Raw genomic sequence first — 59086 nt, forward strand, 5'->3', positions numbered from 1 at the left:
TGAATTCGATTGCATGCAAATTTAGATTAGGCCCTAAGTCAATCTAAATGTTGATTGAAATCTTGCACGATTAGATGATCCCCTAAGGCTCTAATTGTATTGGTGTCTAAAAAGTATGTAATTGGTCGAATTAGAATGCATGATAGGTTCGAACTTGTAATTATGTGGTGTAATGGTAAATTTGGTTTAAGTTTGTTAAAGAGAAGTCGATCATGTAAATAATAATTTAGGTTTTATTTTAGTAGTTAATAATCAATCTCAAACCCCCAATTATTTGTTAACACTAAAAGTTTAGAGCTCCCTTCAATTCCCCGGAAAGAACGATCCCTGCTTATTTTATACTAACGATGATGTTTTACAGGGTTTATTATAGACGTTTTAATAAAACGCTCTATCAACGTGTTGGTATGTCGGAATCTAGCCTGTGTCGGGCGACAGTTACGATACTGTTAGAGCTATAGTATGTATGTCAGTGTACTGCATGAGGGGTAACAGATGGGTTATCGGCTTATAAGTACCCATATTTTGGATATTAGGTAGCAAGTGGTTGCCTAATGTCGGTCGGCGTACTAACATGAGGGGTAGCAAAGGTGTACCAGCGCTCATGAGTACCCGTATTATATATTTATTTGGGTAAATAGAGGGCTTGCCCGATTTCTCATGAGCACATATATTTTCTGATATTATTTGACAACCAGATGGGCCGTCCAATGACTCATGAGTGCATTTATGATTAATACTTTATGTATTTTCTTATGTATTTATATGCGAGTTATATTGTTGTTTTACTCATACGAGCTGCAAAGCTTACCGGGTTTGTGTTTACAATTCCGGTGCACCTATTCGATGGTGTATGGGATAATTCCGCAGGTGTGGATTAGCGGAATCGATGGACAATTCTGAAGACTTTGAAATTGTTTTATTTTATCTTGTGGTGAGGATTGAGAAGATTTTTACATTTCCATTTGATATAATGCTTGAATTATAAATTTGGTTTGTAATAATCAATTTAACTGAGTTGTACCATGAACTCAGTAATGATCCACTGTGATATTAAAATGATTTCGATTTATTGGTATTGTTTTAGAGTTTTTCATGGCTTCAATTCGAGTTTCATACACGAAATTTCGAGGTCGTGACATCTAATTCCTCCTTCGATGGCAGCTACCTTTAGTAAGTCCACATCTCTCATCACCTCAAATCAATTCGTTTTGTTTTAGCTCTTCTAAAAGTTGTGGGTGTAGCTCAATTTGGTTTAGATGGCTGGGTTGCTTGAGGAGATTAGGTGCTGCGAGTATATTTGGTGCTTCGAATAGATTGGCTTTGTGTTGCTTGTTTTATGTTGGAGAATTTGATTGGAGGTAGGGAAAATAATCTCTCCTCATAACTTTTTAATTCTATTTTAGTATGTGTTATGAATGTTTGATGGTGATGGTTCTTCCTCTTTTCTCTTGTACAATTGAACTGTATTGATTTGTCTGCTGGTTCAAGATGCCACTTTTGGGTATTGATGGGTTGAGAAAAATCTGGAAAATTGCTTTGGTTCTTCAATATGCCATCTTTACAATGTCAGTTCTTGTTCCTCAGATTACTTATATGAGTTTTTGGCTTTACTGTTAACCTTATTTCTAAACTGGTTATGTACCTATATAAATATTTTCGGATAGCAGTCATTCTCCTTTATACAATGATGTCTAGACTCCAGAGTTATATATATGTCTATATATATTGATTATGTATTTGAGTTTCACTGGAGTTCTTGACATTTTCCCTCTCTGATGAATTCTTCTTGCCTTCTCTTGTTTAAGTGTCCAGTGAAGCACCTTAAGTAATATGGATTGTGTTATACAAAGTTTGGAGGACCTCAAGAATACTACTATGGTCTATACATATATATGTATATACTTTTCTATCCCAAATTTTAGTTACTGTAATGATATGTTGATATTGCGGCAAGTTTCTGTGAATACTTATTGATTTCAAGTTTCATAATGTTTGTTTGAATTAAAGTAATAATCTGGCAAATTTTCCTCTTATATGCTTAAATGTTGTTTCAAGTTATAGTCGATCGCTTTAAGGGAGTAAATAAATCCTGGAAAGCATTGTTGCTTGGATTTAAATATTTGTATTCGTTTAGGCCCGGAAAAGTTATTATGGAATGATTGTCTCCCTAGGGTGTAAAGACACCCAAAACCTGATCAGGATCCGCTATCTTGCAGAAGTTGCTCGGTGGTTAGCTAAGCGGGCTGGGTGATTAGCTGAGTGATGGGCTCTAACCGGCTTGTTAAGGATTTGGTTTACAAAATTTGAAGCTCTTGATGTTTCACTTCTATTTTACAATGGGATATACTTTATTAATCCCAATTCATATCCTGTTTGGATGATCACTGATTTTGCTACTCATTACTATCTTGCTAAACTGAACCTCAACTCATTGTTTTGCACTAATTGTGCTTGTGAACCTATTCAGTCCCTTCCTGTAATAACCCTAAATTTCAAATACATTATTTGAGTTAATTTGAGTTCTATAAAGACTTGAATTTTAGTTTCAATGAATGTGATTGTTTGCGATGTTTCGAAACGAAAAACGGAAACGTTTTCGGAACGTTTATTAAGAAAAACGTTACGTTTCCGAACGTAATTATCGACTTTTATTCCGTCGATCGGTTGCGAAAACTTCCTTCATGAAAGTTGTAGAGCTCATCGATACGAGTTCGGGGGTATGTGACGCGTTCGAAACGGACATCGTACGTAAAAGTTATTCACGTCGGAAGTTAGTTTCCGATTTGGAAACTAGTATAAAAAGGAATGGTTTTCTTTCTAGGGTTTCCATAACAGGAAACCCTTCATTTTCCGCCGCTCACTCTCTCTCTCTCTCTCTCTCTCTCTCTCTCTCGGCCCGACTCTCCTTCTCCCCCTTCGAATTTCCTCTCGCCGATCTACCACCCCAGCCCTCCGTGGTCCTCACCGCCGCTTCACACGACACCGCAAGGACCTCCGCGTCGGACCCCGAGCCAATGAAGCCATACCTCGTCGTCGTGAAGCAGTGAGCCACTACCGAACCTTCTGCAGATTTCCTCCGCCGCTGCCAAGCTACTCCGGCGCTCCCCACGGCTCGATCGAGGTAAGGGATGATGGAATATGGTTGTGGTGATGATTTTGTCTGGTTTTTGATTTGATTTGAGGGAGTTTGTGGTGGAATGGGGGAGAGGGTCACCGCCGCCTAGAGGCAGCGCGTGAAGGGGAATGGGGCAGCCTAGGGGTGGTCTGCGACCATAGAGAGAAAGAGGAGGAGGAGAGGATGGGTTTCGGGCCGGCGGTGGCGTGATACGCGCCGTGGTTAGCCTCGGCGCGTAGGGCCCACGCGCAGCCCGCCGGAGGTGGCGCGTGTGCCACACGCGCCGCCACGTGCGGCGGTGGGACAAGTTTTGACAGAAGGGTATTTTTGTAATTTACTGTGTACGGTAAAAGTAAATGTAATTTTTATTTACTGCGGTAAATGTAATTAAATTTTACCTTCGGTAAATGTAATTATAAATTACTTTCGGTAAATATAAAAAGTAAATTGTAAAAGGGTAATTTAGTAAATTTTATTTACTGAGTTGTATTTACATTTAAATCGTACGTATACGTACAAAATACGTATTAATATTTATACGTACAGAAATACGTATATAATATTTATACGTACAGAAATACGTATCTAATATTTATACGTACAGAAATACGTATTTAATATTTATACGTACATAAATACGTATTAATGTTTATACGTACAGAAATACGTATTAATATTTATACGTACAGAAATACGTATTAATAGTTATACGTACAGAAGTACGTATTAATATTTATACGTACAGAAGTACATATTTAATATCTATACGTACAAAAATACGTATATAGTATTTATACGTACAGAAATACGTATATAATATTTATACGTACAGAAATACGTATTAATTGAGTATTGTACAGTAACCGTGAATAGTGAACAGTGAACAGTAACTTCGTATAAACCAAAATTGCTGAACAGTAACCGTATATTACTGTTTTGGCATTTAAAGGTTTACGAAACGATTCTAAATTCTTTTCTTATTCTTTTAAGGTGATCGTTAAATCGAGGAAAGGAATTAGCATCGCGAATTGTGGAATTACGCTCAAGTCAATAAAGTGAGTAAAATCTCACTGAATTACGAATCTACCCTCGCGGTGATTCAACATTTTTGCAAGTGTGTTTATTTAATGAATTACAACATGTATATAACTTAGTGGACTACGTATATATATAGTATAATGGTAATAAATACATATATATATATAGTTCATTAAATTACATACTGTTATTAATTCATTAAAAATAGTCATTTCGGTGACAGAAAAATTGTGCATGTGTGATTTTAATGGTACGATATGATGTGAGATTATCGTACGTAATTTTTCAGGTGTTTATGAAATATGACATGTATATGATATAGTGGACTATGTATATATTGTATAAATGGTAAATAAATACAAATATATATAGTTTGCTATATAATATACTGTTATGATTTTTATTATGATATATTGTGAAAGTTTTAAAACGTACAATATGATGAGTGATTATTGTACATGATTTTATCTCGGAAAATGTGAAATATTGTGATTTGTCTTCGGACGTGATGTGTGGTACAATATGATGTGAGATTATTGTACATGTGAGGCAAGTCGGAACCTAGCCTTTGGCCGGGCGAAAGTTACGATACAGTTAGAGCTCTAGTCTGTCTGCCATAGTACTGCATGAGGTAACGGGTGGTTATCTGATCATGGGTACTCAGCTTGTTTTGGATGTTGGGTGGCGGGTGGTTACCCAACATCAGCGGTATACTAAGTGAGGGGTAACGGACGTGTACCAGCGCTCATTAGTTACCATTTTGTGAAAGTATTAGAGTAACCAGATGGGTTGCTCGTTTTCTCATGGTTTCCATTTTACTGTGTTGATGTGGAGTTGTGTCTTTTATGAGTCGAGAGTTATTTTAATATTTTACTCATACGAGCTGTAAAGCTTACCGGGTTTGTGTTGCAATCCCGGTGCACCAAATTCAATGGTGTAGGGGATACTTCCGCAGGTGCTGAGTAGTGGTGATTGAGTGACGACCCGAAGACTCGAAGTCGATCGCATCCAGTCGTGGTGAGGTTTCAGCGTGGATGGTGTGTGTGATTTGGTGTGATTTTATTTGTGAGTGTGTTGTGAGGATTATACAATTCCATTTGTTATATGTTGAATTATCATTTGGGTTTGTAATAATCGGCTTGACTGAGTTATATTTTAAACTCAGATGAGATCCGCTGTTACGCTTTAATGATTTCGATTTATTTGAGATTATTTGGTGTTTAACGACTTTAGAATTTTGAGTTTTTAAGCTCGAAATTTTGGGGTCGTTACACTTCCTGCAACATTTTTGAAAGAATATTATTTCTTCTTATTTTTACTTAACTGATCATATTTCTAAAATTATCCTCTTTGCCCTTATCCACTATTTATATTCACTTCTTTCATTCTTAATATGTGTTAATTTAGAATCATTGTTATGGTGATTGTATTATCGTCCCTACTGAGCATGTAAAGCTCATTCCCTACATTCTTATTGTGATTTCAGCTAAGAATAGTGCGAGTGGTTCCAGTATTCCTGAATTATCTTGAGGTGCTAGTTTTTGGAGTCTTACCCTTTTTGAAGTGCAAGTTTGACTGTATTTTCCCACTACTTTGTGCTGATATAGATAGACTACTATACTAGGAGATGTACTTCTATTTTTTCTGTGTAAATGTTGTATATTTAGTTGAGGTATAAACTTGGAGAAATGGTACTGAAATTTGGTGGCGTTCTTTGAAGACGAGTTGTACTTCTTTGTTTTAAATGAAAGTTCACTCTTTATCCTCAATTATACTATTTTGTAGTTTCACTGGAAACTTTGTAAAAATCATGTACAAGAACTGAAATGGTTGCCACATTTTAATATTTCAGTTTGCAATGTCTTTCTCTATTTCATTATCAAGTTCTAAATTTGTTTCCTACTCTTTTGTAAGAAAAAAGAAGTATAGTTATTTTGAAAGAACTTTCTACCTATTCCTTAGCAAAAATCCACCATATTAGTCATTATCCCATTTTGGGGTGTGACATTTTGGTATCAGACCTACAGGTTAATACCTCGGATCAGTTTCTTGTTTCTTTTTGTCTATGATTGTCGTGTTTTGGTTACCTCAGTGGTGCTATGATTGTTTTGAGTCAATGCCTATAGTGTTTGGCTGTATTTTGCATGGTATTGCTTGCTCGAAATTGATTTGGATTGGTGCTTAATTGTTTGTTTCAAAGTGGTGATTTTGCTTGTTTGCTTCGCTTTACCTATGCCCTGTGATGTTTCTGTTTGGGCTGAGTGAAAGTCCTGTGTGATTATTGTTTGTGGAATTGCCTTGCTTTTGGTCTAGAGCGCTGGTTAGTTGTGTCATAATGTTAGAATTTTATTTCTTTCTTATAGAAATGGCTGATGAAGGAGAGAGTTAGTCAGGATCTTCTGCGGCTAATGCGGAAGTAAGTGGGGAATATTTACTTAGTGCTTTACAAGGTATTACAAGTGTACTTCAACAAGCTCTTCATGCTTAACAACATCCACCCCCACCAGCTACTGATCACGATACAAAGTCGATGGTAGCATTACGAGAGTTCAAGCACAAAAAGCCCCAGTTTTTAAAGGTGACCCATATACTGTTGTAGCTGAACAGTGGTTAGAGGACATAAACAAAATCCTAAATGCTCTCAATATTAGAGAAAACACCTCAAAGGTTACTCTTGCTGCCTATCAATTTAGTGGGGAAGCTACATAATGGTGGGAGATGATTTTGCGCACCCACAGTATAGAAATTATGACTTGGGATCAATTCAGCCAAATTTTCTTTGACAAGTACTTTCCAGAAGTCATGCGAGAAGCTAAAGCATATAAATTTATCAAATTAGAGCAAGGGATGATGACAGTTTTCAGAATTTGGTGGCCGCTTTAGAAAGTTGTCTCGGTATGCTCCTGAAAATTGTGTCTACTGAGTTTAAAAAGGCTCATAAATTTGAGGGTGGACTTCGACCGAATATTAGATCAAAGGTGTCAGTTTTGAGGCTTCCAAGCTATGCTGAGGTTCTTGAATGAGCCTTGATTGCTGAGAAGGATTGTGAAGAATTCAGGAAGTTTAATGAGAAGAAGCGAGCGAAGAGTCAACGTTCTGATTATCCAAATAAAAATGAAAAGACATCTTCATGGTCTTATCGAGGTTTTACAGCACCACAGCCACGACCACCAACTGGTCTTGTTTGTTTCAAGTGTGGAAAGCCTAGTCATTACAAAAATAATTGTCCAGAAGGGGATGGATCTCAGAGTGTAATGGGACCTCAAAGGTCTGCTAACTCTTCCCAAGTACGACCTTATTTTCAACCTCAACACACATTGAGTTCTAAAGGCTTTAGACCAGCCCAACAATCATCTCAAGTTTCTGTTGGGTCAGATCTACAACGAAATCAGTATAGGGGCAATGGCAAAGGTTTCAGGGACATAAAACTCAAGGAAGAATGAATGCAATTGCACTGCAGCAAGGAGAGTCTTCTGATCACATGATGGTACAACGTACACTCCCTATGTTTAATTCTTGGGCTAGGGTTCTGTTTGATAGTTGTGCTTCACATTCTTGTATGGCATTGTCGTATGCATTTTCTTTGGGGGTAGAATTTGAAATATTAGAGATACCTCTTAATGTGAAATCTCCCATGAGGCGAGTAGATACCGTTACGGTGGATAAGATTTGTAGAAATTGTGGGCTGACCATCAATGACCTATCATCTTTTAATCTGTTACTACTTGATATGTCAAATTACGATGTTATTTTGGGTATGGACTCGTTGTATTCACATCAATTATTAATAGATTGTTTTGAGAAGAAGTTATATGGGATTTTCCCTATTGGTGTTGCCTTTCAGTTTGTTAGTAGGAGAAGTAAGAAAATTTCTGAGCCACCTAGTCAATTTTACAAGTTTGTGAAATCATCGAGTCTTGTTGCCTCTCTTGGTTGGGAAGACCCATGTAGTAAGGATTCAATATTGCCTTCTGTAGTGTGTGAATTTCCTGATGTTTTTCATGAGAAATTAAATGAGTTGCCGCCACATCGCGATGTAGATTTTTCTATCGAAGTTTATCCCGGCACCACTCCAATTTCAGTAGCACCGTATCGTATGGCACCTGCTGAATTGCGTGAATTGAAAACTCAGTTAGAAGAGCTAGAGGAAGTTGGTTTCATACGTCCTAGTGTTTCTCCTTGGGGTGCTCCTGTTTTATTTGTTAAGAAGAAAGATGGTTCTCTCAGATTATGCATTGATTATCAGTCAGTTGAACAAGGTAACATTGAAAAACAAATATCCATTACCTCATATTGATGATTTGTTTGATCAGCTAAAGGGGTCCTGTTGTTTTTCAAAGATTGATCTCCGATCATGTTATCATCAGTTAACACTGAAAGAAGAAGATGTGCTGAAGACAGCGTTTCGAACACGATATGGGCATTATGAGTTCCGTGTGATGTCTTTTGGCTTAACAAATGCACCAGCTGCATTTATGGATCTTATGAACCGAATTTTCAAGGCATATCTTGATCAGTTTGTTGTAGTGTTTATTGATGATATTATGGTGTATTCATCTTCAGAGGCTGAGCATGAGCAATACTTGCGTATTGTGCTTCAACTTTTTGCGTGAGAATCAATTATATGCTAAAGTTAGTAAGTGTGATTTCTGGTTACATGAAGTAAACTTTCTCAGACATGTTGTTTCAGCTGGTGGTATTTTAGTTGATCCATCAAAGGTGGAAGCGGTTACTAAATGGGAGAGACCAAAGAATGTGTTTGAGATTCGTAGCTTTTTGGGTCTTGCCGGTTATTATTGTTGATTCATTAAAGATTTTTCTCGTCTTACTACCCCAATGATGAAACTTACACAAAAAGAAGTGAAGTTTCAATGGAATGATGCTTGTGAGCAGGTTTTCATGGAATTGAAGAAGAGACTTACTTCTACACCTATTCTTGTGATTCCAGAACAAGGACTGGGATATACTGTGTATTGTGATACTTCACATGAGGGGTTGGGATGTGTTCTTATGCAGCAAGGTAAAGTAGTTGCTTATGGATCACGTCAACTGAAGAATCATGAATGTAATTACCCTACACATGATCTTGAATTGGCAGCAGTTGTATTTGCATTAAAAGTATGGCTACATTATTTATATGGAGAAAGGTTTGAAGTGTTTTCTGATCACAAAAGTCTCAAATACTTGTTCACCCAAAAGGACTTGAACCTTAGGTGGATGGAGTACTTAGGAGACTATGATTATGAAATTTCTTATCATCCAGGCAATGCCAACACAATAGCAGATGCATTAAGTTGAAAAAGTCGTAATAGTTTTGCACCAGTAGCAGTTCATGAGTGGGAGATGCTTAGTGAAGTAGCTATGTTCAACTTTCAAGTTCTGGATGAAGAAAACTTAGCTTGTATACAAAGCATGGTAGCTAAAACCTACACTAATTAATGTGGTTATCGAAGTGCAGCAAAGGGATCCATAGGTAAAGATGGTTTCTACTCAAATTTCACAAGGGAAAGGCCTAGAAGGGTGGAACATACGGTTAGATGGAGGGCTGGTCCATAGAGGACGTTTGTTTGTGCCATCAGTAGATCATTGTAGAGAGCAAGTTCTACGTGAATTTCATCACTCTCGATTCGCAGTACACCCCGGAGGAACTAAAATGTACCATAACTTGTGTATGCAATATTGGTGGAGTGGAAAGAAGCGAGACACATGAGAGTTTATAGCCAAATGTCTTACTTGTCAACAAATGAAGGTTGAGCATAAAATTCCAGCTGTGTTACTTCAACCTCTTCCAGTGTTGGAGTGGAAATGGGAGCATATTACTATGGATTTTGTATCCGGATTACCAAGGTCAGTTCAGGGACATGATTATGTATGAGTAATTGTAGATCGATTAACAAAGTCTACTCATTTTCTACCCATTCGTGTGACTGATTTTGTAGAGTCCTTGAGTAAGTTATATGTATGTAATGTTGTTAGACTTCATGGTGTCCCAGTATTGATTGTTTCTGATCGTGATTCCGATTTACATCTCAATTTTGGCAAGGTCTGCAAGATGCTTTAGGGACCCAATTATGTTTTAGCACTGCATTTCATCCACAGACAGATGGTCACTCTGAAAGGACAATCCAAATCCTTGAGGATATGCTTTATACGTGTGTTTTAGACTTTAAGGGCAGTTGGGAAGATCACTTGCCATTAGTGGAATTTGTGTATAATAATAGTTATCAGTCTAGCATTCAAATGGCTCCTTATGAAGCGTTGTATGGGCGATCTTGTAGATCTCCATTGTGTTAGGCTGAAGTTGGAGACAAGATAATGTTAGAACCTGATATGGTGCACGAAACTGCTGATCAAGTTCAGTTAATTCGATAACGACTTATTACTGCTCAAAGTCGCCTGAAAAGTTATGGTGATGTTAGAAGAACACCATTGAGTTTTGAATCAGGTGATCATGTGCTGCTAAAGGTATTACCACGTCCTAGAATAAAGAGATTTTGTCTCAAGGGAAAGTTGTCACCTCGTAACATTGGACCGTTTCAGATTTTAGATAAAGTTGGTGAAGTGGCATATCGATTGGCACTTCCCCCGCAGCTGGTTGGAGTTCATAATGTTTTCCATGTTACGATGCTTAAAGAGTATAATTCAAACCCTTCACATGTACTGAACTGGGAGGATGTCAATGTTCATGAAGAGGTTTCTTATGAGGAAGGAGCAGTATGTATTTTGGACACCAAAAACCATGTTTTGCGTAGGAAAACCATTCGTCTTGTTAAAGTCTTGTGGAGGCAACATGGGAAACATAAGCTAAAATGAGAGAATTATATCCTGAGCTTTTTAGTATACAAGGTCAGTTTTGAAATTTGAGGACAAAATTTTTAAAGGGGGTAGTTTGTGACGAGCATGACTTTAGCTGGATGTGTCATTGATTAGTTTGCTTATTCTCATGTTTTATTTCTTGATTAGGATTAGCATAATTTTCTATTGGACTTATTTCATTTTATTTATTAGTTTCTAAAGTTGTGAAAGAAAATTTGTGTTTAAGCTAAAAACTTATTTGCATGTCTTGGTAGATACAAGCATCCGGCCATAACTTTGGGTTATACACGTGCTATTTCCTTGTCCATCTCTATCACTTACTGAAAGGAAAAAAAAAAAGGGGTCAGTCTCACTTTTCTTCTCTTATGTAAAAATTTGTCTTCCCTCCTTCTACTGAATTTTCTTTGAGAATTCAGTTATCTGTCACACTCAAATCTACACCTTGCACCCAAATCTATAACGTCAAGGATTGTCAATAAAGTCCCTGCCAGGAATTCTGATTCCTTGTTCAATGGCAGCTACCTTTAGTAAGTCCACATGTCTCATCTCATCTTCTCAAATCAATTCGTTGTGTTTTAGCTCTTCTAAAAGTTGTGGGTGTGGCTCTATTTGGTTTAGGTGGTTGGGTTGCTTGAGGAGACTAGGTGTTGCGAGTAGATTTGGTGTTTCGAATAGATTGGCTTTGTGTTGCTTATTTTCTGTTGGAGAATTTAATTGGAGGTAGGGAAAATAATCTCTCCTCAGAACGGTGATTCTATTTTAATATGTGTTATGAATGTTTGATTGTAATGGTTCTTCCTCTTTTCTCTTGTACGATTGAACTGTATTGACTTGTCTGCTGGTTCAAGATGCCACTTTTGGGTATTGATGGGTTGAGAAACATCTGGAAAATTGGATTGGTTCTTTAATATTCCATCTTTACAATATCATTTCTTGTTCCTCAGATTACTAGAGTGAGTTTTTGGCTTTACTGTTAACCTTATTTCTAAACTGGTTATGTACCTATATAAATATTTTCGGATAGCAGTCATACTCCTTTATACAATGATGTGGAGTTATATATATGTCTATTAGGGCTGTTAATGGGTCGTGTCGGGTTGGGTTCGTGTCGGATCAAAGTGTCTCGCGTGTTATAAAATATAAACCCAAACTCAACCCATTTAATAATCGTGTCAAAAATTTAAACTCAAACTCAACCTATTTATTAAACGGGTTACCCGTTTACAACCCGTTTAACTCATTTAATGAATATATTTGTTGTTTTAGATAAGATAACTAACTAAAACAATAATCAAATAAAAAAAAATCTTTGTACTACCCAAAATTCTAATTCAAAATAAGAAAAAACTTACTAAACCTTTATATACATATAATATTACCATTTTAAATAGCTTGTGTACGCGTATTTTATATAGAATTTAGTTTGACTCATTTATTAAACGTGTCATGCGGGTTCATTTCGTGTTAGCAGGTTAACCCGTCGTTGACCCGTTTATTAAATGGGTCATGGCGGGTTGATCCACCGCTGACCCGCTTTTTAATCGTGCGGGTTCAACCCGCTTTATTTTGTGCGGGTTTCGAGTCGTGTTATCGGGTCATGTCGAAATTGACAGCCCTATGTCTATATATATTGATTATGTATTTGAGTTTCACTGTAGTTCTTGACGTTTTCCCTCTCTGATGAATTCTTCTTGCCTTCTCTTGTTTAAGTGTCCAGTGAAGCACCTTATGTAATATTTATTGTATTATACAAAATTTGGAGGACTCAAGAATACTACTATGGTCTATACATATATATATATATATATATATATATATGTATATACTTTTCTTTCCAAAATTTTAGTTAGTGTAATGATATGTTGATATTGCGGCAAGTTTCTGTGAATACTTATTGAGTTTAAAGTTTCATAATGTTTGTTTGAAGTAAGGCAATATTCTGGCAGATTTTCCTCTTCTATGCTTCAATGAGGTTTCAAGTTATAGTCGATCGCTTTAAGGCAGTAAATAAATTATGGAAAGCATTGTTGCTTGGATTTAAATGTTTTTATTCGGTTAGGCCCGGGAAAGTTATTATGGAAGGATTGTCTCTAGGGTACAAAGACACCCAAAACCTGATCAGGATCCGTTATCTTGCAGAAGTTGCTCAGTGGTTAGCTGAGCAGGCTAGGTGATTAGCTGAGCAGTGGGCTCTAACCGGCTTGTTAAGGATTTGGTTTACAAAATTTGAAGCTCTTAATGTTTCACTTCTATTTTACAATGGGATTTACTTTATCTATCCCAATTCTTATCATGTTTGGATGATCACTGATTTTGCTACTCATTACTAACTTGCTAAATTGAACTTCAACTCATTGTTTTGCACTAATTGTGCTTGTGAACCTATTCAGTCCCCTCCTGCATTATTTTTGAAAGAATATTATTTCATCTGATTTTTACTTAACTGATCATATTTCTGAAATTATCCTCTTTGCTCATATCCACTATTTATATTCACTTCTTTCATTCTTAATATGTGCTAATTTAAAATCATTGTTATGGTGATTGTATTATCGTCCCTACTGAGCATATAAAGCTCATTCTCTATATTCTTATTGTGATTTTAGGTGAGAATAGTGAGAGTGGTTCTAGTATTTCTAATTATGTTGAGGTGCTAGTTTTTGGAGTCTTACCCTATTTGAAGTGCAAGCTTTACTGTATTTTCTTTGGCCACTACTTTGTGCTGATGTAGATAGACTACTATCCCAGGAGATGTACTTCTATTTTGTTGTGTAAAGGTTGTATATTTAGTTGAGGTATAAACCTGGAGAAATGGTATTGAAATTTGGTGGCGTTGTTTGAAAACAAGTTGTACTTCTTTGTTTTAAATAAAAGTTCACTCTTTATCTTCAATTATTTTATTTTGTAGTTTCACTGGAAACTTTGTAAAAGTCATGTACAAGAACTGATATTTGTTGCCACATTTCAATATTTCAGTTTGTAATTTCTTTCTCTATGTCATTATCAAGTTCTAAATTATTTTCTTACTCTTTTGTAAGAAAAAAAAAAGTATAGTTATTTTAAAAGAACTTTCTACCTATTGCTTAGCATAAATCCACCACATTAGTCATAATCCCGGTTTGGGGTGTGACAATGTAGCTGCATCACCTGGTAACTTTTTCTGCAAATTAAGAAATCTTTATATGGTCTTAAACAATGACATCGTGCTTGGTTTGGAAGATTCTCACAGTTCATACAAAGGGTCAGTTACAAGCAGAGTAATTCAGACCACACTTTGTTTCTCAAACATCAACAAGAAAATGTCACATCCTTGATTATCTATGTTGATGATATGATAATCACTGGCAATGACACTATGGAGATTGATATATTACAGAAGCAACTAGCCTCTGAGTTTGAGATGAAGAACCTCGGTGAGCTCAAGTACTTCTTAGGCATTGAGGTAGGCAGGAGGAGAGAAGGAATATACTTGTGTCAAAGAAAGTATATACTCGATCTCCTAACAGAGACATGTATGTTGGATTGCATACCTGTTGACACCTCTATTGAGCAGAATCATCGTTTAGTAGAATATCCAGATCAAGTTCCTACTAATCGATCTCGTTATCAGAGACTAGTTGGGCGCTTGATTTACTTGACTCATACCAGACTAGATGTTGCTTATGCAGTAAGTGTGATAAGTCAGTTCATGGATAATCCAAGTGAAAATCAGATGAATGTTGTTGTGAGAATTTTAAAGTACTTGAAATCAGCTCCAGTGAGAGGAACGATGTTCTCTAAACACAATAATATTCTTGAAGTTTGTGGTTTCACTGATGCAGACTGGGCTGGAAATATAACAGACAGAAGGTCGACATCGGGTTATTTTACCTTTGTGGGAGGTAATTTGGTAACATGGAAAAGCAAGAAATAGAAAGTAGTGGCACGATCTAGTGCGGAAGCTCAGTACAGAGGTATGGCTCATGGTTTGTGTGAGTTGCTATGGTTGAGAAACTTGCTATGTGATTTGGGTGTCAAACTAAAAACTACCATGAAATTGTATTGTAACAACCGGGCAGCAATTGATATTTCATATAATCCAGTGCAACATGATCACATTAAACATGTAAAGGTTGATCGTTACTTTATAAAAGAAAAGCTTGATGCAAATCTCATCAGTTTTCCTTTTGTTCCTACAGATTAGCAACTTGCAGATATATTGACAAATTTGTTTCTAGAAAGGCTTTTTACGACTCACTTAACAAGTTGGGCATGATTGATGTGTATGCGCCAATTTGAGGGGGAGTGTTAGCACGTTTTATTCAACACAGCTACAATATTGGAAGCAACAAATCTTGATTCTACCTAACAAGATCTCTACTACATTTATGTAGTTGGTTTATATAACTTACAAAGTCTAAGTTTCATACATAACCTTACTATTGTATTTCTCTTTCACACATAGCTATAAGTTAATTGTACAGCTATAAATTTCCTTCAATTCGGAGAAGAAATCATAAGTGAATATACATGCTTAAGAGTATCATACACCATTCTGATTTCATTCTCTCTTAATCTCATAGTTTAACTTGCACTTGTCATATATTCTTAATTACGAAATACGAACCCAACAAAATGTATACTAGGCTGTCTCTGAAATGAAAACAGTGCAGGACTGCATGCATAATCCTTGGATATATTTATCCTAACTGTTGGGATTTCAAGTTTTTCAACCCTTGAATAAGATTATTAAAATCCTGGTATGATGATCCACCTACTTCAACAGCCCTCCTTGCTTGCTTTCCAAGCTCCCTAGCTTTGCTTCTCCTCAACTCTGCTTCTTCACCCACCATGATCTCACTCACAACTTTCACAATAGTTTCCTTCTTCACACTATCCCCAAAAATCATAATCCATTTCTGAGTCCCAACACTTACTCCAATCTTCAGCACTTTCGTCACCAATTTCTCATTGTAAAATTGCTCAGCAGACACAGGCCATGTCACCATAGGAAGCCCTGCAGATATTCCTTCCATTGTGGAGTTCCATCCACAATGTGTCACAAACCCACCAATACTTGGATGATCAAGAATCAAAACCTGAGGAGCCCAACCTCTGATGATCAATCCCTTTCCTTCCATCCTCTCTTCAAATCCTTCAGGCAACCACTCATCTTGGTCCTCCTCATCTTTGCCTCTCCTCACAACCCAAATGAAGTCCTGCCCTGCAGCTTCTAGAGCCATCGCAATCTCCTTGAGCTGAGTCGAGTGGAAGTTAGCCACACTCCCAAAACAGACATACACAACCGAATCCGCTTTCTTTGAATCAAGCCATTTCAAACACTCGTGCTTGTCAACTGTGGCTTCTTTTCCTCTATTTGACTTCTCCTCAATCTCTCTATTGCATAGAGAAACAGGGCCGATATGCCACGCCTTCTTCCCCAACTCATTTCTGTAGTAATCTGCATAAACCGGTTCGAGCTCATAGAAACTGTTAACAATAACTCCATAGCTCTTCAACTCCGATTCTTTACGTGCTTTCATCAACTGGTTCATGCCACTTGAGTCATTGGTTTTGACAAAAGCAGGAACTTGGGAACTTGTCAATTCAATCTCACCAGGGAAATATGGGATCACAAAAGACTCAGTTTCACTTGAAACATTCTTGAAAGGCTTATGGAGCCTCATAACCTCGGAAGCACATAGAGAAAAGAAGCAAGTCCCATGAAACACCAACCTCGGAATACCAAACTTAGCAGCAGCTTCAGTTGCCCAAGGATAGAACATGTCAGCTACAAGGCAAGTCGGCTTGAACTCCTTGAGAAGCTCCTCGAGTTGTGGTTGAATCAAGCGTGCCAAATTGTTGACCAAATCCAATGAGGGTGGTAATGTGTCGACATTCTCACACCCTTTTGGCAGACCAGCTTCTTCACTTGGGAGCTCGATGGCTTTGATTTGGATCAACCCAGACGAGGATTTCCTCGATTGGGTCGACTGGGTGAATCTGGTAGCGTTTAGAGGGGTGGTGACTATGGTGACCCTGACGCCGTGTGAAGCAAAAAGCTTGGCCATGTCGGAGACTGGGATCATGTGGCCGTGAGCCAGGAACGGGAACAAGAATATGTGAACAGAGTCATGGCTTTCGCTGCCCATGTTGGATTTCAGAGCTTGAAAACGAAGAAGATGGAGCGTGTTTGTGCTTATGTTTCTATGGAGGTGAACAAGTTAATATAGGAAAAAAGAGGACCAATGCTTTAATGGTACTAGGAAGACAAAAAGATATTGTGTTCTTACGCAAATGGGGAATTCATACTGTGGAATTGTATGCATTGAATTATAATCATGTGTGGTAGATTATTTCCTAGCATAGAAAGTGAAAGCGATTATAATTCAATGCATACAAAAAACTCAAAATTATGGTTCACATTGAATTCCTCATTTCGTCATGTAAAATCAATGTGAACCTTAGTGCACAAAGCATTTAGGGATGTAAAATCAATGTGACCTCACGGCTTGCATCAGAACAATAGTGATTTTTCCAGGGAATCAAATGGCATGTGACAAGGAAATAGTTTTCCAAGTAAAGAGTAGTGTGGAAAACGAATGATTTCTAAACGACTTGTGTGGTCATATTCGACGGTAAATATGATATATATATATATATATGTGTGTGTTTCTAAAATTAGTTTACATTCCTAATTTTACCAAAAATATTAACTAACTAAAAAGTTATGACACTAACACATTGACTCTAGATGAATAGTTATCGTAACTCTCACCCTTGAGTTTATTGTGTATCTTTGAATTTCTGTTTTTCTTATAACTTGTAATTATATAAAGTTGGTTTTAACTGTACACCACAAAAATTTATCCTTTTTTCTTTGTTAAATAAAGTTGGTTTTAACCGTGCACCACAGTAAAATGCATTTCAAAAACCCTAATAAAAAATAATAAAACAAATAAATAGAAAGAAATATGCAACCCATTAGAGCAAAGACAGCGCGGGAGGCAAGACCACGGTCCCGTTAATTAGCTCATAATTTATGCAACGCGTTAGTTTTTGCCCGACTGAAACCTGGTCGATCAAGCATACTGTCAACTTTTGCCTCTTGTGTTACCCGACCAAGACTGCGGGCTCAACTTAAGTAATACAACTGAAACCCTCAATTTAACCCACTACACATATCTCTTCCCCCTTTTGACCCTGCTATTTCTTCTCGTCTTCTCTTGTTTTCAAAAAATTCTTACTTCTCAAACCCAAACCCGCAGCCCTGCTGTTTCTGCTATTTCTTAAGATCAGTATGAGTAAGGGTATTTGCATGAGTAACTCGGTATGATGGATATGTTCTATTTCAGTATTAAGTAATTTTCACCGGTCAAACATTTTAGGCTATGATCAAGATCAAGATTGTGGTCTGCATATGGGTATGATTTACAAGAGAAGAATTGGAAGAATAAAGAGCAACATGAGCAAGGGTAAATCTCTGAGGGTAAATCTGAGAAGAACAGAAATATAATATCAGAATATTATTGTGAAAAAAAGCTTGCCTTTTGGGGTGCATAAAATTGATGAAAGGCAATGGCAAAATTCCATGAATAGGAGGCAAAACCTCTCCTTTTGCCCTTGCCATTTGCCTCTTGCAGTGCATTTGCTCTTATAAAGAAAATAAGAAACAAAGAGTACACAAATTTTACTATGTGCTAAAACACAATTTACTATGTGCTATCATCACACACGTTGTGTAACTCGGTATGATAATAGTCACGATAAACATAAATAATTAGTTGAGGTAATTCATTATACACCTAAAAATCAACACTCATTTTAAAATAAACTCATCTCTACAACTCTTTCAATTAGGTTGAATGAAAAAAGAAAAAGAAATTATTTGATATAAGAAACCAACTTACTTTTGATCAAAATTACTTTTCTTGCCACTAATACAAATAACAATCATATGTTATTAAATCGCTTAATTATATCTTCCATCCAATCCATGTTGCAAATTATGTACCAAATTCCATAAATTAAGCTTACTATATTAATATTTTAATCACAAATTTGTAATTTCTAGTCTTAATTTACGTTGTTCTTAATTGACTTTATGTCTTAATTACCTTAAATATGAATTATTTATTTGAATCAATTTCATAATTATTGAGAAAATCATGGAACTTTTTAATAAAACTTATGAAAAAGTTAGGTGAAAATGAATTTTGATTTATAGAAGATATGTATATATAGGTAGTTTTAGCCTATATGCATAAGATATCTAATTCGATATTTTTTGTAGTTAAGTTGAGGTTTTGAAAATCATCTTGTGTGTAGGAAATTTATTTTTATATTTCTTTTCGTTTGATACCTATGTATTAGACTCCAATTTTTTATTATACCTCTTCATTAGATTTGTCATTACATTATACCTATGTTTTAGTTTGAAGGTTATATTACTCAAGCCCTACGTAATAGGTAAATTATAAATGCAAATAACTATGAGTAAAAAACTCTCTCGATTATAATAATATACCTAAAAAAAAAGTTAACAAAGAACAAGATCACCATGTACCTTATAATCAGATATCATTCATGCATGTAAAAATACACAAAATATGAGTTTAAAAGTGAATATGCAAAACTGTTACTCTCATGTGAGTCATTTCTTCTGTTTCTCCAACCCTGTCTTTTCTTTTAGAGTATTTCTCCGATTATCAATCAGCCCGTTGAGTCACATGAAAGAAAAACTATAGATGCTTGTCTTCTTCCCCTAATTTCTTTGAAGCAAGTAAAAGTTCTTCTCATGATTCATATGAAATGAGACTCTAAACTCTAGGTAAAATCTGATATTTTATCTGTAAACAAATTACCTACACATAGGAAATAAAAATCTATCACAAGTATATGTATATATATATATATACACACACACACACACACACATGCACCTACTTAGGGTACAAAATCAAGAAAGTCATAATGTAATTGATTATGATGCATTCAAATCGAGCAAAATTTTAGTTTAATATTTAAAATTCAAATTTATGTTGAAATTAAGAAAATACCAAATTTTGCTTTAGTCAATCTGAAAGGTAAAAAGGTCAAGACATAAAAAGATGAATAAAAATAACAATAATTAATGCTTATTATACATATGAATTTGGTCTAAATCAAAAGAAAAATAGGGTACGGGTTTAGTTTTAAAAAGGGGCTCCGAAATCGGGTTTATCTCTAATTTTCTCTAATTAGAAATATCCAACAAAGAGTAAGACGAAAATTACTATGTGCTATCATCACACAAGTTGTGTAACTCGGTATGATAATGGTCATGATAAGCATAACTCAGTAGTCAGTAGTAATTGGGATTTAGCTAGGATTTCGACTAAGCATCGACAAGGTGCTTCAACTCTTCAACTAGAGAAGTTAAATCCGAGTAGGATGCGCCACCATCTTCAACAGCCCTCATTGCCTTCTCTCCAAGCTTTTCAACTCTTCTTCTCATATTCACTACTTCATGACCCACCATGATTCTGGTCACAGCCTCCTCTATGGCATCCCTTCTCACACTCGCTTCTTTCTCCACATTTACATCCAAAAATGATGAAACCCGTTTTGCAGAACCCACAGGAATCCCAATCCTAAGTATCTCAGGCACCAACTTCTCATTATAAAACTGCTCGCCGAACAACGGCCACGTGATCATCGGAACCCCGGCAGACACTTCTTCTAAGATAGAGTTCCACTCACAGTGAGTCACAAATGCTACTATTGCTTCATGCTCAAGTATAAGCACTTGGGGAGCCCAATCTCTTATAATCATTCCTTTACCTTCCATTCTCTTCTCAAATCCTTCAGGCAACCACTCTTCTACGTCTTTCTTTTCATTCTTCAAAACCCAAATGAAGTCCTGTCCAGAAGCCTCAAGGCCTAATGCAATTTCTAGCAGCTAATAGTCAGCAAAACGGTCATGCTTCCGAATGATACATAAACAACCGAACGTGGTTTCTTTGTGAGAGAACGTTAATTAAAACGTCTATAATAAACCCTGTAAAATATCATCGTTAGTATAGAATAAGAAGGGATCGTTCTTTCCGGAAAATTGAAGGGAACTCTAAACTTTTAGTGTTAACAAATAATGAGGGGTTTGAGATTGATTATTAACTACTAAAATAAAACCTAAATTACTATTTACATGATCGACTTCGCTTAACAAACTTAAACCAAATTTATCATTACACCACATAATTACAAGTTCGAACCTATCATGCATTCTAATTCGACCAATTACATACTTTTTAGACACCAATACAATTAGAGTCTTATGGGACCATCTAATCGTGTAAGATTTCAATTAACATTTAGATTGACTTGGGGCCTAATCTAAATTTGCATGCAATCGAATTCAATAACACTTAGAGTAGAAATCAAACAAGATTACATTTAAGCATCAAATCTTTGTTGGAGACATGTTTCATGTATGGTGTCACCCACCATGATTTCACATGCAAATTTCCAGAATTTTTACCACTTTTAATCAACACAAATCGAACCTACTTAGGGTATGATTCGTTTTGTGTCAATATGGTTGATGAATCTAGCACTCAAGCACAATCTTAGGGAATGCATCCAAGCACTAAATTCATATGCACATATCTGAAAATTATCTAAAAGTATGAGAAAGATGATTAGAACACAACAATAGAAATACAAACTCATTAATTATATAAAACCATCAATTCGGCAAAGATCCAAAAATCCAATAAAACAATCTAAAAATTTCGATTCTTAATACAAAACAATAATCTCACACAAACATCATACTACAATATTTATAGACAAAGTATTGTAAAAAAAATCAAAAACGAACAAACCCGTGGAGATGAGTTGTGAGAATCACACGTTGTAGGAACCTTGGAGGTGTGTCTTCAATGGTGATTTCGGTGGAGATGGAATTTGTATATGAGGGAGAATGGCTTGTTGTTTTGGTGAAGGATGTTTGGGGTACTATTTTGATAGAATTTTGGCTCTTGAATGCAAAGGAGAAGTAATGATATTTGAGAGGTGAAGCCATGTATATATAGAGGAAAGATGGAGGGTTTGAAATTGCTTTTTTCTTCCTATAATAATGTCATGCTTTAATCCCTTAAATCATGGAAAGCTTTATTTCCTAAAACATGCCATGTTTTATGCCTTTAATGATCATCTTCTATTTAATTGTTGCATGACTTGGCTCCATCTTTTTTTCTTTAATTATCTCTTCAATCCAATATGAAAATAAGAAAATAAAATCATAAGTAAGAGATAATTAGTTTCAAAACCTAACAAGGATTCCTAGTCAAACTAAAACTCTAAACCAATTATGCGTTTTTAACTCATGTAAGCACAAAAATGCATCTAATACCGCTTAAGACTTTTATTACGACTCAATGACTCAATAGTACAACAATAAGGACTAAGCAAAGTACAAATTGAGGTAAAAACATGTTAATAACGTCGCACAAAGTGCTCCTATCACTTTGAATCAAGCCATTTCAAATACCCCAGCAGTCGAGCTTCTTGCTGACTGCAATGACCTGTTAGAAAACTGAAGCTTATTGAGTAATAGACGAACAAAAGACCTTTTTAACACAAGACTGACATGAGAGTTATCGTTGAAACTTCTAAATAGATTATTTTGACTGTATATGACATGTACACATTGGGCCAAAATATTTTGTTCAAGGTTTTGACATCTTCAGAACTTGATCCCCTGCATGGTTCCATGCACTAGCCAATAGGGCTGTTAATCGGTTCCGGTTCCTGAAGAAACCGTTGGAACCGAACTGTTTAACAACAGTTCAGTTCGGTTCCTAGAAAAAAAAAGTTATATAGTAGAACCGAACCGTTTTTAAAACAGTTTGGTTCGGTTCGGTTCTAAAATGTAAAATGTATAGGAACCGTTTGGAACCGTTTTGGGACCGGAACCGTTTGCAAAAGGGAGAAATTGCTTTAAACTAAAGTACTAGTTATACTCCATTTGGTGGAGGACAGAGACTATGCCCTGGTTTAGAATTATCTTGTCTCGAATTATCAATCTTCACTCATTTCTTGTCACCAGATATAAGTATGATGTGCTCAAACTAACATAGTCTTGAATTTAAGACAATGTTTTTTTGGAACCGTTTTGGGACCGGAACCGTCATGGAACCGTTAGAAACCGAACCAAACGGTTCCTATTTGGAAAAATACAAGAACCAAACCGTTTAATTAACACGGTTCGGTTTACGGTTTCACCTATTTTTGACTGTTTTGGAACCGTTTACAACCCTGCTAACCAAGACCATGTCCTTTGGTTTGATGTCTCAATGATCTCCAAATTTGCTTTACATTTGTCAGTGACCTACCCATGGAAACTTAGAAAATTCAGATATGTTATTTTCTTCCTCATCAACTCCAAAATGAGGCTTGTTAGAGCAATTCCTCTATTTTCAGAAAATATTAGTCCTTAGTCCTTTCTGTTCCAACCGATTCTCTATAACCACATTTTTTTCCTCTTTTTTCTTTTTGGAGAATGATTTGCCACATTCAGTTCAAATTTTCAATCCCATGAACCATGATCATAGTAATTGAATAACGTAGAAAATTTGATTTTCTTGTCATATTGAGTTGAGCAAAACAGAGGAGCTATTATCTAAGAGATTTATGATACAAAGGGAATCACGGATGCAAACACTTTAAAAGAAATTAAATAAATTTATTTATCAAGGGACGAACCCAATTACTAACTAATGCAAACACTTGGCCATTGAAAAAACGAATGAAACACAATGATTTTCAATGGACTTGCTATATTTACTATATATATTATAGAAGGTCATGTGTAGCTACAGTAGCTGCGAGGTGAAGAGTAACAGGTCATGTTAGTGAGATAAGTTTGAAGTTTATTCAAGCAAAAGATAAACACAATAAGAGTTACAGATTATCTCTGTCTCCAATCAATCTCAGACTTTAAAATCGTAGCTCTAACCGTAGGTCAATTGTGCTCCTCTGTCTCTCTCTCTCTCTCTCTCCTTCTTAATCGCCCGAAATCCCAAATTGCTCTGTTCGTTATCCCTCTCTCTCTCAATACACCCGATGTCTGGAGCAAATCGCAATAGAATTAATTTTCGTCGGAAAGAATACCTTCATCCCAACTGCCACCTTGATCGGTCTAAATTTTGTTTTCCCTCTCCTCTCTCTCGGTGTACTGACTGTACGCTGTTTTCAAAAGAAAAAGAATGGAAGTACACGTGTCATTCAAAATTGAAACAGGGCGGAGCCCAAAAACGAAACCCAGTTCACAGACCTGTTACTGTTGACCTCGTAGCTATTGTAACTAACATGACCCGTCTATCATATATAGTTGAATATGACGTTTTTAAAGTGATTGAGGATTGGTATTTTATTTAAATAGAATATTTGATTAATGTTTTAGTTGGTTGGATTTTGTACTCATCAGCTTATTTTCATCTTCGTAATCAAATTCATGCTAGGCTGTGGGCATTGCTTTTTTTTTTTTTGTACTCCATTCATTATATATATATATATATATATATATATATATATATATATATATAATGTTCAAGTAACAACTTTGATAAAATGGTCTAGAATTCACATCAAAAACCAACTAATTGACAATGGATGGAGTGATCCAAACCTTTATAAACTCACATGATAAGTCACATTTTCTCATGTTTAATGTATACTCTCAACATGTTTTTAGAATAGTTCTCTGTTTTTGGATTTAGTTTTAGGTGATTAACATGTTTCCATTTGTTTCCTTCTTTTTTCCTACAGAACAATTCTTAATGAGCAACCTCCGGCTTGATGTGCTTTGGCAATATAATTTGTGTGCAAGGTTTTGCAAGGAAGGGTTTGATGAGTGGGGTGAACAGAAGAGACATAGCTTTTTCAATTAAAGGTTTTGTTTATGAGGTCTGCTTATATTTTATTTCTCCTTTTTTTTATATACAGATGAGTATCTATTGGTTTGGTGAATTTTGGCTATAGCTAATTTAATTACTAGGTTGTGGTTTAAAATTTATATTGTATATACTAGCAAATTGTAGGGCTCATATTTAGAGATTGGGCTTTGGTGTTCTCTTTTGACTTTCACTGTTCAGTATGCAGTTTTAAAGCTATGATGGAGACCCTTCACTCTTGCAAGGTCAAATTATGAATTTAGTCTTTTTTAGAATTTGGTTGGGAATATGTTTATCAAAGAAAGCAAAATTGAGCAAGTAAATCAAAAAAATTAGTTGTTTGCCCATTGGAGAATATACTCTAGTAATATCAACATTCATGCTGTTGTAGGAAAAATGGAATGATCTACTCATCTCATTGATAATCCCCTTTATATAGGGTCAAGATTACAATAGAAATAAATGGTAATTATAATGACAATTAAGGCTACATAATGGTGATTGATCCGTTACATCCGTTGACCATAAACGTCATTAACTTATTCTTTTATTTGCATTAACGAAGGCACACTAATGGTGTTTTTCCTTCAACACTCCCCCTTGTGCCGAGTTTAAAAATATAATGGTGCATAAGATGTTGCCTCATTAAAAACCTTGCCAAGTAATAAAACCCAATGGGAGAAAATAAAACCTTGGTCGAAGGAGAAAAGAGCACAACGCACCTATTACATTTAAGATTAGCATATATGTGCTAGACTCCCCATGATGTCTGCACATCCCCCTGATATTTACATTAATCATGGGAGCTTTGATAACTTTTGCATATTTAATTATGTGTTTTATTTGGTATGTATTTCTTTACGCCAAAAATGCAACGACGTGGATAGTATTCATTATCATTATGTCGTTTTCTATTTTCTTTATAGGGACTATAAACCTAAACCTTTAGGTATTGTTGTTGCGTAGGCGTTAAGGTATACAACGAATTAGAGGTCGAGTCAAGTATATTGTGTTAAGTGCAATAATGCGTCTTTGCACTTGTATAGGGAATCTCATTTCCCAACACTTATTCGTCATCTTTCAATTAGACGAAAACGGATCTATCTTTAAAGACTTCGACTGATCATGGGAGCTATGGAAGCCTCACTTTTAACCTTTAGAGTACTTAAAAGCCGATTGATGGTTTAATCATCAATATTACAGTCCTGAAGATCCATTTTGAGACTGTGTCTTCCCAATGATCTTTTTCATTCTTGACTTAGGATTTGTAATGGCGACATCTTTTTAGTTCATCAAAAGACTCTGCAAATCTATATTGAATACGCAATGACATAACACATCTGATCCCTATTCATAATCAAGTATTTTACTTCGTGAACGTTTCAATTCCTTTTGTAACACTACGTGATCTAGAACCATTTCTTGGGTGGATAAAGTATGTTCTATGACTTTCATGTATATCTATTAATTTTGATCCCCATAGAGATACCTTATTTCACCATTCATAAGCTGCATTCATCAGTCTTTTGGAAACTACCAAACTGATAAGGTAGTGGAGTGCAATGACTTTCATTACGAGAATATCTTTTTATGGTCCATTACAAAAGAATATTTCCTCGTAGTCGATTCCAGTGCGTTTGTAAGAGACCTTGCGCCATAAGGTGAGTCTATACTCTTAATTCTCATACGCATCCTAACAAAGATATATGATAGGGTTTACACTTGCGGTGTCAGCTTCACCTGCCCAAATACCTATCTCTTTGTTAGTGAACTTTAGTTCATGATCGCTTCTTTCCATTGGGCCAAAGTTACTACGTTGTTAATTCTCAACGAAGTATTGTTCGATATGAAGAGTCAATATCCTTCATCTTCATGTGGTTTGTATTTGGTAGAGATTTCCTTCAAGGATTTGTTCTAACATCTGAGACGTCCCCCAGTGATAACCAAAATCTAGGAATTCTCATGAGGCGGATTTTAGATTATGGATCAATGAATCCAATTGTGCCAAACTCGTTTTCTTCCTTTAATCGAGTATATATCGAACATAAGGTGGTCTCCCCCTCTTTCTTGGAGAGCCACGGCCTATGACACCATTTATTCCACTTTACGGTGTCAACATGTCACCATCCATGGTGCAACGCAATGCCTAATTCCTTTTGGATGGCGTCATGTCCTCTTCTTAGGACATTGAACCTTGCAAGCATATTTGCAGCTAATATCTGTGATCTCATCACTTTGTACAATAGTGGGGATCAATATGAGACACATTAGGGACAAACCACGACAATTCTTATCGTTCCACTTGAACATTCTTTGTTCTTATCTCCCCCTAACGACAAGAAGACTGTCTCATCAAAGTGATATTCCACATATCTAGCGGAAAAAGAGATCGCTTGACAAAGTTGTAATATAACGGACTATCTGGATGCTCGTCTCCAGTGAGAACATTTATTCACATTAGTTGGCTTCACCATTATGCGATGTGGCGTCGCAATTTGGCACGTAGGTTAATCTAGTTGAGCTCAAGGATTCTAGATCCGTGTCAATCCTGGCGAGCTCAAGTATTTGATTCTTCGATGTTATCGATTGTAATTCCTTTTTACAATGATTAAGGTGATAGCCAAAAACTAGTGAGTAATAAGTTGTTTATGCAAAAATTACATTACCATAAACGGAAAGATTGGTGTGCATTACAATTTACCAATATTAAGACTAGTACTTTAGTCATTTTTCGTGAGACCAAGTGGGTTTGTAACTAGCATAAGTAACATTAGTTTTAGTAGTGAATGGTGTGATGACACATGACCAGCGTGTCGACACATCAACCAACACCATAAATTATTTAAAGTGTCCGCAAGTTGGTTGAATTAATCCACATAATTTTCGTTGGATTCAATCCTTAAACACAGTGAGAATACATGTCCTTTGCATAGGATGATCTCAATCCAAATTTCTTTAAGAAATTGATAAGATTTGAATGATTAGGTTTACATACCTAATCACAATGGATATAAGAAGCATAATATGGTGTTAGTGCATATACTTATGCATCAAAATATCATTGTTCCGTCTTAGGGGAGCGACGAAATCTGGGGATTAAATTACATCTTCAATTCCTCTATAAATTTAAGGATTTTTACAGTTCTTTGTTTTGTTTTGTTTTTACTTCTATTTATCCAAAATATGAGTGTCCTGGTGTAACTCCTTTCATATACGGACACATATAACACGACCTGTGTATCCCAGTAAATCGTGTCAAAGCCCAAATATGCCAAAATCCTGAAGGTCAATTTCTTTTGATGTTGTTGGATTTATTAAGCAATTTCATATATACTTGATAAATGGACATATGAACTTCTCGAATACTCGGTTACATCCGCAGTCATTAGAGATAGTGCAAAAGAAGTAAATTGTAATCTCACTTATTATTTTCACATGAAATAGTCGTTGACATAAATACTCCAAACATTGAAAGGTCCCATTTTCTCTTGTTGGCTCTTGTTACATAAGATGCCAATGAGGTATATAGTTAAGACATAAAAATGGACTATTAACGCAAATGCTTTAGAGTAATTGATAGTATCGTATAACGATATTTCCATTCCATAAGGTATGTACATTATGAATCCCGAAGGATTTATAAGTAGCGATCGTTGATTAATATTATTTGGTATATTCACGGATATAGTACTATTGTTCTTCAGTACTATTGCCGTGAGGATCGCATAATGCATTTTTTCATTTAGTTATCCATATCATACTAATTTTTTTGTGAAGTTGCTCTATTTTATGCGGTACTTCGAAAAGTCAAAATATTAAAAATCGAACCACGTATATCTTGATTAATATTCGAATATTCTCAATTTATTGAGAAAAATTCATTACTTTGGTTATATGTTAACGATTGCATCAAGGTCTTGTCCAATCCAAAGGTACTTAATACCAAAATTTTAGGCATATATAATAGTCATTACAATTATATCTTGGAAAATTAGTGACAGACTATAATCGAAGTCTGAAACATTTTGAATTGACATAGATTTGTATCGCTCTTAAAATTTTGGAGCTTTCTCCTCGTAGTTTGATATTTAATATACTTTTTCAAATTGTCGTACTCTCATTTCCCCTATGCATTTTTTATACGGTACATTGTTATCAATTGCCATGGATCGGTTTGTATGATCCTACATGTTCATAATATTTGCCCTCTGGTTTAGGGTTATTTCTTTATTATTATCCAGAGTTGGTTCTGTGAATTTTTTTTCCTCTTTTTTTCTGAAAGACATTTCTTTGTCTTGAGAGATATTTCTTTGTCATACAAGATTTTAAATATGCTTCCAAGTTACGTGCAGGAAAACATGTTTGCATAATTCGATCATGGTTGAGCCTTGGTTGGCTTGTAGGGAAGGTCGGTACTCAAATTCTTTAGAGTTAAAAATATGTTGTGTTGGTTTAACCAACTGTAAATAGAGTACGAGACTTATTAGTTTTGCGGTCTAAAATTTTAAATAGACTTACACGAAAATTAAACATACCAAAATACATTATGGTCACTTTGGAGCTTTATGTAGTTGCTTTATCACAGTAAAGATATACAATTTAATTTATTTCCAAGAAATACAAATTGGATTGCAACACCAAGAATTGAAATGGTCGTATTTTTCGATGCTTCCTGAAAATATTTTATCACAAGAATATGTTTGTCCTCTTTTTTTTTAATTATAAAAATTATCATGAAATTTCGTCATCATGACAATGCTCATATCATATGCTAAATAACATATTTATAAAAATTATATAAACATAGCATATGCAACAAATAGAATATATTATTTAACATGGTTAAGTAATTTACAAAACTTAGGCAATTATCGTATTCATGATATATGCCAATGACCATATATAAATATATAATGCTTAACAATTTAAATCATAGCATCACGATTTAATGACATGCTAAGTAATTAAATTTTAATAATAAGCATAGCATGTAACATGGTTACATAATATACAAGGCTAAGGCAATTATTACACTCGTGCCAAAGATCATGTATAAATATAATGCGTAAAACGTAAATCATAAATTACGATGCAATTACATGCTAAGCAATCAAATTTAAAAAAAAAATTAAATCTGCATAGCATATAACATGTCACGATATTCAGATACTACTTTACTCACGTAACATATATAATTTCATTTATATGAATGAAATTTAATAAAAGCGGCAACACTAATTTAGATCTTACTTGTAAGTTTGCCAAATAAACTGCATATCAAATGAGTCTCGATCTCATAATTCCACGTTGCTCGTCACATGGTTATGAATAAATCACATGCAAAAACAACAATATTTACATGATTAGTCACTTTAATCATATATATGTGATTTCATCTCATTTAATTTACCATATTCAATGAAGGTAATAAATAATATATAAAAAGTAAAGTGGATTGCACATTTACCATTTACATAGTAGTTGTTAAATTGAGATCTGTAACAATGAATAGTAAATATAATTCACTGAGTTGTAAAAATAACAAAATAATTACCTTTAACTTTTTACTACAGAGGTAAGTTTTGAATTTACCAGAGGTAAAACCTCTTTTCTCCATGGGTCGGGTCTAGGCCGGATCGGGGCCCGAACTAATCCGAGTCGCGGGATCATCAGGTTGCAGTCGATCTCGCCGATCTGGGTCGAGCACGGCGTCGGGCGATCGGGGCACTCCGGACGAGTGGGGCTCGGTTGGAAAAACTTGATCGAGACTCAGATAGCGTCGTGCATCGCTGGGCCGTTGTCGAGTTGACACGAACACCGAGTCTGGTCAAGTACGTCGGGGCTGCGGCGCTGGCAATTATCAGGAGAAGAGATGACGTCTGGTTGCTTCAAGGCGTCAGCGGGGCTAGATCGTCACTAGATCTGCTTTGTTATGGGTTTGGACGACCATCACCGCTTGGTGACGTCGGTGTTGCAGAGTCGTCGGTGAGAATCATTGATGCCTCGTCGGGATCGAGATCGAGAATTGGCAGCCATGGGGGCTTGTTGTGGCGTCATTGGAACGACAACGAGGTTTTGGTCGAAGCAAGACCTCGGTATCTTCGAACGGAGGCGGCGCTGAGATGCGCTGGTTTGATGACGTCGGGCAGCGCGTCCGGAGAGCGGAGCCTCTAGAGTTGCCGGAGAAATGGCAAGTCGGAGAGGATGGGTGCCCATATCGAATTTCTGCCTTTTTGTCTTCTTCTGCCATTTTTCGACAAAAAAATTTCTAGGTTCTACATCTTTTTCTTTTGCCTGAAAACTCAAAGGTAAAGTATCGTGTTGATAACGTGTTGTATGGAAAATAGAATGATCTACTCATCTCAATGATAATCCCCTTTTATATAGGGTCATGATTACAATAGAAATAAATGGTAATTACAATGACAATTAAGACTACATAATGGTGATTGATCCGTTACATCCGTTGACCATAAACGTCATTAACTTATTCTTTTATTTGCATTAACGAAGGCATACTAATGGTGTTTTTCCTTCAACACATGCTTAGATTTTTTTTTTCATTTATGCAGTTATTTTATTATGGAGTACTAAGAGTAGAAGTTGTTAAATGATTTTGAGTATTGGAATGCAATTGTGTACAAGATTGCAGAGACGGGACTAAACAATGTAGAAGTGTAACATATGAAAGTTTGTATCTCACACTTCTTTCATATCTTAAATGTAATAAACAATGTTATATGATGGATCAAGTCATTAAACAACTTCCATTTCACGACTAAAAATGGTTCTTCATTTTCTTCCATCCGTAGTCAATCTCAAATTTATATTTCCATAAGTTTTCTTTTTCATCCACAAAGTCACAGCAAAGCACGGCTTTGCTGACTAGTGTTCTTTATTACGAACCCAACAATTTTACTATATATTAGTTTGCCTTCAACTAATGAACAGTGCATTCCCAATTTTGTCCTCCTCTCTTATACGTTTTTTCCATTTCTTCTTCTCTACCTCATGATCTTTTTCCTCTTCTCTCACCGTTTTCAAATTTTAACCCTAAAGAATCTCAAGTCTTCTTCTTTGCGCTAATTTTTGTTTCTCCGCGAAAGTATCGGTCTCCAGAAACTTTATCTCCGAAATTTTTTTTAACTTTCAATCTCAATTTCAACATCTGAGCTTCGCTATTGAGATGAAGGTGATTCTGAATTACACATTTTAGGGTTTCGTTTTCAGCATTTTTGTTTGTCCTTATCAATTAAATATTAACTCAATTGTCAAATTATCTCTCGATTTCTTCTGGTTTCTATGGATGATGGTATGTGTGCTTTTAACTCTGACCTACAATTTGGCGGACCTAACTATGGGAAAGTGTGGGCTCATGACTGAGTTTTGTGTTTAGTTGAAAAACTTAGTGATCGTATGGCTATCATACTAATTTTTAGCCTTAACATTAGCTTATAATGCCCCCACTGCAGCTTAAAATCAAGATAATATGACATTATGCCCCCATAAAACTAAACTCCTTGGTCCGCCAACAAAGTTTCTTTTTGAACCTAATTCTGGTATCACTGACTTTCTATTTAATCTTTCTTGATAAATCTGTGTTCTAGATATGATGAAATATCTAGTTTGGTTATCGTTACAAATTTTTGTTTACATGAATGTTCTTTGGTTTCATTTTGATAAATTGCACTTCGATTACAAATGGTATTTGTTAATGGGTTTCAGAGGATTGGGAGGGTTGATCGTTTTAGTTTCCAGGATATTTGTTAATGGGCTTCCTATTAATTTGTGTTCATGGGCAGAGTTCTCTAAAAATAAAATTGGTTCTTAGTAGCTAGCCTTATGTCCGTTTAGGATATGTTATAGTCCCCATTAATCTCTCTAGAACAATCATTAATTGGTGGGACTTTGTTAGTTTGTTTTACCAATTGCTTTTTAAATTTGGTATGTGTGGTTCCGGTTATTTAATTTCAAGTACATTTCTTCTTGGGTTTAGAATGACAAGTTAGACCAAGTGAGCTTAATTTCAACACAATATGGTATCAATCTATTTTTGGTTTCGTTTCATAGGGTTCTTTGTTTTGTTCTTGAATTATGGTTTTTGTTACAGGTATGGTGTCTGGACGCCGACAATCTGCAAGAATGAAATTTTTTGAGCTTTTGGGAATGAACATGCCTATGTTGTTCCAGTTGAAGGGGTAGCAATTCATGACCATGTAGCACCTTAAAATGCTACTATAACAGGTGTGTGTAGTTAGTTATTATATTTTCTATTGTTCAATGATTATATATTTGTATTACCGCCAGATTTACTATGTTAAAATCAGTTAGTTTGTTAGATTAATTCAACAGACTAAATAAACCTTTTCTTCTGTTCATTTGAATGAGTTCATTCTCACTATCTTAAACCGGCCTTTAGAATGTTGGTTGTCGTTAATATATAACTTGCCTTTAGAATGTTAATGTATATATTAACAACAACAAACATTCTAAAGGTTAGTTTATGATAGTGAGAATGAATTCATTCCAGCGAACATGAGAAAAGGTTAATTTAGTCTACTATATATATATATATATATATATATTAGATCAGCAGAGCAACAATTGAATACTGCTTCATTTCATGCAAACTAACAGTTTATTTACGGAAAGCTAAATACGTAGTAATTACGTTGTTTTTTATTCTTTTTTCAAGTAAATGGAGTTGTATTCAACCATGCTTTGTATTATCTTTTATGTTGTTGTGGTTAGTTACTGACCTGCTGATAGTTTTTTGTTTGGCATTGTATTTCCCATGACTAATGCTAGAGGTGGAAAATGGGCTGAAAATCCCGAGCCCGGCACGGGCCCAGCCGTTATCGGCTCAGCTCGACATGAGCCCGTTATTATAATGGGCCGGGTTAGGCCAAGATATATTAGCCCATAAGCCCGGCCGGGCCACGATAATTTAATGGATCGGCTTGTTAAACACAAAATTTTATATTATTTATATAAATACTTAAATAATTATCACTATTAGACTTGAATATTAAAACTTTTAAATTAAAATCTCTTGATTATTTCATTGTTTAACTACAATATTTCACAAATATAATCAAAATAAAGAAGAAAACGTCATTGTTTAAACATACGTAATATTTTACAAATAAGATTATGAAATATGTTGTAGTATTTTATTTATTTTACTATTCTAAATAGTTATATAAAATAAATATTCTAATTACATAATATTTTTTACTCTAATTGTGTGTTATAATGCTATTGGGCCCGGCCGGCCGACTTTTTATTATTTTCTAATGAGTGATTGTGTTTCTTTATATATGTTTTTCATGTATGAACTATGCTGCATCTCATAGAGATGGAGTGTGAAACCTTAGTATCCTCTAGGAAAAGGTTTTTCCATGACTTGGGGATCAAGGAACATCAGTAGCTTCAAGCTTTGTTGAAGAACATAATGTTACTGAAGCCCAACAAACAAGTGATAGTGATGTCTTTGAAAATCAACATCCAGATGCATTGGAACATTTGAATGATGGTATGAACAACTATGCGAGTGAATCAGATTGAAAATAGATGGCATTTGTACAATTTACAAAAATTATATGATTTACAGCTTTGACATGAATATTTTCATAGATGACAGACACAACAGTGTGTGCAAATATGTCTTCATTTGGTCAAGCCGATTATTAGAAACGCAAATAAGGTAACATGTGTAGTCTTTCATGATGGTTTTTCTTTATTTTTTTCTTATAATGTGATCCATCTAATTGGAAGAAGTGTACGAGTACATGTGACATCATTGAGTATAAAGACTATGGTGATAATACTTTTGAATGTGTGGATTGCAATGCGTACTACTGGCAGGTTGAGACAAATACACATGGGTGTATACCGGTTGTTGTCAGCGATACCAGGTAAAATTGCCAGTGGCGAATCCAGCTCCGTCGTTTCTCGAGTATCTATTATATCCAAATAAAGGTATGATAATCATACTTTTTCGAGATAATATACGTGTTTACAACACTGTTTTTTTTACATCAATATGTGTAAAAATAAAATTAATTATAGTATAAACAATGGATCTGCACCTTATGTATTTAAATCTGTGGACAAGTGCATCACTTGATGGGATCAGTGTTACCTCCTGAAAGAGAATTGCCTAAATTTTCAAAACTTTATGTTTATGATACTCAAAATGGGATCTCCAATCGTATCAATGTTATAGATCAATCTCATCAGAATCGAACAATTGAACCAGACATTGTGAATCGATTAATACGAATGTTTGATAAAGTCAATGAATTAACAAAGACATTTCAAACTGTTAGAGACAAATTTGAAGATAATTCTTTACCTTCATTCAACATGATCATGCTAGACAAACGATCATGTGATATTAAACAATATGAGACTCAGTCAAATGATCAATTAGCTGGTTTGATTGTTGGTGACATAGGTGAATAATTCTAATAAAGACATTGTTGTCCAAACTTATGATGGGTATTTAAGGCGAATTTCCATAATACATCCAAAATATATGTTACAGTACCAAATACGTTTTCAGTTTTTCCATATGGTGAAGATGGATATACTAATAATTTATTATTACAAAAGACATCCAAAAATAGAAACAATAAGAGAAAAAAATTATCAATGAGTAGCTTCGTTGCATACCAAATTCAAGATAGACATAATGAATCAAGTACCTTACTAAAAACATGAGATTGTTTCAACAATATTTAGTTGATGTTTATGTAACTGTCGAGGAATATCACTTAGATAATATAAGAAATCACCAAGATGAATTCAGAATTGAGAAATCTAAAGATATTTTTGCTGCATCGTAATCTGGGTTACTAAAAGTCATGATGTGGGACAAAAAGATTACCTTCAAAGTTTCCATACTGGCAGTCCTCACGATATTATCACCAATAATCATAACGCAATGGCAATTTGCAGACATTATGGTAATCTAGATCTATTTATAACTTTTACATGCAATGTTAAATGGCCAGAAATTACAAGTTACTTTTTTAAAAAAATCCTTCATGTAAACCAAAAGACATGCCTGATATAACTTCCAGAATTTTCCAGATGAAGTTAAAAGATATGATTTGAATCATTTGATACATTAAATCTGGCGAACCTTTTAGAGAAGTAGAGGCACATGTATGCACAATTGAGTTTCAAAAACGAGGGTCACCTCATGCTTTCATGTTGTTTTGGTTTAAAAAAAAGTACAAGTGTTACACGCCGAGTGATATAGATTATATTATTTCAGCTGAATTATCAGACAAAAATGTTGATCTTGAACTGTTTAAAATTGTTAGTCAATGTATGACGCATGGCCCTTGTGAACCTGTGAATTTAAAACTTCCATGCATGAGAGATGGAAAGTGTTCAAAATCTTTCCCCAAACATTTCAGCGAGAATACTACATTCGAATGAATTATTTCATCAGCTTACAGAAGACGCAATGATTATACAAAATATATGATGAAATACAGAATTCATCTTGGAAATAATTTTGTTGTGCTTTACAATTCCAAGTTACTATTGAGATATAATGCTCACATTAATGTTGAATCGTGTTCTCAATCGATGTTACTCAAGTATTTGTTTAAATATATCAACAAAGGTCCAGATCGAGCTCGAGTTTTATTAAATGAAGGTAAACATGATGAAATTCAGACATATCTTAATATTCGCTATTTATGCCCACATGAATCTACATGGAGATTGTTTGACTATACAATTCATGAGGATATCATGCAGTACAATATTTGGTTGTTCATCTACTTTTAGAACAAAATGTCATTTTAGTGCCAAACAAACAGTTGAATATGTCATAAAGTATCAAGCCATTGATGACACCACACTAATTGGCTGGTTTAAAATCAATAGAACTAATAAAGAAGCAAAGAAATTAACTTACCCGAAGTTTCCCACTAAATTTGTGGGATTCAAAAAATAAAATATGAACACCAAGACAAAAATATAAAACTATTGGTCGAATGGCTCATGTTCATCCTAGAAGAGATGAAACATATTTCATGAGAATGTTATTAACAGTTCAAAGATTGGTTGAAAGCTATGATTCAATAAAAACAAGGTTGGTGCTATTAACACCCATTTTTACTATTAACACACCCTTCCTCACATGATTTTTTTAAGATGATGTCATGCATGCCATTTTATGTGGAAGAGGTGTGTTAATAACAAAAAATAGTGTGTTACTAACATCACCCTAAAAATAATTAATGGCACTATCAAGAAGTCTGTCGAACTCTTGGTTAATTGGGAGATGATAAAGAATGAATTGATGCCCTAACAACATCTTTGTGTGTTGCATCAGCATCTAAATGCGTCACCTATATGTAACAATTGTCTTATATTGTGAAGTCTCATATCCGCAAAAATTACTTGATGCACATTGGTAAAGAATGGATGATGATATTTCATACAGATTTGAAAAGGAGGTTGTCAGATGAGACTTCCATGTCCATGTTGCTCCATTTACTTAATTTAAGGCTCAAATTGACATAGTTGTGTTGTGGGCAGAATTACTTTTGAAGTTGTTGTGAGCATAATTGTTTTTGAAACTGTTATGAGAGAAATCACCTCAGGTATTTAGTAAACTGTTTTGAAAATTACTGTGAAACCGAAAAACAATTGAGTGTTTGGTCATGTTATGATTAAAATGTTGAATTCCCAATATGGATACTCATTGATATAAATTATATTACGAATTTCATTTGGTCTGAAAATGTAACTAATTAAATTCCCAATATGACTTTGTTGGATTACCAAAAAGGACATGAACAAGCATCCATAGTTTCTCTTGTACAATGAACTCAAAGTGATACATGTCTTATATTATTCATACATATGTCCCTTCATACATCATATTACATAAATAGTAGATATTAACTGCAACATATATTTGTCTTTTTTTTTTTTGATGAAAACATATATTTGTCTATGGATCCATATAGTTATGTAGAAGATAAGATGTTTCACCTTTTAGTTTGGAGACGACGGTGCTCTATCATGTTTTTGACGAAGATGACATACAATTACTTGATTAGGGATTAGTGATTTGATGACATTGGCATCATTGTAAGAATCATGAGATTCGTTCTACGAAATGGAAGGTAGTAGAATAGCAATGAAGATTAGAAGAGATAGTTGAAAGAATGAGGACAAAATCTGATTTAGAAAAAAAAGTCAAAAACTCATTAAAACCTCCGTGTTTTAGGGTTACCGCAAAAGCAACCTTGAAAACAACCCCACGCTGCTTTTCCAAAACCTGTTGTTGTAAGAATCGCTTCCGCTGAAATCAGTATGTTGAGTTCATTGTATATATTGAACCAAAAATATGAAACCGAAAGCGATTAGTATATACTGTCTCAGAAATGAAAACAGTGCACGCTAAATCCTTGGATATTTTTATCCTTTTCTTTTGGACAGAATGATATTTTTATCCTAACTGTTGGGATTTCAACTCTTGAATAAGCTTATTAAGATCCTGGTATGATGATCCACCTTCTTCAACAGACCTCCTTGCTTGCTTTCCAAGCTCCCTAGCTTTGCTTCTCCTCATCTCTGCCTCTTCACCCACCATGATCTCACTCACAGCTTTCACAATAGTTTCCTTCTTCACACTATCCCCGAAAATCCTAATCCATTTCTGAGTCCCAACACTAACTCCAATCTTCAGCACTTTCGTCACCAATTTCTCATTGTAAAATTGCTCAGCAGACACAGGCCATGTCACCATGGGAAGCCCTGCAGATATTCCTTCCATTGTGGAGTTCCATCCACAATGTGTCACAAACCCACCAATACTTGGATGATCAAGAATCAAAACCTGAGGAGCCCAACCTCTGATGATCAATCCCTTTCCTTCCATCCTCTCTTCAAATCCTTCAGGCAACCACTCATCCTGGTCTACCTCAATGCCCTCATCTTTGCCTCTCCTCACCACCCAAATGAAGTCCTGCCCGGCAGCTTCTAGAGCCATTGCAATCTCCTTGAGCTGAGTCGAGTTGAAGTTAGCCACACTCCCAAAACAAACATACACAACTGAATCTTGTTTCTTTGAATCAAGCCATTTCAAACACTCATGCTCATCAACAGTGGCTTCTTTTCCTCTATTTGATTTCTCCTCAATCTCTCTATTGCATAGAGAAACAGGGCCGATATGCCACGCCTTCCTCCCCAACTTATTTCTGTAGTAATCTGCATAAACCGGTTCGAGCTCATAGAAACTGTTAACAATAACTCCATAACTCTTCAACACCGATTCTATAGCATCTTTCATCAACTGGTTCAAGTCACTTGAGACAATTGTTTTGGTAACAGCAGGAACTTGGGAACTTGTCATTTCAATCTCACCAGGCAAATATGGGATCACAAAAGACTCAAATTCACTTGAAACATTCTTGAAAGGCTCATGGAGCTTCATAATCTCGATAGCACATAGAGAAAAGAAGCAAGTCCCATGAAACACCAACCTCGGAATACCAAACTTAGCAGCAGCTTCAGTTGCCCAAGGAAACAGCATGTCAGCTACAAGGCAGGTTGGCTTGAATTCCTCGAGAAGCTCCTCGAGCTGTGGTTGAAGCAAGCGTGTGGCCTGGAATAAACTGTTGCCCAAATCCGATGAGGGTGGTAATGTGTCCATATTCTCACACCCTTTTGGCAGACCAGCTTCTTCACTTGGGAGCTCGATGGCTTTGATTTGGATCAACCCAGAAGAAGATTTCCTCGATTGGGTCGACTGGGTGAATCTGGTAGCGTTTAGAGGAGTGGTGACTATGGTGACCCTGACGCCGTGTGAAGCAAAAAGCTTGGCCATGTCGGAGACTGGGATCATGTGGCCGTGAGCCAGGAACGGGAACAAGAATATGTGAACAGAGTCGTGGCTTTCGCTGCCCATGTTGGATTTTCAGAGCTTGAAAACGAAGAAGATGGAGTGTGTTCGTGCTTATGTTTCTATGGAGGTGAACAAGTTAATATAGGAAGAAAGAGGGCCAATGCTATAATGGTACTAGGAAGTAGGAAGACAAAAAGATATTGTGCATACGCAAATGGGGAATTCGTATTGTGGAATTGTATGCATTGAATTATAATCATGTATGGTAGATTATTTCCTTAAGATAACAATTATCTAAATAGAAAGAAATGAGGAATGGTTTTGAGTTTTGACTGTGTTGTGTTGAGTAGTCAAGCAAATGGTATCACGAGGCACTTAGGCATGAAAAATCAATGTGACCTCACGGCTTGCGTCAGAACAATGGTGATTTTTCCAGGGAATCAAATGGCATGTGACCAGGAAATTAATACTTTTCCAAGTAAAGAGTCGTGGGGGAAAACGAATGATTTCTAAACGAGTTGTGTGGTCATATTCAACGGTAAATATGATATATATATATATATGCCTCTAACCTTAGTTTACTTTTCTAATTCAACTAAATTATGAACTAACTGAAAAGTTATGACACAGACCCATTGAGTCTAGATGAATAATTATCATACCTCCACCGTTAAGTTTATTGTGTATTTTTGAATTTGTGTTTTTCTTCTTACTTGTTACATAAGATTGGGTTTAATTGTACACCACAAAAGTTTAAACTTGCACTGCAATAAGGTGCATTTCACAAAACTCTAATAGAAAAATAATAAAATAAATAGAAAGAAAGAAATAAGGATCCCATTATAAATAGAAAAACATAAGAGCACCGCAGCCTCTTTTTCTCTCCCTAGGTTTTATTTCCCTGGGGTTTTAGGATCAAAGCTTGCAGCGTGCATTGCTCGGCTCATACCTCCTTCTTATACCTTGGTGGGATTCCACATCTGTGGTGGCGTCGCTGGGTTTCAAGACAACGTTGGTGGTCGAGGTTTTTGTGATTGTAATCTTTGGCTGGAATCTGACATCTAAGTGACGTCAACCATCCCTCTTATCTCTTTCTTCTGCTCTCCTGGCCGAGGTCGGGTGGGGGAGGGGGATTGGAGGTTTCGCACCTAAGTTTTCTCACAGGTGGGGGAGGCTAATGTTGGGATCACAATGGTGGCATGTCCTCTTGCGTGGTGCGACAATGGTTGTACTGGTAGTGGTACCGGCTTGGGCTGGTGTCCGGAGGTTGACTTGGCAGTATTGTTTGGTTGTCATGGCGGAGGCCGGCGGCTGGTGTGGATGGTGGTTGTCGAGTAGGAAGAGGGAACTATGGATGGGCTTCTATTAGTGGGTTAGGCCAGTTGTTCTCAAGTTTTCAAGTTCATGGGTGTTGGGCTTGTTAGTACGGCTTGGATTCTTCTGCTAACTAGGTTGGATAATTTTTACCTTGAATCTGGGGAGACCTCCTTTGTGTGTAGGGAGATTCTGTTTTTTTTTCTAAATAAATCAGCGTAGTCTTGCATTCAGTCTTGCATTCAGGACATTTGGTTACTTATGTGGATCATACCATGATTGTCGATATTAAGGCAATTACAGTTTAGTTCGCTAGGTCTTGTTGTTTCATATGAATCTAACTCCATGCCCATCAGGTGAGTATTCTATGTTCATGTTGATCTCTATATTTTAATATATTTGACGTCTCTGTCTTTCTATTTTTTTAAATGTTCCCATTATAAACAAACTAAGCAACAAAGAGTAGACTAATTTTATTATGTGCTATCATCGCACGATTGTGTAACTAATGATAATGGTCACGATAAGCATAAATAAATATAAAGAAATAAGCAACGCATTATAAATAATAGAAGCAACAAATAATAGAATTTTATTATGTGATATCATCAAACAAGTTGCGTAGCTCGGTATGATAATAATGCTCGCAATAAGCATAACGCAGACCTATAGTTTAATAGAAATTATTATATATACCCGCTATATATCTCACGTGGTGTATTCTCTTAATGTTATTGATCTATTTTTTTACTGTGATTGTTTCTGATTGGTTCTTATATGTAAATAAATTTTTATCATTTTCACCGCATGCATGTTAATTATACTATGACGTATAATGATTGACTGAGTACACCACATAACAGTGTCACATGGTGTGATGGATACACATAAGAATTACTCTATAGTTTAAAGCTTCAGTGTCTAAGTACAAAATCTTACAAAACTTGGGACGAGGTATTTAGATATACACTCATTTGGGTAGACATGTTTTACATTAAACCCACCTCTTTATTTTACATCCAACCCTATTTACTAGGTTAATTTTAAAAACCACAATCTTGATTCCATGCTAATTTACATCATCCTAACCAAAAAATGGTTGAGATTATTCCATGATTAAAGCTCAATTTATTTCTACCTTCATTACAGGCAATTGATCATTACTAAAATTACATAAATATTTGTTTGACTTCATCATACTTGTTATAATATACATGACTAATATGAGTCGCTCGATAATATACTTAACCTCTAAGAGTTGGGTAAAATAAGAAAATACATATAAGAAAGACAAAATTAGCTAGGAAAAAGATGAGTACCTTACGATGAGAAACTTTTAGCATAAGAAAATATTCTTACAAGTAAGACAACATTGTCTTATTTAATTATACATATAAGGAATACAACATTATCTAGGAATAAGAAAATATATTTATAAGAAAGATAATATAATTTAGAAAAAAATGATCAGTACCTTACAATGAGAAACTTTTAGCTTAAGAAAATATACCTACAACTACAAGGAAGACAAAATTGTCTTGTTTAATTATACATATAAAGAAGACAACATTATCTAGAAATAAGAAAATATACCTATAAAAAAATAATATAATCTAGAAAAAAGATGACCAGTATCTTACAATGAGGAACTTTTAACATAAGAAAATATACATACAAGGAAGACAACATTGTCTTGTTTAAATATACATAAAAGGAAGACAACATTACTTACACAGAAAATGAGGAACTTTTAGCATAACGCATAAAGTACTTACCAGATCATATTATATTTCTTGATCTTATATCTCCCAATTTTTTATTCTCTTTCAATAACCTTTCTTCAACTATGACTAGGAGAGTAGGCGAAAAGTACCATGCATGATTGCCCTCCTCTTGCATATTTTGTTCTCAATTTTATGCGGTAACATTTGGTTTCATTGAGAAAAGTATGTATGAAATTCTTTCAAAAAAGACTACCTTCATATAAGAAAGATAAGAATTACAAATTTGTGTTCATATATTAGAATGTGTGTTCATATTAGCAACATAAAATAAAGATTATATAAAGAAACAAAAATTGATTAGTCGTAACTACTTATCTAGGAGATGTTTTTCTTTTTCAACCGGGCAAAACAGTGAAGCCAGCAAAAAAAAATGAATTTATAAAAATAAAATCTATAAGGAATGTTGAAATAATTAATTGAGTGTAAATTAAAAAAAATTATGAAAATGGAGTTTCGAACAAATTATCTTTTTAGACTAAGCCTCAAGAAGGTGCTTCAATTCTTCAACTAGAGAAATTAAATCCGAGGAGGATGAACCACCATCTTCAATAGCCATCATTGCCTTCTCTCCAAGCTTTTCAACTCTTCTTCTCATATTCACTACTTCATCACCCACCATGATTCTGGTCACAGCCTCCTCTATGGCATCCCTTCTCACACTCGCTTCTTTCTCCACATTTACATCCAAAAATGATGAAACCCATTTTGTAGAACTTACAGGAATCCCAATTCTAAGTATCTCAGTCACCAACTTCTCATTATAAAACTGCTCGCCGAACAACGGCCACGTGATCATCGGAACCCCGGCAGACACTCCTTCTAAGATAGAGTTCCACCCACAGTGAGTCACAAATGCTCCTATTGCTTCATGCTCAAGTATAAGCACTTGGGGAGCCCAATCTCTTATAAGCATTCCCTTACCTTCCATTCTCTTCTCAAATCCTTCAGGCAACCACTCTTCTACCTCTTTCTTTTCATTCTTCACAACCCAAATGAAGTCTTGTCCAGAAGCCTCAAGGCCTAATGCAATTTCTAGCAGCTGACATTCAGCAAAACGGATCATGCTTCCGAATGATACATAAACAACCGAATGCGGTTTCTTTGAATCAAGCCATTTGAAACATTCATGTTTCTCAACAGTCGAGCTTCTTGTTGATCCCCTCTCTCCTTTTTCCTCGACTGCCTTGTTACATTTAGAAACGGGGCCGATATGCCATGCCTTCCTCCCAAACACCTTCCTGTAATGATCTGCATAAGCTGGCTCCAGTTCATAAAAGCTGTTAACAATAACCCCATAGCTCCTTTCTTCAGCCTCTCTAGATGCTTCAATCATCTTCATCAGGAATTCCGACTCACCATCTTCATTTGGGAAATATGGTAACTGACTTCTAGCCATCCTTATCTCGCCGGGGAGATTAGGAATGACGCATGACTCTGAATCACACAACTTCGTCTGAGGTTGATACATCATCACACTCAGAGAAGCACACGACGCAAAGAAACCTGTTCCGTGGAAATACAGCCTTGGAATTTGAAACTTGGCAGCAATATCTGTAGCCCGAGTAAAGAAAGCATCAGCAACAAGGCAATGAGGACGATGTTCATCTAACACCTTCTCAAGCTGTGGTTCAAATAAATAGGTGGCTTTCATAAAATTTCCCAGCATGTCTTGTGTTGCAATCAACTCGGGGCTTTCGCAGTCTTGAGGCAACCCAGCTTCAGCAGATGGGAACTTGATGATAACAAGTTCAATTTCACCTCCTTGGGTTGCTTTGGAGAAGAGTGGTGCATTGAGGGGAGTGGTCACTATGGTGCATCTTACGCCGTGAGAAGAAAATAGTTTGGCGATGTCATTAAGAGGTATACTGTGGCCGAGAGCCATGAATGGGAGAAACATAACATGAAGCTGTTGACATGATTTAGTTTCCGTGGCCATGGGGCAGCAGTATACTCAGATCAGCAGAGTCTCAGAAAATAATGATATTGGTGTTGAGGAAGAATTGAAAACGAGTTCGGAACTTGGGATAATTGAAGGCCAAAATTCGATAAGAATATATAGACGCATCGATATCTCATGGCAGCTTCTTCTTCTTTTCTCAGTTACTTCTACGAATTTTCTTTCTAGTACACGTGTATGCATGATAAGGTCGCTAGAAAATTAACTCAATTACATTTTTTGTGTGGCTCTGCTAGCTGCTCATATCAATTTAGTCCTTTTCAACATACTTTCAAATTTTGAAATTTTGAATCATACACGTAACAGGATTTCTCCATTAGGAAATTGTTGGAGCGCTATAATACGGCGGCATCAGATCGGCGCCGCAATATAGCATGTCAAATCACATTATCATGTCAGTAATTATAATAATTATAAAATATTATTTTAAATAAAAATATAATTTTATCTTTCTTAATCCAGCGAATATAGATTATTAAAAAATATATATTTATTTTTTATATCATTTATTTTTTCAAAATGCTTTCAAAATGTAATACAAAATATGATGAATACAAACTATGCTTGAAACATATATATATATATATATATATATATATGCGTGTGTGGTACCTATATGGTAATTGTATTAATTAATTATACTCATTAATTAATCGTAAATGTAAATTAATTAAATAAGAAAGTCATGAATCTTTACAGATTTTTCGCTAGAAAGATTATCATCGACATAATTGTATTGAAATATAGTATTAATTAAGATGTGTATACTCTAGGAAAAATAACATTTGTTACTTTATATATCCCCTTAAATCGATTATATTTTAACAAAAGAATATTCCATTTTAGAAAAAAAAATCAAAAGAGTCTTACCGAAAGTCATTTAAATATAAATATTGTAATTACCTTACATCGTCTGAAATTTAAAAATAAATATATTTTGTGCATATATATATATATATATATATATTTCACGCATGCACACACATATTTCAAGTATATTTTCGTAAATTTTAATTTTTAAATTGTATTTTTAACACATTATTGTGATGAAAAAGAAGAAATGATAAAAAAACAAAAAAATATTTTTATAATAATCTATAATCGTTGGATTAACAAGGATATGATTATCTTTTCATTCAAAATAACATTTTTATATAATTTGAATTGTTGATTTGGCAATATGACATGGCATGCCATGTAGGATTGTAACGCTGGATTTAGCGTCATATTATGGTGTCATAGCACTATTCTTCTCTATTATTATAAGAATCATGTATTCATGTATGTTCCGGAAGTAATATGACATGTAGGGCTCGTCAACATGAGTTCCAGAATTGACTGGCCGGACCGGGTCGGATATTTTTCCAAATATGAATATCCAAACCCGCCCACTGAAAGCGGGTATTTCGAATTTTTACTGACCGGCCGGGCCAGACATTGCGGGCTTGTAATAGAAAAAAACATAATACTCTTATTTAAGGGTTTGGAACAATAAAAGAATTATTATAAAATATTCTAAAAAAGAGTCACAAATAAATTCTAGTTTCGAAATATTGTCGATCGACACCGATAGATATGATCGATATATATTTATATATTTAGGGACCCTGTAAAAATTTCGTCTATTTTTAACATAGTTTGACCTTCCATACCTACGGTCAACAAAAAAGAGGTTTTCACATAATAAAACCTCATTGACCGGGCTTTGCCAAATGAGTTTCCTTATTGCGACCACGCACGATTGGTGACAAAAATTAGGTGATTTCAAATATGTAAATAGCTTTTGGTATTCGCATCGTGGTAATGAGTCCTCCCTTATGGCATATTAATGGTGTTTTTGGTTGACGGGAAATTCAGATTGTCAAACGAGATCCAAATTTGATGAAATTTTTACAAGATCACTAAATATAAGTACCGATAGTTTTATTTTAAACCTAATATAAAGGTTATGATACATTAGTGAACACTTTGGCGATCGACAACTCCGGTTATAAATACGGTCGATCGACACCAGCAGATGTGATCGGTATATATATTTAGGGACCTTGTGAAAATTTTGTCTGTTTTGGACATAGTTTGACTGTCTGTAAAAGAGGATTTTTGAGATATTAAAATCTCATTGACTGAGACTTTGCCAAATGTGTTTTCTCGGTGCGTCCACGCACGGTCGGTGACAAAAATTAGATGATTTCATATATGCAATCGACAACTCCGGTTATAAATACGGTCGATCGACACCAGCAGATGTGATCGGTATATATATTTAGGGACCTTGTGAAAATTTTGTCCGTTTTGGACATAGTTTGACTGTCTGTAAAAGAGGATTTTTGAGATATTAAAATCTCATTGACTGAGACTTTGCCAAATGTGTTTTCTCGGTGCGTCCACGCACGGTCGGTGACAAAAATTAGATGATTTCATATATGCAAGCAGCTTTCAACGTTCGCATCCTGGTAATGGGTCATCGTTTAAGGCATATTAGTGCTGTTTTCGGTTTATTAGAAATTCTGACGGTCAGAAGAAGTCTAAATTAGATGAAGTTTTATCAGGGTCCCTAAATATTAGTACAGATAACATCAGCTGGTGTCGATTAATCCCGAGAAGTTTACTTGATATACTTCATATAGTTGTTTCATCATTCTACAATTTTATATTTTAAATCTAATATAAAGTATAAAATTTTAAATCTAGTATTATTAACATATATAATATTTTATGTGTAAGTATTACCAAAAAATACATATAATTGATATATGTATAATATATTATATGCAAGTATAATATTTTATTTTTTTGCGGGCTTTTACTTACTGGGCCTTGCGAGCTTTTGGTGGGCTGGGCCAGGTTTCACACTTCTAAACTAAGCCCGGCTCTCTAGCCACAGAAACAGAGTTTGACGAGATTTCTTGTAGGCCGGGCCGGGTAAAAGCTCGTCGGGCTTGCGGGCCTCCGAGGACTTTCCGGATCCGCGGCCTAAATGATGAAGCTAATGACATGTTCAACCTTTATAAGTCTTTTTTTTAGAAAGAACCTTTATCAGTCTTTCATTGTCATGGTGAACTGAAAACTACCAGAGTCCCGGCTGCCGATTAGGGCTTGTCAACGGGCCGGGCTGGGTTTGTTCTTGGCGGGTTTAGAGCAGGCCAGACCGGGCTTCATTACGTTTTTAAAAATAGAGGGCCAGGTCAGACTTTTACAAAAGTCTAGGATCCAAGCTTGTCCATATAAAGCGGGTCTTGCGGGATTTTATGGGTCTGTAATCTATAGTTACTACTGCAAATATATATTTTTTGTACCTAATTGAATCATCACTTTTGTTTTTGAGAAAAAAAAAAGGATTATAATGTATAGTTACTACTGCAAATATATATGGATTCAAAAAAATGCATCAGTTACATTCATCACTACTTTGAAATTTATATTCTTGCTTTTTCTTTTTACTCTTTTAATTACAGAAAATTTACTTGATTAATAAATATATGTACTAACATTTATTATAGCAGTATTATTTGTATATATAAATATTTATTATTTGACATATTAGCATAATATATAATTGTTCCGGGAGAATTATTATTCTACCATTGTGTGCGTCTTAGCCTTATTAGGTTCCCTGTTAGAGATAGATTCGCATCTCTGTAATCGAAGTCCTAACCTAATCATACGAGATTGTGGTTATGTAATGCATATATATAAGCCCCCATATTTTTCAATAAAGATACAGTTATTTCATCGTGCACTACGTTATCATGCACTTTGTTCTAAAGTGTCTGAGCAACGAGGCCACCACCAACAAGAAAATTAAATCTCAGCCCTCAAATCTTATGCTCCACCAGCCTTTTCTTCCTTTTGGCATAGCCGAAAAAGTTGAGCAACCGACAAATTGTGATCGAAAACGAGAAAAACAATCAGAAAACGAAGTTGATAAGGGCACCCATATATTTGATCTGGACACCCCATCTTTTTCCTTCGCCTCCGTTTTCGACGGACAACAGCTGCCCCACTGATCTAGCTGGACGAACCCGAAATCGAGGACGCCTCCATGCGAGCTTGTGCGTGACGACCCAGATCCTGGCGACGCTCTCTTTTAACCGTTGCCTTGATGCACGCCTCTTTGACGACCCACGACACGCCGATGCCATTCCCAACGTTCTTCACAAACTAGACATCATCGAATTCCCCCGACTCGACAAGTCTCAAAACTCCTAAGGCGCCCTTGAATTCGACGCACCTCCTCACAGTCCTCGACCCTCGTCGCGCCTTCCCAACGCATTGCACTTCAGACATCTGACACACGCTTCTCGGCGGTATCCAGCAGTTCCCCAGTTATGCGGATCCAAAACCATACCCGGTTCTCTTGAGCCTGACCCGGCCTACAAATATCAGCCCAACTTTAATCTTTGGGCCTCAGGCTCTCTGAGCCCAATAGCCTTTTGGGCCTTTACACTATTTTCTTTCTTTTTCCTTTTTCCTTTTTCCCTATTTCATGATTTAATTATTTATTGGCACATTTTAGTTATCTGACTATGTTTCATGTGCTTGCATAGGAAAAGTGATCACTCGTCGTACTATGCTGATGAAATTTATGACGAGATGGACGATACTTTTGTCATCTACACGCGATTTCGATCGTATTCTCAAAATATTTTTATGTCAATCGGAAGAAGATCGAAAATGAATTCATCAAGTAGTTTTTCTACATGAAGATATTTGAAGATTATCTCATTTTAATGCGGTCTATTTGGCTGACCAACACGTATGTTTTTCTTAAAGTTGCTGTTTTTTAACACACACATACATATATATATATATATAAATTATCGGGCGCTACTAGCCTTCTTCATGTCTCCTTTCCGGCATTTCTTATAACGCCGGTGAGACCAAAGAAGGATATAATTTCCCTCTTCGTCAACGTTTTTCGTATGACGGTCCTAGGAGAGTCACGTTATTATTTTAAAGGAAGAAATCGATTTTGTGTGGTCGCCTGAGTGCGCTGTTTTGGGTGCGATCATGTGAATCGCCGATATACATCGATTATTTTGTTACCATATACATCACAACCTTCTAATTCCGGTTACATACTCGAATAGTTTCGATTATTCGAAACTTATACAACCCTTGTTTCTTGTGGATGCGTCGCTATCGCGACTGTTACTTGAATTTTTGAGTTTCTCAAACTCATGTCTATAAATGACAATCCCAAGGTCTTTTTACGTACTCATTTATTTGAGTTGAAATTCACTACTCTGAAGCCGCATTATTTGCTGATAAAAGATCTCAAAATTCTATAGGACACACTTAACATGATTAAATAAACATTTATGACGTTGTTTTACCAAAGTTGACCTTGATGCATGCTCTACATCCAAGAAACACATGTCATTTTTGACACATGTATCTATATCTATTGAGGGATCATTTGAGATGGAAATGTAACATTCTTCCATTCTCCAGTTAGTAGGTTTTGAGCCTCAGGCAAAGGCTCAGCACCATCTCATTTTGACTATGTTTTATGCTTAATATTTTTCAAGTATGACATTGATATTGTCATGTTTCTTACTCGACTTTAGCTTAAATCGTCTATTGGAATTGAAAACTTATTTGTGTTGTATTCAAGATTGGCATATTCAATAAAATTTCTCGTATTCCTTGTTTATAAGATGATCTCGTGAGAATTTAATTTGCCTTAAACCTAGCATGAATTGTCAACGTTTGTAACTTCTTGTGGTTCTTAAATTGGCTATTTTTGGGTTATATGGGACCCCAATAGTACCATATTGTGAATTTGACATTTAACATTTAGAAAACGAACCTCGGAATGTCAAATTTGACATCGTTATGATCTCTGGTGTTTCCGGCACGTTTACGGAACATTTTGCCAACGTATCCGGCCATTTTAGCTGCCTTCCAGTTCATTTCCAGCGTTTTCGACAGCACTGCCCAGTTCCTACCGTTGGTTCCACTCGGATATGAAGTCCGGCCTCCTAACTAGCCAGATTCCAGCCGCCGGTGGCCGATTTTCAGGTGACCGGCGCCACCGGTTTTCCGGCGATTCTTCGCGTATTCTCGTTGTTTTTCCGGCTTATTTCTAACATTCTTTGTTAAAACGTTTTCCCGCCAAAGTTTCATTCGGTTTTGAGTTATTTGGACATGGTATTCCGATTATCTTTTCCGGTTTTCTCCAAGTTGTTTCATAGCTCAAATGGTTTTATTATTGGTGACCACCCGCACCAATTGGATGGTTTTTACCACCCTAATTGTTTGGTATTAAACTGCTCAAATACCATATTTTTACAACTCTTAAGTTGAAGAATGTAGTCATATTACCATGTGATACACTTGATGGGATTGTCCTTTTGTTTCGATCCCCGTTCTTGCAATATCCTATGACATATTGTCTAGAAACATTTTGACGTTGACTCTCGTAAATTTATTATGGTGAAGTCTCCTGGAAATGTCAAATGTCTTGCTAATTGCATAACCACCCACACTGTCCTACGGCGCACTGAGTTGTTTTACGAATCTCGTGCGGATATTATGTTTTATACTTCGTGTCTTGCTAAGTTTTAAAAGGCCATACATGTCAATGATAAATTTTCAACTTGATTCTTGTGTTGAGAATGGAGAGGAATATCTTAGTATTTCATCTGAGAAAGCAAGCTAGCGCTTTATCTTAGAGAAGATGAAGAGTTTCGGGAATGGTTTGTATCTTACTTCCATTCGAATTTTAGAAACATATGCGGTTGAACGCCACTTTTGTGATTCAGACTCTTATATGCTTTGGCATGCCTGTCTCGGGCATCCTGGACATGATATGATGATTAAAATTCTTAAAAACTCACATGGTTATCCATTCTTCAAGTCCTAAACATGATTGGAAGACCCCCTCACCGTGTACACACGGTGAGGCTTAGCCTACCCCTCTCGGTAGCTCCATGGCATTCAAGCCGTCGGTGGCGGAATCCCCTCCTTCACAGGTGCTTATGATGCCTTCATTGTTTTCTAATGACTCTATGGAAATCTCTGATGCTCATCACTCGTTTTGCAAAGCTTGTCCCCTTGCTATATTTCAAGGAAGTCCTTCATTTGCTAAGGCTTCAACCGATAACATTCCATTCTTACAACGTATTTAGGTGACATTAGTGGACCACATCCAACCGAATGTGGTCATTTTTCGGTATTTTTATGGTATAGGTTACGAGCATTGACGCATTGGTCACACGTCTCTTTTCTATTCATAAGGAATGTTGTATTTGCTAGGTTTTTAGCTATGATCATCATACTATGGGCTCACCACCATTCACATCCTCTCAAATCTATTCTATTGGATACCGTTGGAGAATTCACCTTCAAGATCTTTGATGATTTCATATTGCATGTCTACTAGGATCGTCGTTGAATATATTGTTTCTCATGTTCATTCACAGAATGATCCAGTAAAGCTCGGACTTGGTTATGGGTACTAACTTGTCGGTATTTGCATGGAGATATGTAATGTTGCATGCAGCGACACTTATTCGTTTCAGACCCATAACTCACCAAGTGTTTAGTGCGTACCAAATGGTTGCTGGATAAGGTCCCAACGTTTTTTTCACTAATGCCTATTTGGTGAAGTTGTTTATGTGCCTCCATTTTAGTATTTAAATGGGTATACAAGGAACGGTTAAGTATTTTAGTTGGTTATGAATCACCAACACTTGTTCGCTAGTTTCAATCTACAATAGTTGATCTCTATCCTGCGATATATTCACTTTGATGAGACATACTTCCCGTCGTTAGGGGGAGATATGAAATGCTCTCATTCTAGTTTTAACGCAAGGAATTGATGTGGTGTGGCACTATGTCTCATTAAGATCCCACACTACTCTAAGTTAGTAAGAAGTGTAACTCATTATCGACCTCCAAAAAATCAAAAAGATTCGATGCTCCATGACTTTACCGATATTTGCAAAAGTGACGAGATCGTACATAAATGATGTGATATGTCGGTAAGGTTGGAACTCTCAGAATATGAGAAAATTTCAAATAACCTGGTCCTAGCACCATTAGAACCATCCCTGACAGTGGGAAGGAAGCCGTCGATGGCACCATCGTACGCTGTGGTGTTATCGTAGACCTAAGTGGTTATATTGGATCCTTGGATCAGCGCCGGGGTATTGCACCACAAAACAAGGGTGGAAAACGCAAAGATGAACTAGTGATATGAGCACTTTGTGCGACGTTCTTAACATGTTTTTACCTCCATTTGTACTTTATTTGGCCCTTATTATTGTAGTGTTGAGTCATTGAGTCGAGTTAGCAGTTTTTGGTGGCGTTAGTTGCTTTTGGTGCTAAAACGGGCGTAAAATGCAGAAATTGTCGAGAGTACATAGAGTAGTATTCCTTATCAAACTAGGAAACCTAGTTGGGTTAGGATTTTTATTATTCGACATTTCTGTAACATTTGTGATTTATATTTATTATTTTCTTTCTTTATTTCAGAATTAAATGAGAGATAATGGCTTGGAAATTAAGGAAAAAAAAAGGAGAAGAAGGAAACAAAAGGAGAAAAAAGAAAGAAGTAATTTAGTTTCTGAATGGGATGAAAAAGAAGAAGTATACATCCTCAAAGGAGGGAAGGTTCATCCGGCAATTAAAAGAAAAGAAGAAGAAAAGAAGAAAAAAAAAGAAAAAAAAAGAAATAGAGGATCAGCCCATCAAAAACCCTAGCAGCCCCTCTCTTCCTCCTTCCTCTATATAAGGCACAGCCTCCCTTCATAAAATGCATCTCCATTCTCTCACAAACAAAGCCGAATTGCTGCCCAAAAACATCCAAAAAATTCAAGCCAAAAACCTTCATCCATCATCACCAAGCCGTGCTCATCTTCCTCCTCCACCAATTCGAATTCATCCTTGCTTCATCCTAGAAGGTTTTTAATGTGTGATTCATCCATGGTTTGTAATCTTTCTTTTTATTTTCTGCAAATTTCGAATTCATTGTATGAATCATTGGATGTTATTTTCGGTTTCATATATGAAGAACAAAAATTCAGACTTCTTTGGTTTTATGTTTTGATTGCATGAACTCATGAAATATGTGTGTATGCCGTGTGTAGCATCTATGGGTAGTAGGTTTTCAATTTCTATTTAGGTTTTATTTCAATTTATTCCTTGAATTTGTGCATCTAAATCAATGCTTGAGGAATCCAAGGCCATGGTTCTCCTAGGGTTGCGATTTAATTCACCAAAGTGTTCTTTGATTGAATATGCACTTCGTGTTTCAATTATTGATACTTGTTTAGGGTTGTGATAGTTCTAGGACTTTGCATACTTAATCAAGATAAGTGACGTCATGCTTGCTTACATGTTTCCAATTCGACTTATTGTGCTTATGTGCTACTTTGTTGTTTAACTAGTACGCTTCGTTATGTTGAACTCTTTTTAGCATATGTTTAGGATTGAACGCTTCGTTCATTCTAAATAATTAATAAGTCTTAACGATTAGATGAACCGCTTCGGACTCTAATTAGAATTGGAATTGAAATGGACTTATAAAGAATCGAAATATTTGATGCCTATATGTTGTTCTATGCGTGTCATACATGTTTCTTGAGTAGAATTCGTGTTTTGGTTATGTGGTGAATGGTTGATCAATTATATATAAGTAATTTAGGATTTATTTTAAGTAGTAGTTATAGAATCCAAACCCAAATCCCCCAATAACATGATAAGTGTTGAGGCCCTTTTCATTCCCCGGACAGAACGATCCCTGCTTATTTTATACTAACGATGATGTTTTTCAGGGTATTTTATAGACGTTCTAACAAAACACTCTATCATTTTGGCGTCGTTGTCGGGGAATTGATTAATTCTCAATGCTTTGAAGTGTTACTATTGTGTTATATTTTGAATTGTATAATTGTATTTTGTTTCTGTGAATAGTAATTGTAAATAGTTCTTCTGTGAACAGTAACTCCGAAAAAAAAAACTTGTATAGAACGAAAATTTTTATTGTGTATATTAAGTTGTTATTTGTTATATTGTTGTAGTAGTATGCCTATAGAAAACTTGTTACACATAGTTAATGTTTTTTTTTAAGGAAGCTAAATGTTTATTTATGCTTAGTTTATTGTAAGTTATAAGGTGAACAGAATAGGTAAAGTCCATTTTGTTAATATTAGCCTTAACCATCCATTTGTACCTTGCAAATGTCACTTGGGGTTGAGGGCGGCTTTTATTAACACTTTGCGAGCAGTCTAACACACAAAGTTATTCCGAGCTGAGTAAGGGGCTTGCTATTTTCATTACCATGGTTCAAAGTTTATAAAATTGGATCTCAGAGGCCCATAGACTGACATACATCTCGATGATGGAGTCAATTGGGAAAACATCCTTTCGAGGTTGTGGCCCCCATGGTGTCCAACAAATGAGTCATGCCTTGTGACTATCTCTTATTCTAGTTATCCAGCCTTCTGAAACAAATGAATGAGTTTGTGTCTAGACGACGTACTTAGGCCGCACGTCCACCTCGCTTTATAACTTAGAAAATAACTTTGTATAAATAGATGTATATAGTTTCAAAAGAAAATGATATTCTAATTTTTAAGGTATATCGGATAAAGCAAGACCCTTACCTGGGGCTGTTTCAGTCCATTGCACAGTTAGCTCCTCTGCTCCACATACTTTAATTTTTAGGATTGTATGTGAATAAAATCAATTAGACTTAGTATTACTTATACACTTGTAGATTTCGAAACAAAAAGAAAAAACATTGTCCTTAAGTTTAACTATATTTGTATTCAATTGCTAACATTTCTTTTATTTCATTTTATACTTAATCGCTAACATTGTGTGTATCTTTGTATACCTTCGTTGCCATATGGGGATTTTAATAAAGAGTTGGAGAAATCTATTGTTAACAGTTGATTGAAGCTCTCAATGACTTGGAAATGACGACAAGTGTTGCAAGAAGCAGAGTTCCACCACACTCTAACTTTTGATTCATGATTTGCATTTAATTTAACTCATACTAACTTTTACTTAATCATTAACATTATACTAACTTATTCTTTGAGTTCCCATGTTCACTCTTCTAACGTTCTTTCTCTTGATGCGATGTAGTTTAAGAGTGGAGTGAACATACATTGAATTCTGATAGTCAAAGAGGCACAAACTTGGAGGTGTACAACTCCAAGTGGCGTCGCCTACAACTTAAAAAGAAGTGAAGAGTCTAGGCTAAAGGACTATAAAAGTTAAGCGCTACATGGGAGGTAACCCATTTCAACCGTACCTGTGGAGGAGTCGTCTACGTGAGTTTGCATTTTCTAATCCCTTCAATCTTATTGTTGAATTGTATATGTGTTGATATGTGATCTTAGTATATACTTATGAATTACATTCTGATTATTGAGCTTACATTGAGGACAATGTAATTTTCTAAGTGTGGGGTAGGGTTGCATGATCATTGTTTGCTAATTTTTGCTTTGATTTCATGATATAAACGAAAAAAGAAAGAAAAAATCAAAAAAAATCAAAAAACAAATCGAAAAAAATGTGTTGTTTTGAGTCTTAGGATGCCCCTAAAGTCTAGGATGATTATATCTCTAAAATGCATAGATGATGGTTCTGCATTTCATAAGAATTGAATTGTAAGTTTCATTGATAATGTGGATTTGGTATGAACATGTGAGAGTTGATTGAATGTAATATGACATACATGTTTGGTTAGTTTAAGTCCATAACAACCTATGAGTTTTCGAGCCTATATATGCTTTCTTCTTGAGTGATAATATGAAATTTCGTGGTTGTTTTGTGAACCTCATTATTCTTGGCATATTCAATGACTATGTGCCATAGCTTTTAATGGACTCTAGAATTTACTAGAACTCACTTTTGTGATTGTTGAAACTTTTAAGTCATAAAATGCTCTGATTTTGAAAGGGATTTATGGATCATTTCTAGGATTACCACCACTTTAGCCAAACATCCATGTATCTCTATATGTGCCATGTTTGGGACCCCTTTAGTTGAACCCCATTTGAGCCTACATTGAGCATTTTCTTCATCACATATGTTATCTCCATGCTTAGTATAGTTACCTCTACCTTGTCCTATAGACTTGGCAGAACTATTTTTGAGATGATGTTGTGATGATGCGTGAAATAAGTATGGGGTGGAAGACATGAGAAAAAATATGAACAAGCTTTTAAGCATGCCGAAAAAAAAAGATGAAAAAAAAAGATAAATTCGACAATACAAGAAAAAGGAAAGAAAAGATGTTGTCTTCCATTTGTGATTTGGAGTTGAGTTGTAATTAAAGGTCTAAAAATGTGTATTTGACCTTTGTCCATGTTCACTTTGTGGTAGAAATGATGATTAGGCCCAACTTGTTATTTTTGGCCCTTGATGGTGTGTAGTGGTATAAGGATGGTGATTATTTTGCTAAGTCTACAGGATTACCTTTGTGATTCCTTGATATTCCATGCCTTTAGCTAAGCCTATACATTCACCATTATCTAATGATCTTAATGATTCTTAAAATGAGCAAAACTTGGTTTTGTGGAGATGATCACAAGAGTTGAGCATATGGTTTTGGTCCATTTGTTCACTTAGTTGTTAAATGAGGTTTTCCTTTTGTTATTCACAAAGTGCCTTCATTTGATGAAATATGCAAGCTATTTGATGCTTTATTATCATTTCTCTTGCATATACTTGTGTGTGAATCATAACCATGAATCTGAGTGAAAAGAAGAGAGTATACCTTCTGAGGAGGATTGGATTGACTAAACATGTTATGTGCCTATTGTCTCATTTCTTACTTATTCATACTATGAAGCATGCTTATGAAACTTGGAATTTATGTACTTACATTCAAATGCTTAACTTGAAAGCTATGTGTTTTGAGATTCTGAGGCAATCATTTAGGAGAAATAGTGTTTTGTATAGTTTTGTTTTGTTTTGCTAAGGGTCTAGCAAAAGCCAAGTGTGTGGTAGTTGATAGGAGCACTTTGTGCGACGTTCTTAACATGTTTTTACCTCCATTTGTACTTTATTTGGCCCTTATTATTGTAGTAGTGTTGAGTCATTGAGTCGAGTTAGCAGTCTTTGGTGGCGTTAGTTGCTTTTAGTGCTAAAACGGGTGTAAATGCAGATATTGTCGAGAGTACATAGAGTAGTATTCCTTATCAAACTAGGAAACCTAGTTGGGTTATGATTTTTATTATTCGACATTTATGTAACATTTGTGATTTATATTTATTATTTTCTTTCTTTATTTTCAGAATTAAATGAGAGATAATGGCTTGGAAATTAAGGAAAAAAAGAGGAGAAGAAGGAAACAAAAGGAGAAAAAGGAAAAAAGTAATTTAGTTTCTGAATGGGATGAAAAAGAAGAAGTATGCAGCCTCAAAGGAGGAAAGGTTCATCCAGCAATTAAAAGGAAAGAGGAAGAAAAGAAGGAAACAAAAGAAAAAAAAAGAAATAGAGGATCAGCCAATCAAAAACCCTAACAGCCCCTCTCTTCCTCCTTCCTCTATATAAGGCACGGCCTCTCTTCATAAAATGCATCTCCATTCTCTCACAAACAAAACCGAATTGCTGCCCAAAAACATCTAGAAAATTCAAGCAAAAAACCTTCATCCATCATCACCAAGCCGTGCTCATCTTCCTCCTCCACCAATTCGAATTCATCCTTGCTTCATCCTAGAATGTTTCTAATGTGTGATTCATCCATGGCATGTAATCTTTCTTTTTATTTTCTGCAAATTTCGAATTCATTGTATGAATCATTGGATGTTATTTTCGGTTTCATATATGAAGAACATAAATTCAGACTTCTTTGGTTTTATGTTTTGATTGCATGAACTCATGAAATATGTGTGTATGCCGTGTGTCTATGGGCAGTAGGTTTTCGATTTCTATTTATGTTTTATTTCAATTTATTCCTTGAATTTGTGCATCTAAATCAATGCTTGAGGAAGCCAAGGTCATGGTTCTCCTAGGGTTGCGATTTTATTCACCAAAGTGTTCTTTGATTGAATATGCACTTCGTGTTTCAATTATTGATACTTGTTTAGGGTTGTGATAGTTCTAGGAATTTGCATGTTTAATCAAGATGAGTGACGCCATGTTTGCTTACATGTTTCCAATTCGACTTATTGTGCTTATGTGCTACTTTGTTGTTTAACTAGTACGCTTCGTTATGTTGAACTCTTTTTAGCATATGTTTAGGATTGAACGCTTCATTGATTCTAAATAATTAAGAAGTCTTAACGATTAGATGAA

The 59086-nt window shown here is 35.5% G+C and overlaps 4 protein-coding genes across 4 annotated transcripts; all 4 read right to left on the reverse strand.

Annotated features, from left to right (window-relative positions):
* Nucleotides 1-15310: 15310 nt before the first annotated feature.
* On the reverse strand, nucleotides 15311-17215 carry LOC126785356 (scopoletin glucosyltransferase-like). The gene has a single exon (XM_050511020.1). The coding sequence runs from the start codon at nucleotides 17101-17103 to the stop codon at nucleotides 15652-15654; it is 1452 nt and encodes a 483-aa protein (XP_050366977.1). The 5' UTR covers nucleotides 17104-17215; the 3' UTR covers nucleotides 15311-15651.
* A 3112-nt stretch (nucleotides 17216-20327) lies between these two features.
* LOC126782535 (UDP-glucose flavonoid 3-O-glucosyltransferase 7-like) lies at nucleotides 20328-31138 on the reverse strand. The gene is made up of 2 exons (XM_050507794.1): nucleotides 30980-31138; nucleotides 20328-20891 (listed from the first exon to the last, which is right to left on the reverse strand). Exons 1-2 carry the CDS (start codon nucleotides 31136-31138, stop codon nucleotides 20328-20330), a joined length of 723 nt encoding a protein of 240 aa, XP_050363751.1.
* A 7081-nt stretch (nucleotides 31139-38219) lies between these two features.
* On the reverse strand, nucleotides 38220-40040 carry LOC126785352 (scopoletin glucosyltransferase-like). Its single transcript, XM_050511016.1, has one exon. The coding sequence runs from the start codon at nucleotides 39830-39832 to the stop codon at nucleotides 38372-38374; it is 1461 nt and encodes a 486-aa protein (XP_050366973.1). The 5' UTR covers nucleotides 39833-40040; the 3' UTR covers nucleotides 38220-38371.
* A 3040-nt stretch (nucleotides 40041-43080) lies between these two features.
* Nucleotides 43081-44903, reverse strand: LOC126785353 (UDP-glucose flavonoid 3-O-glucosyltransferase 7-like). The gene has a single exon (XM_050511018.1). The coding sequence runs from the start codon at nucleotides 44801-44803 to the stop codon at nucleotides 43343-43345; it is 1461 nt and encodes a 486-aa protein (XP_050366975.1). The 5' UTR covers nucleotides 44804-44903; the 3' UTR covers nucleotides 43081-43342.
* Nucleotides 44904-59086: the final 14183 nt, after the last annotated feature.

Source organism: Argentina anserina, chromosome 2, assembly GCF_933775445.1.
Source record: "Argentina anserina chromosome 2, drPotAnse1.1, whole genome shotgun sequence".
Taxonomy (NCBI): Eukaryota; Viridiplantae; Streptophyta; class Magnoliopsida; order Rosales; family Rosaceae; genus Argentina; species Argentina anserina.

What these genes read in the sequence shown, in the direction of transcription:
- LOC126785356 (XM_050511020.1), bottom strand. Translation starts at nt 17,103, where the DNA reads ATGGGCAGCGAAAGCCATGACTCTGTTCACATATTCTTGTTCCCGTTC.
- LOC126782535 (XM_050507794.1), bottom strand. Translation starts at nt 31,138, where the DNA reads ATGGCAGAAGAAGACAAAAAGGCAGAAATTCGATATGGGCACCCATCC. An exon ending in CTCCGTTCGAAGATACCGAG is followed by an intron (nt 20,892 to 30,979) that starts GTCTTGCTTCGA and finishes GCTGACTATTAG; the next exon opens with CTGCTAGAAATTGCATTAGG.
- LOC126785352 (XM_050511016.1), bottom strand. Translation starts at nt 39,832, where the DNA reads ATGGGCAGCGAAAGCCACGACTCTGTTCACATATTCTTGTTCCCGTTC.
- LOC126785353 (XM_050511018.1), bottom strand. Translation starts at nt 44,803, where the DNA reads ATGGCCACGGAAACTAAATCATGTCAACAGCTTCATGTTATGTTTCTC.